The following is a 72089-nucleotide window of genomic DNA, read 5'->3' as shown; positions in this document are numbered from 1 at the left end:
GAGATGCAGCACACCCCTTTCATGTGCAGAAGTAGCTCCTCTCTGCTTTAAAGTGAGGAGGGGCCCACAAAGCAGGAAAATTGAAGTTCTGAGAATTCAGAGACAGAAATGTAATGTGGAAGTTGCCTTAAAACAATCTGGGCTCATTGCCTCTTCACAGAGAGAACTCCAGTTCCACATAAGTTTCACTTTATACATCCAGAGACCCAGAGTGGCACTGAGTACTTCCTTCCTTCATGTTGTGTTTGCAGCAAGAAGACTGAAGGGAAGACAGTTACTGCACCTAACATAAATGCAGAATCTCCTGCTCACCGAGGCATTGAACATCATTAACACTTTAATGAGTGTACTTGTATGACCTCTCACCATTACATATGTATTACTTGTGCTACACATGTAATCACATGCCCTGCATTTGATTACATGTCATCATATGTAATCTGTATCATGCTTCTCTTCTGGAATTTCAGAAACATGGATAAAGAAAGGAGCCAAGATGTAGGATCTTGAAGATGATGTTATTCTATGACACATGTTTGCTAATATTATACTATTTGATCATTAATATTTGTTGTCAGTCATTGATGGATGTGTGAGAAGGAACTGATTTAAAGATACAAAGAGAAAATAAAGATAGATATTTAAGTAATTAATCTCACATAGGTGGATTCCATTAGATTTTACCTATTATAATAAGGAGAACTGACTGATACACAAGTTGTGTTGCCATAGCCACCTAGCTCACACCTGGACCCATAACTGCTGTAGTGTTGCTAACACACACACACACTGGCCTCTGGCCCTTTACTGTCCAGTGAACCCTCATGCTTTGTACACCTTTATCCTTGAAGTAGGTTGGGAAATTACACCTGGACATTGTTGTCCCAAATCCCAGGTTCTCTCCCTGCGCAAGTGTCCATGATTCCATCCTCAGCTCCATGTCTACTCCATGGGAAATATAGACAACATATCAGTGTCATTGCCATCATGCATATACATTTGAACTGGACCTGGTACCACTAAAGGGCCCCCTGCCAATGACTGCACAAGTGAGAGGAAAGGAGATTGTGAGAACTCCGGGAAACTTGGCCCCTGAATACATTGTGACCCTCACTACTGCCCTGATCACCCTCTCATTATTGGCCCTGATGCCCCTGTTGTGCTCCCCTCCACTGACTGCAGCTGAGAGAAAAACCACTGAGGTGATACCACTGACCCCTCTGAGGCAGAACCACCCCATCTCCCTGACAGAGTGCTCACAATGTTCCATAAGGGAAAGTCTTTCCCCAATGAAACCAGCCTGTGAAGTTTGGAAAAAAGAGCCATTCTCTCAAATGAGTATATGTCAAAATAAATCAGTAAGGAACATAAATTTAAAATAAAGGAAAAAAACCCAAAGAAATAGATCTCCCTTGGAAAAAAAGTTCCTAGTAACTGTCCTTAAAGAAAAAGATACTTATATGCTTTCCACATAAAAACTCTGAAGAATTTATCTAAGGAAACTCAGAGAATTTTATTAGGGGAAGACAAAGAGAAGATTTAATGAACTAAAAACTGAAGAATTTCAACAGAAAGACTGAAATCAGAAAATAAAACCAATGAAAATGTTGGAGTAAAGAATGGAAAGAATAAAGGTCAAGGATTTAGCTCAGTGGTTTTGCCACTTGCTGCACAAGCACAAGAACCTGGGTTTGATCCCTGTACCCCTCAAAAAAAGAATACAAAGAATGAAATAAAAATGATGAGAGAGAGAGCATCAACAACAGAACTAATAAAGGATATGAAAGAATCAATGAACTGCGAGACCGGTTATTTGAAAATATAGAATCAAAATTGAAGAAAGAAAAATAATAATGAAAAAGAGTGAGGCAAACTCACAAGGTTTATGTGACATCAAGAAAAAAAATTTACATGATAGGAGTTAAAGAAAGTTAAGAAGAAAAAGAATGGCCAGAAGGCTCATTTAAAGAAATAACATCATTTGAGAGATGCAGGTGAAAACAACACTGAGATTCCACCTCACCCCAGAAAGAATGGCTGCTATCAAGAAATCAAACAATAACAAATGCTGGCAGAGTTGTGGGAAGAAAGGAACCTTTCTTCATTGTTGGTAGGGTACAGACTGGTGCAGCCACTGTGGAAATCAGTATGGAGATACCGCAAAGAACTAGGATTGCAAGTCCCATTTGACCCAACTATTCCTCTGCTAGGTATCTTCCCAAAAGAATTAAAAGAATCATACAACACTGATATATGCCCTCCCATATTTATAGTGGCAGAGTTTGTAATAGTTAAAACTTAGAAAGAACCCAATGCCCATCAACTGGAGACTGGATAAAGAAGATGTGTGTGTGTGTGTGTGTGTGTGTGTGTGTGTGTGTGTGTGTGTGTGTGTGTGTGTGTATATATATACATATATATATATATATATAATGGAGTATTACTCAGCCATAAAGAATGAGAAATTAGAAACATATATAGCTAAGTGGATGCACATTGAGGCTATACTCTTAAGTGAAATTAATAGGACACACATGTGTAAATATCAAATAGTTTTGAGGCAGAAAGAGCTACCAAGCATAATTTGGAATAGATAATTATTGTAAAATGTTTGTTAATGAACTCTGTGTTAAAACCCTGTTTGAAACTTGTTTGTGGTTTGAAACTTGTGTGAAATTGTCCCTGCTTGGAAACTCTGGGTGGGCCTCCTCCCTCTTGTGTGGGCAACCTGTTCCCAGAGAGATAGAAGTTACCCATGAAGTGTGTCTAAGTACCCTGTACCTAATGCTGCTTTATCATGCCCTTGTCACATTCTGGGGTGTAACCACAAGTTAAGCTGCCCTGTAAAAGGTATAAAAAGGAGAAACTGTCTTAACTCTTGGTCAGCCTATAAGGATTTGTTTCCTGAGGTTGGCCATTGCCTGGCAATGAACTTCTTTGGTTTTACCCAACTCTCCTACCTTTGAAAGATCATTTTGACTCCCTGTGCTACAACATTTGGTGCATTGGCCAGGAATTGAGATAGTCATCTGGCCTCTTGGCCAATGGCTCAAACCCTGCCACAGTGAGCTTGGCCTCCTGACTCCTCTGGGGGGAAGGGCACCCCTGGAAGAATTTTCTCAGTCTCCCCCGAGACTCACAACACCAACCTCATTGACAGTGGCTTGATGTTCTGGTCCAGAAGGAGAGACAAGAAGATGTGGGTCTGAGCCAGTGACTGTTTGACTGACTTTGGATACAGGTTGCCACCTTGGGAAAAGCCTGATTCTCAGTTTTTAATTTGTTTCCTGATGTAAGTCAGAAGAAGGACCAGATCACCCCTTGTTTGGGAATATCACATTCCCATTTGGTAGAGCCCTTTTGTGGTCCCAGCAGGATCTTTGTATCCCATTGGTAAAAATTGTGTGAAGGCCATCCCAGGGGGACAGGAATGTTTAACCTCTGAATGATTGTGCATGAATGTGAGACTGAGTGTGAATGGACAGCAAAAAACCATAGGCTGTTCAGTCTTTGTCCATGACTAAAGGGTGGGGGCACCTCTGTGCCTAATATCTCTCTGAGGTTATGGATGTGATTGGGCCTGATTTGTGATTCTGTGAATTCATCTAATGAAGGCCTAAGTGGATGCTCTCACAATGAGATAAATACTCCCTTATCCCTGGATGGTCCTGAAAGTGCTGGTCATGCAGCAAGACAGGTGCCTGTATTGTTCATCTCTGATGGTCACCCTCCTTTGTTTGTTTTGTGTCTCTGTACAAGGATACCCATACTCATACCAACACTCTGATCAGCCAATCATGGGGACAGGAACATCTCATCCTACTGTTTTAGAATGAATGCTTAAGAATTTTAAGAAAGGTTTTACTGGAGATTATGGTATTATGATGAAACCCCAAAAGCTTAGAACCTTTTGAGAGTTACAATGGCCCAAGCTTTGCCCAGCTTGGCCACCTGAGGGAATCTCGTGTTGTCCATCTATCAGGAGATCACCACCCCTGGTCAGACAAAAATCCAGTTCAATTTCCCTAAATTGATTCATGACTCAAATTTTGTCACAGAATGCCTCCTTGGCTTCATATGTGCACCTTGGAAACAGAAAGTACTATCCTGGTCCTCCATCAGAAAGAGGATGATGCTAGAAAGAAACTGATCCTTTCAGACACAGACCAAGAGAATTTAGACTTCCCCCTCCTTATCTGACTGCCCCAGCCCTTCTCTGGGCCCCTGTGGCATCAGCACTCGCCCCTTCAGCTTCAGCACCAGTCTTGGCACCATCAGTGCCAGCCCTGGCCTCACCTGATTCAATCCAGCCACTCCAAGACCTTACACCTGCATCTGCTTTGGATGCAGACCCCACTAGTCCAGTGACTCACTGCCTCTGCTCCATGCATCTCCAGATGCCTCTCAGAGACTATCCCAATCCATCTGGAGGCCCCTCAATCCTCATACATCAGCCTTTTAGCTCCACTGATTTGCTGAATTGGAAGAATCATACTCCTTCCTATTCAGAAAAACCAGAAGCAATATCTAGACTCCTGACCTCCATTTTTCAGATGCACCATCTTAATTGGGAAGACTGTCAGGAACTGATGATGGCACTCCTTCAGACTAAGGAATGCAGATGAGTCATTGATAGGGTGAAACAATACCTCAAGACCCAGGTCCCCAAGATGAGGCAAATGAAGAACAATGGATAAATGATCACCTGCCTCATGATAAACCTAAGTGGGACCCCAACATGGCTGTTGGAGTAGGGAGACTCAAAAAGTAACATGAAGTCCTCATAAAATGGGTGGAAGCTGGAGCTCAGAGGCCACATAACATGACTAAAACAGCAGAAACCCTTCAGGAAAAGATGAAAGCCCAGAGAAGTTCTACAAGCAGCTGTGTGAAGCCTACAGGACATACTCACCCTTCAACCCTGAAGCCCCTGAAAATCAGAAAATGGTCAACAATGCATTCATAGCCCAGACTATGGCAGACATTTGAAAGAAGATTAAAAAACAAGAAGCCTGGGAAGGGATGAATATCACCCAGCAGATTCTCGTTGCCTGAAAGTCTATGTGAACCAGGAACAAGAAGAAAAGAAACAAAGAAAGGAAACAGACCACTGAACCAAACAGAAGGTCACTCTCCTGGCAGTAGTACTGGGCCAGCCTGAGCTGAGAAATAAGAATGAAAACCGAGAGCTCCCACTGGAAGCCTAATGTGCAGGGCAACTCGCTGAAAGGATGAGCATATTCTGATTTGGATCGAGACCGATGCATATACTGTAAGGAACATGGACATCACAAGAACAGATGTCCAATGCTCCAGAAGAGGAGACAGGAAAAGAGCCAGCAAGAAAAAGAGGATGTCTCCCCTTCCACTCTCTTCTCTTTTGCCAGAGAAGTGGATGAATAGAGCCAATGGGGCTCCTTGAATCTAGGTCCTCATGAGCCCCTAGTCAAAGCCAAAGTTGGGGACCACATGTTATCTTTATGGTGGACAGTGGAACAGAGGATTCTTTTGTGACTCAGTCCCCCCTCTGAGCACATGGCACACTCAAGTTACTGGGGCTATGGGAACCCCCAACAAAAAAGACTTTTTGCCAGCACAGGACATGTACAATTGGGGGACATCAAGTGAGCCATGAGTTCTTAGATATGCCTGAATGTCCCATTCCACTCTTGGTAAGAGACCTTCTCTCTAAGCTGGGGGCCACCATCATATTTGATAGAGAAACCAGCAATACCAATCTGAGCCTGAGCACCACCTCCAACAGTCATGTCCTGCTGGTCACAGTTCCCTGGAAAAAGGAATGGCAATTACTTGACAGTGGTGGAACTGAAGTCCACGAGACACAAGAGAATCAAGAAAAACTTAGGACATTGTTCCCAAGAGTCTGGGCTGAAGACAATCCACCCAGTCTTGCAAGGAGGCATGCCCTGATAATGGTTGAACTCAAGGCTGGAGCCCTTCCAGTGACCCTTTGATAGTATCTGATCACACAGGAGGCTCGGGGAGGAATGCACCCCCACATAAATAGATTAAAAGAAGGTGGACTCCTTGTGGAATGTAAATCGCCTTGGAATACACCTCTCCTCCCAGTAAGAAAGCCTAATGGAGACTACAGACACATACAAGACTTGAGGGCCATTAACCAGGGCACTGTTACCTTACACCTGGCTGTTCTCAACCCTTACACCCTGATCAGTCTGACTGTTGCAAAGGCAGAATGGTTAGATTTCAAACCTGCCTAGATTTGAAAGTTGCATTCTTCTGCCTTTAAGTTGCCACAGTGAGTCAACCAGTGATCACTAGGGCAACCCAGTGATTCAACTGCCTTTGAATGGGAAGATCCAAAAACAAGATGAAAAGGACAGCTGACATGGACCCAACTACCTCAGGGATTCAAAAATGCTCCCGCTTTGTTTGGTTAGGCATTAGCCTCAGACTTAAACTATTTCCCACATGTTCAGTACAATTGTTGCCTGTTACAATATGTAGATGACCTCCTCCTTTGTAGTGAGTCAGAGAAAGACTGTTGGGAAGGGAACAGGGCCCTCCTTGAGTTCCGGAAAGTTGTGGGATACAAAGTCTCATGGAAGAAAGCACAGATCTGTCAGACTAAAGTGTAGTATTTGGGATTTGACTTAGGAAAAGGACAAAGGAGGCCAGGTCCAGAGAGAAGAAATAATTTGTTCTCTGCCAAGACCTACAATGAAAAAGAAGCTCCAAGAATTCCTAGGGAGGGCAGGATTCTGCAGAATCTGGGTTCTGGGCTTTGTGGAGAAAGCAAAGCCAGTATATGAGATGCTAAAAGGCAAGGAAAAGGAACATTCCAACTTAGAATGGAACACTGAACAAGATTCATCCTTCAGAGGACTGAAAAAGGCTTTGAGCAAACCTCCTGCACTCAGCATCCTGGATGTCGCCAGATCCTTCAAGTTGTTTTTAGATGAGAAAAATCATGTTGCCTTGGGGTCTTAACTCAGAAGATGGGCCTTTGGGAAAGGCCATTTGCTTACCTCTCAAAAGCTTTAGACCCCATTGCAAGAGGATGGCATCCCTGTTTATGAGCTATGGCTGCTACAGTCACATTAATAAAAGAAACTGACAAGCTGACTTTAGGACAAGAACTAATGGTGCATACTTCTCATTCAGTAATGGAATTATTAAATAGTAAATACCAGAATTGGCTCTCCAATAGCCACATCACTCAATACCAACCAATACTATGTGAAAATCCTCACCTGACTATCATGGCTGTAAAAGCTCTGAATCCTGCAACTTATCTGCCCTCTGAAATGGGTCTGCCTGACCATGACTGCCTGATGACTGTTGATGAAGCCTGTGCTAGCTGACCAGACCTTCAGATGACTCTCCTGATTGATGCTGAGTACACCCTTTCTATGGATGGAAGTAGCTCAGTTAGGTAGGGTTTCTGCCACTCTGGATATGCAGTGGTAACCACTAAAGAGGTGTTCCTAGCCAGACCTCTTCCAGCTGGATAGTCACCACAAAGGGCCAAACTATGCATATTGATTTGGGCACTTAAATGGACAAAAGGGAAAAAAGTCAATGTATATACTGATTCCAGATATCCTTTTGCTACTATACATGCCCATGGCATGCTGTACAAAGAGAGAGGATTGCTCACAGCAAAAGGAAAACAGGTTAAAAACAAAAAAGAAATCCTGCAGCTTCTTGATGCAGTTTGGGAGCCACTAAAGGTGGCTGTCATACATTTCAGAGGCCATCAGAAAGTAAAACATTCTGTTACTCTTGTGAACTCAAAGGCAGATGAGGCAGCCAAAAAGGCAGCTGACTCCAGTACAGAATCTATAGGGAACCTACAGAACACCCAAGAGGAATTCAAAAACACTGACTTACACTACTCAGACAAAGAAGATGAATGCACACAGGGTCAGAAAGCCCATAAAGGAGAATACAGCAATTCAGTGCTCCCTGATGAATGAGTAGTCATTCCAAGAAGACTAGCCTATGTGTGGGTCAAGAGACATCATGATCTCACACAGGCAGGAAAAACTGCTCCAAATTAACTCCTTCAGAAATACCACTACATTCCTCAACTCTCCACATTTTGTGCCCTTCTCTGCCAAAGATGCAGCACCTGCACCAGAGTAGAGCCCAGCCAAAAGCCTCGGCCAGTGCCTGGTATCCAACACATTGGAGGCTCTCCTTTTGAAGACATAGAAAATAGACCTCACAGAAGTGAAGCCCTGGAAAGGCTACAGATATCTATTAGTCTTAGTCTTAGGATAGTTTGAAGCTTTCCCTACTAGGACAGAAAGGGGCCAAGAAGTGTGCAAGGTCCTCCTGAGAGAAATCATTCCATGCTTAGGGCCTAATTCCATTAGGGCCATGCTTAATTAATTGGATTTTCAAATTTATAATGGAAAGAATCCATTCCATACAATCATATTAAATGCTATTGAAAACAGAAGCCCCTTATGCTTGTCCTGTTTAAATCAATGAAGATTCTGTTTGATGTAGCAACAGGGAGGAATGAGGCAGAAACAGCTATTAAACATAATGGGTGATTATTGTAAAATATTCATTAATGAACTCGGTTCTAAAACCCTGTTTGAAACTTGTGTGTGATTTGAAACTTGTGTGAAATTATCCCTGCTTAGAAACTCTGGGTGGGCCTCCTCCCTCTTGTGCGGGCAGCCTGCACCTGAAGAGATTAGAAATTAGCCTTGAAGTGTGTCAGTCTAAGTACCCCATTCCTAATGTTGCTGTACCACACCCTTGCTGCATTCTGTAATTGCAAATTATGCTATCTCTGCCACCTAATGCTGCTTTATCATGCCCTTGTCACATTCTGGTGTGTAACTGCAAGTTAAGCTGCCCTGTAAAAGGTTTGAAAAGAAGAAACTGTCTTATCTTATGGTCAGCCTATCAGGACTCATTTCCTGAGGTTGTCCATTGCCTGGCAACAAACTTCTTTTTGATTTACCCAACTCTCCTGTCTCTGGAAGATCATTTCGACTCCCCTTGGCCACAACATGATGTCACAGCCTTTTGCAGGGTATGGTGATAGGGAATGGACCCAGAAGTGGCCTTCAGAAGAAGGACAGCTAGACCTTTTCAAGACACCTGAGGAGACTGAGGGGTTAGAGAATTAGGGTCTTCCTCAGCACTCTGTGGTGATGGAGCAGAAGCTGCAGTGAGATGAAAGCACACCAGAGAAGCCCAATGAGGGGAAGCATGGCCAGAGGGTGGGTGGGGGAGGGGTAGCCGAGTTCTTCTGAATTGACTGAGAGAATTTGAGAGCAAAGTGACTAAGGCCCAAGTGGGGAGCATTTCAGGGGGAGAGATGATCACCCCTTTGCTGGGCCTCACGGAGAAAGGTACCTACATGTTCCCATGCTATTAAGTTAATTTTCCCTTTCTGAGGAAAAGATGGGATGTACATTTGTATGTCTTTTTACAAATCTATCACAGCATCCTTCAGTACTGGATTCATAGCTTGCTTTAACAGCAACTTAAGTAATTTGGCAAAGTTACACTGCTCTGATGACAGAAACTGACCCATATTTGTAACTCAGGAAAAATAGAAAATTACCCCTAGCTGGACACACCACCACTTACCCTTTTTCAAGTCCAGAAATCATCCTGGGAGATCCGTGGTACAAGGGATTGAACTCTGGTCATTGTGTTTGCACAGCAGGAGGCAAAACCACTGAGCTAAATCCCAAGCCCCTGTGCAGTCTCTCTTTTATTCTGAGTTTGTGTCACAGGCAAGTTCACCCATGGATCCGTTTCACATCCATGATGGGCGCCAAATGTAGGAAACAGGAAAAGGGAACATTACTAGAACCTCTGCAGTGAGTGCTAGTCTCCTGCAATCCACAGCAGCACATGGCAAATTAACTCATTATACAGGGAAGGTAGAAAACATGACAGTTGGAGAAGCTGAGCTTTGGGCCTGATCAGTGCTGCTCTGGGCGGCAAAGAGGAAAGCCCCGAGCTTGCCACACCTTTTATTCAGTACATCAGGAGAAACAAATGTAACAAGTGACTCAGGACAGAGAGTTCAGTACATCATACAGAGAGTTCAGTACATCAGGAGAAACAAATGTAATAGATGACTGGAGAGGGGTGAAATTCCTAGATCAATAAGGAACTATTCAGATGAAGATTTTGTTCCTCCCAGGATGTCTTCAGCTGCTGTAATCTGGTTCTGGAGTATCACAGCATCACTGGATCATTGAGGTCTCAGGTGTGACTGGAGACCCAAATGGAACTATGTCTCAAAATGCCATAGCTGGCCTATAGGCAGAAGAACTAGGCCTGATCAAATGATTTTTCCCCAAAATTATGTAGCATTGCTTCTGACATGCAAGTTCAAGCCTAGCCTGGGAAATTCAGAAATTTAGCAAGACACTGTCTTAAAATTGAAACAATAAAAAATAAAAGTCTTGTGACTCAGCTCAGTATTGCAGGCTAATCAGACCCCCAATTACCTGACCAAAGGGATGGTGGATGGATTAAAAAGACAAGACAAGATCTTAATGCATAAATGGGGGGCCCAGGGTGGTCAAAGCTCTTATCAGGCTGACACCATCTCCAGAGCTTTACACTATTTATTGAACACACAGCTTCTACAAGGGGTAAGGGGCAGTGCAGGGAACAGTGAGGTGGAAAGCACTGATGGGAGCAGGGTCCTAGCAACAAAGGCACAAGACATTGTAGGAGGGACAGCTCATAGATTAATGAGAAACTTGTTTCTTTCCATGGATTAATTTTTGCCTCAATAGGTGTTTTCTGTATGAGTCATGCTGCCCTTGGCTGCACTATTGTCTTGCTGTCCAAGACATTATAGTACCATGGATCACTGAGATCTCTGCTGTAACCAGTGGTATGGGGAGATGTTCTTTTTCCACACCCCATCTGCTGGCTCTTCAGACAAGCCATTGTGGGCTAATAGGAAGACTCAGACTTTTAATCTGAAAAGCCAATTTATGAGTTTGTAGCTCGCTCAGGGTGGTCTCCATCAGCTCACTGTGAAATTTCTGGGTTCAGTCCCCAGTACTGAAAAAAGTGTGAATAAAATTACTTGAAATATTCCTTCTGTCTAAGAGCATTTTCAATAAATTAAAATATATTTAGTTATATGGTATGCAACAGATGCATTTACATATAAGTTCCTGGAAGAGCCTGAAAAAATGTGAGCAAATTAGAGACGTAATTGGCTTAGGTTTCACATAGTGAAAACATAAAATTTTTCTGGATAAAGCAAACCTGTGTTTTTAAATGAAAAATATTTGAAATTTTATGATAAATACTACAAGGATAAAAACACAGTGACAATAAAGCAGACATGGATTCTTGATGTTATTTGAAATCTTTCTGCACACTAAGAACACAAGAACTTCCTCCACATATAATGTAGCACATAATGCAGATAAATGTGTATAACCAATAAAATATATCTGAATAGCTCTAATAAACACCATACCTAGAAGAATGAAATTATGACAGGTGCACAGTCTCTTAAGGTAAAACAATTACTACTACTGGAAAATATTGTGTGCAATAATGCATTCTAAATCAATGAAAGAAATGATGTACTTCATGGTTAAAATTGTATGACAGCCTTCTCTTAAGAAAAGTAAAAGCAAACAAAAAGTTATAAAATGTGTTTAAAATTGATTACATGTATTGTGCACCTCACTAATTTGCAATAATTCTTATTATTAATTAAGGTCATTGGTGCAATTTAGAAGATCACATTCAATTTGATAATCACATTCACTATGTGGAATTTTTACCTGTATATGGTATATCTTGATTCTTATTTTTCCCATTCCCTTCCCCTCCTTTCTATCCTTTTTCCCCTTGTTATTTATAAGTGTTTTGCTTCCATTTAATCTTTCCTTTTTCATTATTTTCCTTTTTCTTTTCTTCCTTCACCCTCCCTCCATACTCTGTGTCCCTTCCCATTTGAATATTTTCTTCCTATTTCACATGATCTATTATACCTTTTGATCCTGATTTACACATTCGGTTTCTTACTTCAGAGAAACTATGCAGCGTTTACACATATGTGTCCCTGATATCCTCCCCTGCTTTGTATAGAAACCTATTTTCAATAAATATTTTAAAAATCAGATTACAACATTACAGAAATATTTTAAATAAGTGATATACGAAGCAGTCTAAAAAAAACTAAAGATTTGAAAGCCTCAGAATAAGAAACTGAATCCCTGCCTTTTATTCATTAAGTTTATTGGTACTTTTCTTTTTTCATTAATTTTATTGGTACATTTTAGGTATACAATATGATGACATTCATCATTGGGAACTTGTACCTTTACATAATATATCTCAGTTCTTATTTTTCCCCATTCCCCTGCCATCCCTGCAACCCCTCCACCCCTCCCTATTTACAAAGACTTTGTTTCCATTTCTCATATTTTTTTCCTTTCCCTTCTTGCCTTTCCCCTACCCTTCCCCTTTAGACTTTTTCTTTCTATTTCACATTATCTGTTTTTGTTTTGGTTTGTTTTGCAACCATGAAAATTAAAAATTGAAATTCACATAGAAAGTACCAATTTTCTTGTAAATAAGGAAAGATTAAAAATGTTTTCTCTCACCAGCTTTGGAGTTCAATGATAAATCCAAACTGAATGCAAAACTAACATTTTGTTATTACCGTAAAAGTGACTCCTGAAGAGTCTCCTGAGATTCTAATAGTACTTTTCAAAAGACGGTGCACTGTGAAAAATACATTTTCCATGAAGACATGTCACGAATCACATTTCTATATTCATTTTTATGCTTATTGAATGTTATCATTTTTCAGTAAATCACAGAGTCTAGAGGGAAAAATAACTAGATACTTGAAGGATGTCAGAATGAGAGACTAAATCCCTGCCATTTCATGTTCTGATAATTTAAAAAATCATGTTATCTTAGTTATGTTTTATCACCTCTTAGTTCTAGCATCCATGAGGCATAAGATTTTGTGTCTAACTATAACCTAAAAAGCACACACTCTATGTGTTTCCAAGAAGATTATGAGTATTTTGTATCTCAGATTAGGTGTTACATTCAAAAATTTATATTAAAATAAAGAGAATTCCTATTGCTTATTGGGCATTGTGTACTACTGAAAGGACCAGAAACTGAATTGGAAATGACCACCTACCTTAGATGACAGACAGTCACTGCTAACTGTGAAAATGACTGTAGGCAGTGAAATATATGGCCCCACATGAAGTAATTTGTCTTTGTTACCTGTTGTACTTGTTACACATTGATTTCCAATGAGTTCCTTCACATAGAGATTTCATGATCAATTTATGTATTTTTAAACTTTTTCCATTACCCCATGGAGTCACCAAGCAATATTTTCATCCATAAATCATTTGAGATCTCAATAAAATGCCTAGAGATTTTTTGTTAATTGTCAGGGACAATTTGCAATCATGTCTTTTTGCATGCAAGCATGTATTTTATATTTCTGCAGTCCCACCTGTGAATATTTATCTAAAATATTGGTAATATCATCTCAAAGAAATATTAATACTCTCATGCTCATGTGGCATAATTAAAAATCATCAATATATTTTGAAACAAGCATATAGCATTCCATAGAGACATTGACAAATAAAATATAAATAAACAATGGACTTTTGTTCAGCATTAAATATAGTTATCATATAATATGCAAAAATGTCAATGAACCTGAAAAAATTATGTTAAGTAAAACTAACCAGTCACAGGAAAAATATTGCATGATTTTAATCATATGAGTAATATGAAATGTTCAATCATTTAAACTCAGAAAAGGCAATGGTGGTTTCAAAATACTTAGAGTGGAAGGAGTTGCTAATAAACAGCAATGAAGGCCCATTTATGAAAACAAAATAGTTCTGGAGAACTGCTATAGAACATTGCTCCTGAAATTAATAGCATGGTATTTCACATATGAATATATTATAAGAATAGATTTTAGGTTAAACACAATGAATTATTTTTTAAAAAGAAATGAATTACCAATATATAGTTTAACAGGAAGGAATTTTTAAACCATACTAATTCAAAGTAGTCAGTTAATAAAATTAGCCTTTACTATGAATCCTCCAAATGAAATATTCAATATGAATATACATTGAAGTGGCAAACAGATTAACTGGAGTAGAAAATAGTGAGGAATAAAGAAGAATAATTTAATAGATGCTTTGTACTGAGGGTAAAACTGTAGAACTAGATACACCTTGTGACTATACAATATTGTGAATGTAGTAATTGCCACTAAATTGTTTCCTTTAAAATTATTAATTATATGTTACATGAAATTTTGGCCATAGAATTTGTATCCTTTTGTGATAATTGTGTCTATTATTTGCAATGGCTGTCTTTTTAATTCATGACATTGGCTTACAGAAGTTTTAAATTTGGAGTGCTCAAAATAGTGTATATGTGTAAATTACAGAACTTGTATTTATGTGTGTGATTATGGGTATATGTGTCTGTGCGTACACAATAAATCAATGGTTCCTATTAACCCTACATTTCTGGAAAATATTTTAAAAATTACTATTGTTTTCTGAAATTAAAACATGCTTAAGTTTTCTAATGAATATCATGTCAGAGTTCAACTGAATTTGTATACTCAGATTAGTGTTTACTTCATTTTACCATATAAATCATATTTATAAATTGAAACTTTCTGAACCATCGTCCTCTTTGAAGTATGGATAAAACATATCAAGTTCCCTCTGTTACTGGCAGTAACCACCATCTGCTGCTCATCATTCACATGCATGTGACTCACACTATAAATATTTTTATATTTTAAATAAAATTCCATGATATGGTAGTGAATGCCATTTCCTGTACATTATTCTTCATCTGGTATGGTGTTTTGGACTTGTTCATGGTAATTCACACAGATGGGCAATATTCCCTGACTTTACAGTGTGTATAAACATATCAGAAACTTACAAACTATTTCTCAAAATTCCTTTTAATCTTAGACTCCAAACACCAGAGCAGAAACATTTTATTTGCCCTCCATCTTTTCACTCTGATTTTGACAGCACTAGATGCTGATTTTAAGAGTAAGAGTGTCTGATATCATCCTCCAGTTTCCACATTAGTTTACAATACTACAGATCAAAGCATGTGTTTTTCTATTACGAGATATATCCCCATCCTTTATTTAAAAAGGATAAATTAAATTTTAAAATAATGAATGTCAAAGACTAGATTTCTCATCACCTAGATATATGTTTGAAGTCTTATCCAGGATAATTAATTTAAATATAGATTTTTCTTAATTTTCCTTCATAGGGAAACCCTTTAAACATTTCAATTTTTTCTCAAAGAACTTAAAACTTTTATATTTCCATTAATACTGTGGAAATATTTTCTTTATTCTTTTAGTCATCTTGAATTAATAGCTACACAATTTTAAGCATTTGTTTATTTTATGATTTTTAAAAAATTGTCAGATAAATTTACATTTACTTTTTGAATTATTTTAAAATTATATCCATAATCTATAAACTAGTTCTTATTTTGTGATTTTTCTGACTATGTACTTATCTATGAATCAATGGATTTCAGGCCTCTTATTTATCAATTCAAACATGAAAAGTCTTCTTATTTTCCATATTCCCAAATGTCTTCTTTTATATTTATGACTATTATTATTTTGTAGAGTTTAAAATTTTCTACCAAGAAATACATCAACCTTTATCATTTTGCAATTGTTTTTAAGGCTCTTTCCTGTGCTGAATCACACATATCTGTACACACAAACACACTCAGTGGGGCAGCCCTTTGCAAGTTTAGGAAAAATAAGGATTATATATCTTAGCAACCATAATTCAATTTTAACAAGTGAGGATTGGCTAAGACAATCTTTAAATCAAAAGCAGAGCTAGCATGCTAGTAAGTCAGGAGCAAAATGTGTGACACACCCCAAGAGGTACTTTTTTTTCATCCATGGCTTCCCCACAAGCCTTGCAGTCAGCCTGGTTACCCTTCAGTCAGTGTGGTAGCTCTCTTCTACCCATGACCACAGTGAAAATCAGATTTTGCACATTCCAAATCTGATTTTTTTATTCCTTTAAAAGGAACCTCCCCAAAGTCCTTAGTAGGCATAGACTATACACTATTCCCCTCTATGCTACAACTTGAATCCTAATAAAGACACTTACACTAGGAAATGTTTGCCTATTTGTGACCTTCTGCCTCAAGAGCATGCTTAGTCTGTGCAGTCAGAGCTGGCATCCTCAGAGAATCCTGGTTCCCAAAGCAGCCAGTCTTGGTAACACCAAAGTCCACTGATGCCAAAAGCCACCAGAAACCTGAAAAGCTAACAGCAGAGAACGGTGGAGAGCAATGAAGATCTGTAGGCAGCCATCATCTCCAGTGGCTGGCACAGCTCCCATGGCCTGTGGGTAGGTGCTGGTTCCCAGTAAAGGGAGAGTCAGTGACATCAAAAGAGTCAATAGCCACTGATATTCAAATTACTAGATTCACCAGCTAACTGTTTTTTTTAGAATATTCTGATACATGATACATTTTAAATTTTGATGTAAGGGATATATTCCACTAAGACTTGGACCATATTCCATCTCTTTATTTTTCTGGAACATTTTTGAAAAATTGGTTACTTCTTGCTACCACAACGTTATCAAAAATAAGCCAATTGAATTCACAAATCAAATCATCTGCACCTGATTTTAGAGTAGAGGGCAGTTATTTTTAATAAAAATTTCCATTTTGAGATATTACTTAAACAAGATTTCTTTTGCTCTTATTATTTTTGTGTCCATGTAAATGAACTATGCAATATATCACTCTTATAATCCTAACCTCAAAAATTGTCTGCTTTCTTACAGGATTCCTAAATTTATTTTTTGCATTTCTTATGCTGAACAACATTCAACAGATATGTTGTTTTATGGAGTATTAAACTCTATTGATTCAAATTCCTCAGCAATATTTCCATTCCATTCTAATTTCTATTTTTTGAAATAATATTTTATGAATAAAATGTGAAACTTTCTGGAACTTCCTCAATAATAATAAACCTAACTTTGAAAATTAATGAAATATGTATTATAATTATAAACCTCAATATTATTTTTTCTGTTTACATTTTATCATTTGAGGAATTATCAAAGTAATATCAAAGTCTGTAATAGAAATGAAATAATGCATTTTATTAAGTCATATTATGGCTTAAAATTAGATACAAGAAATTTTTATTTATATTACAGAATAAATTTCCTCTGTCAGTCAGTTATAACTAACATTAACATTTTAGCTTATCAATTTCAAATATTTACTTCCTAGGAAATGCCAATATATTCAAACACAGATAAACAAATAAAACTTACTGAGTTTTAAAACAACAGAATCATGGATTATATTAACTCTTCAGTAATGTTTGTCTCAGTGTGACAATGTCTCTAGTCTTATTTTTCCAATAATTATCTTTATTCACATGGACTTACTACAGAAATAATTTTGTTACATGCTGCTGTACTACAAAAGCAGAACAGTTTCTATATGATCCAAATAAAATCACATGGATGTGGTATTATAAATTCTGAAAAATACATAGAGAATAAAAGAAAGATGTATGGAATAAGTATGTTGAAAAGATAAGTATATACCTTAATATATACTATACTATATTAAAAGTAGAAAGTTAGTATAAAATTGATGGAGTCCAAAAATACAACATTATAAAAAAAACTACATTGCCAATGGAACCAAATATGAGGAAAATCAGCAATAATAAGGATGAGCCATAGGCCCACCTGATAGTGGAATAAATATTTTATGCAAAGAAAAAAAATTTTCTTTTAGGTATTATTAAGTTAATTTTTATTAGAAACTAGGCAGTATGTTATCAAAATTAAGCCAGTATGAAAAAAAATACCCTCAAAGTTTATACATCAGACCTCAAGAAACTCATCTTAATTGATAGTAACTGTTCTGGAAATTGCAGAAAGAAATACACGGTGACACAGAATTCAGGTAAAATAATAAAAGTTTACTTGCAAGCAGGTAGGACTGGCAGAAACTGGTCTGGTCAGCGTCAGCCCAGATGCTTTGTTCTGCTTCCTCTTTTATACCTTTGTTAGTCATTATCTCATCCCTAGTGGTCTTTTTAAAGTAAATAAAATTCCAATTCCTGTATAATGGTTAGACATGGGTGATTTCTGTTACTGATTACAGTCCTAAACACATGACAGTTAAGGCACATTTATCACAAGTTTGCCTAAGCATTGCAACTTTGTTCTTCAGAGTTAAATATTATCTATAGTAGAGATACAGATAAAAGGAGCTATAAAACCTTCACTTTAAATAACAAAAGCAATGGGCTCAGGCAAGTTTTAAAGGGACACTACCTATTTTGCTTTTACAACTACTTTAATAGTTAATCTACTGAGCTGTCTCAAACATTTTCCCTATCATTACTATTATAGAAAATCAATAGCTTTAGAAAAATTATTTGTACACTGGTCTGTGGGTTTCTGGGGTCCTGATTTGTAGACTCTCTTGAACTGATAGGAGAAAGTAGAGCACAGTACAGATAAGAAAGCAGGACTAAGGTCATTGTGAGCAATAGTGGCCTTTGAGCCAATTCTTAGGACACTTCCCCTCCATCATCACACTGCACTGAGACTTCTGAGAACAAAGCCAAGTTTCACTTTAACACAACCCACAGATATGTATGAAGCATGAAACAGAAAGACAGCATTTACTTACACAGAATCAAAGATGAAAGTGAGAATGAGAGAGAGAGAAAGAGAAAGTTATAAATGCAGAGGAGTCCACAATAGCCTTTTACCTCCTCTTGTACCTATCAGTCTTCCTTATTCCCCTGAAGCAAACCCACTCTCATTTGGTGAATTTCAAGTGTACAGATCCTACTAGCATTTTATGATACTATAATATTTCTTCAATTACAGTGATTGCTCAGTTGTCCAATGGCTCCAAGCTTGAACTTTCCTCTAATCAAACAGCAAATTTGGAAAACAATCTATCTGCTCAGTGTTTGTAACTTTGCTCAAAAGTCAAACTGAAAATCTGACTTGCAAAAGCCCATACTGGCTGAGAGTGAGTCATGCGTGGCCCTTCACAGCTGACACAGGGGGACACTGCAGTCCCACCACCACTCTCACCAAGAAAAATGCTATATTAGTGCATTCAAACACTCATCACTGTGCTCTTGTGCACATTATTTGCATAAAATATCACAATGGTGGCTCCAAAAAAAGTTAGTGACACCAGCTGTAAAGCTAAGGGGAAAACTGTGAGAACCACAATAGAGTTACAGAAAGAAATCAATGAGAAATTTGTTGAAGTGCTAGAAAAATAAATTTATATGTGTAATTTTGGTGCCTCAGGACCAATTATTTGGTTTTCCATTATTTTCAACATGAAAAATACATGAAGTTCTTGAACTTTCTGGTGTCCAAACACAAATTTGGAACAAATTGAGCTCGACAACTGAGGTATCACTGGGTGATGTTTGAAAGTCATTACTTTAACACAAATAAAGCAAAATGTTTGATTGTTTCATTCACTAATTTCATTTCAACTGCTTAGAGGTTTATCTATTACCAAGAAGACCAATTTTTTTTTTACACTTTATTAAATTATTTTATTGGTACATTGTAGGTATACAACACAATTGCATTTCTCATTGGGAATTGTACCTTTACATAATGCATCTTGATTCTTATTTTTCCCCATTCCTAGCCCTTCCTTCACCCCCTCCACCTTTCCCTATTTACAAAGACTTTATTTCCATTTTTTCCACTTCTCATCATTTTTCCTTCCCCTTCTTTCCTTTCCCCTGCCCCTCCCACTACCCCTACCCTTTTGGATGAGAAGACCAATTTTTGAAAATATTCCAAGCCCATTGTACTTGCTATACCTTCTGAAAATTTTTTTTTTTTTTTTGGTACCAGGAATAGAACTTGGGAACTTGAGCTTGCAAGGCAGGCAGCAGAATCACTCAGCTAAATCCCCGGTCCTACCTTCTGAAATTAAAGAGAACAGCTTCTCCAGTAAGTCTGCTTTCCATGACTCCTCCTCCATGAACCTTTAAGGAAAAATAATGCACACCTTTTTCCATGTCCTTTGAAGAGCATATTTTACATCATTGTTCCTCAAGCTGTAGATCAATGGATTCAACATTGGAATATTCAGAGTATAAAATATAGAAGCCACTTTATCACTGTCAATGGAATGGCTAGATTTGGGCTCCATATACATAAACATCATAGTCACATAGAACACTGTGACCACAGTCAGATGGGACCCACAGGTAGAGAAAGCCTTGTGCCTGCCCTCAACAGAGTTCATTCTGAGTATGACTATGAAAATCAGCAAGTAGGATACAAGAATTATCAGAAGAGAAAAAATAAAATCAAATGATGAGAAGGTAAGAATTATCATCTCAGTGTCATGGGTATTTGAGCAGACCAAGGACATCAAGGGCAGACTGTCACAGTAGAAATGCCTGATGACCTTGTGGCCACAGAATGGTAAAGTGAAAATCTTTATGGTGAACAGAAGAGACACAAATGTACAGTAGAGATAGGAAATTGTTACCAGCATCCAACATGTCCTTGGTGACATGATGACAGTGTAAAGCAGAGGGTTACAGATGGCCACATAGTGATCATAGGACATCACAGACAGAATAGAAAGTTCACTACCCACAAGAGCAACTAAGACAGCCAGCTGTGTAGCACAACCATAATTGGAGAATGTATTTTGATCTTCCACAAAATTTACCACATTTTTGGTCCCACGGCTGTAGAATAGCCAAGATCAGTGAGAGCCAGGTGTCTGAGGAAAAAGTACATGGGAGTTTGCAGCCTGGGGTCCACCTAGGTGAGGATGATCATGCCTAGGTTGCCCAGCACTGAGATCCCATAGATGACAAGGAACAGCACAAACAGTGGAGCCTGCAGCTCAGGGCAATCTGTGATGCCCAACAGAATGAACTCAGTCACTGCTGTGAGGTTGTGTCCTTCCATCCAGGGTGATCAGGAAGCCTACTCAGGATAGAAATATCAGTATAGTCAACAGTTTTTCAATGTTATCCACAACTTTGTAGATTTCTATTATGTTAAAATAAGATCAACACAAAGTTTTTTCATTTGTAATATTTTAAAATAAACCCATCCAGAAAGTAGTTTAGTGTTTCTCATCAGGAATGATTTTACTCACAAAAGAATATTACTGTCTAAATATTTCATTTGTCCCAAGATATGTCTGCTAAGGTGAGAGCCTTGCTAAGCCAGTGAACATCACATTTTATATACTTCTAGTCCAAATTATTCTGCATCAATAACCTTTTGATATTACTGAAAAAAATCTAAAAATCTAATAGGTAAACACAGGGACATTTTGATAAATATAGAAAGATATATTTAGAAACATATACACAAGAGCAAAGAAAAATTGGAAGTTTAAATATTTGTGTTAAATAACCTTATGTTTATTTTACTGTTTTTTCAGTGTTCTAATTCACATTTATATAATTAAAATTGCATAGTGACCTTACATAATTATTCATAATACCAACTTTATAACAAGACATTCTAATGATGAATTTCAACACTGCATTTGATTGTTTGTTACAAAATATAGTCCTATGAAATTATTATACCAAGGGTAGGACAGCTGATAACTTTAAAATGTTTGATAAATATGGAATAAATATATGAACAGAAAATTTTGAATGATCACATTGGGCATGGTTTTAGAAGAAGAAATAAGGCAGAGAATAAATGTATGTGTGAATAGTGTTTGTTATAGCTTAATAGTGCATAGAAAGTTGTTTTGTGTACATGTTATTCAGAAATTTATTTTCATATAAAATCTAACATGTGCTTGTGAAAAATTAGGAAAAATAATGAACTGAGATTTAGTTTTTCAGTGGATATTATGCTTCCAGAACATAGTTCTCACAGACCATTTACATTTTTTTTATATACTTTTAGAGATGGCAGTCACTCTCTGAAAGAGAATATATATACATAGGGCCATGGAGCAGTCCCAGTTACAAGCCATTGCAGACAGAGTAAAAAGTCCACTAATGATGAGTATGATGCACAAAATTAGCTGCACAACAGCTGTAGAGGGTTGTGTTTTAACTAGTTACAAAATTTACCAATATTTAATGTCCTGCAGAGGTGGAGTACTCACAATCAATGAAAGCTGGATATCTGAGAAAAATCACACAGGTGCTTGCAGCTTGTCATCCAGCATGGTGAGAACTATCATGCCCAGGTTGGGACCACTGAGGTTGCATTGGTGATGAGGAATGGTCCAAAGAAGAGCACTCACAGATTAGGGTGGGCTGTGGTGCCCATTAGAACATATTCATCTAGTGCTGTCAGATTTCTTTCATCTTTTGAAGCCTTTAAAAATACTTAATTCTGGAAGAACAATGAAAAGACATTGCATTTCAGAAAGTAAGAACTGCTAAACTTTTAGTATTCAGGCCAGGGGATGTGTGATATAAACCACATTTTTTTACCTGATATAATTTAAAATGACTCAGCTCCATCACTGAATCTGGCACAGGGCTGCTGAAGCCCTCAATGAGAAGCAGATCATATGAAAGTGTTAGTGCAGTTGGCTGCACCATGTGAGTAAAAGCATAACAGACAGTAGAGATTTTGAGTGCCCAAGTTGTAGCAAATTCACTAAAACTGAGTTGTATTGATACAGAACTCTTCCACTGGTGAAACTTGCTGAGATTTTTCATGTATTGGTAAAAAATCAATCTTGTATAAATTAGAAATATTTTAGGAAATATAAGTTTTGAGCCTTATCATCCATATGGAAAAAACTGCAAAGTAAATAAGAGATAGCAGAGGCAAGATGATCCTGTGCAAGATGATGTGCATCAGACTGCCCCAAAATGCCTACTATCAAACTCTATCATCAGTTGCTGTTGCAAATGTTGCTGCACAGTACCTTCCATCTCTCCATCTTTTACCATGCTGGGCCACTCCTCACTTGCTCTGTAGACCCAGTAGGCTTACTGACATGATGATTCCCCAGACTATAAGCATTTAGCTGCCTTCCTGGGGAACAGTGTCTAGAAAGATTTCAAGGCAGCTTAAAAGTGCCCAGGATTTAGTATATAAGAAACAACACTGTACTAATAAGCAACAGAAATCAATACATAGATGCCCAAGGTTCCCTGCTCTGCTTTAGAACAATTCCTAGACAAGATCAGCAGGGCGCCATCATACATCTAAAAGAAGTGAATCCCAATAGCTCTATCCCATTTCTGTCTCAAAATCTCCATATTATTTATGTGTTCTGGAATTGCCTGCAAAATTAAAATCATATACTCAAGTCCTTTTATCAGGGACTAATCTTGGTAGAACTTACACCAAGACAAACCCAGGCCTGTATGATATTAGTAAAATGAGTCCACAAATTGATATGGCACAGGTGAAACTCTGTCGCGATTAAGTAGACAAAACAACATTACCTTCTTGAACAACTGGACCCTTCAACAGGAAGATAGTTGCATTTGAGGCAGTTATGCCTCTGAAGGAATAATCCAACACCTGAGGAGTGATATAATTGCTTAGACAGAATTTAGGATAGAGAATTCAAATTATGCTTACCTGCTGTAATAATGATATTTGTTTAGGCTATTGGTATGATGCAATCATAATAATAAATATAAGGGGAACCCCTTTTTACTCAGAAAGAAAATAATAATTTTTAAAACATATTGTAGTTATAGAACAAAAATATTGATTAATGAGTGAAACTAATTTGATAATTATATTGACTAGTTCAAACCATCATCTAAGATGAAACAAGTTTTTTGTCCTGTGTGATAGAAAACCAGACTGCCTGAGGAAGAATTTATCACTGTCTTTTCTTTTTCTTTCTTTCTTTTTTTTTTTTTTGGTACTGGAGATTGAACTCAGATCCTTGCGCTTGTGCAACAGGTGGCCAAACCACTGAGCTAAATCCCTGGCCCACTGTCTTTTCTTTTAAAACTCACCCATGAGGTTTTAAAATGCTATTTCTTGAATAGTCCCAAAGCAGCTAAGAAGAGGCAATCATATCACTGAGTTTTCTTAATTATTCAGGGCATTTTTGATTTCCCAACTGACAAATTATTTTGTGCACAATTGGGGTGCTTTCCTTTGTTATTGCTATTAACTCTCTCACACATATCTGGATTTAAGAATATTATTTGTTGAAAGCATGATTTATTCACCCATAAATGTAATCATCCAATATTAGGCATTTTGTGTAATGGCTTTCAAGTTTTGTATCTGTGACAAAGACAAAACTCTTTACACATGCCCTATGATGATTTTAAAATTCAGAAAGTATACAAATTATGAATATGGGTGCAACTCAAATATTTTACCATTAGAGGAATTAACTAAACCCTAATGAGACCTTAATTCCTATCCTATAGTGATCCACAGTCCCCCTTGCCTATCCCTCATTCCATCCTCCTTCCCTATACAGGTCTCTTCTCTCCAAAAGCTGACCTGTGTCTTCATAAATGAATAAAGGAGTGCATCCTTACAAAGGAAATCAATGTGCATTTTCTTCTCTCCACATATGTTCATGCATGTCCCTGTCTCATTGTTTTGTATGTCTCTTTTGGATATCTAATACTTTTACTCAACTATATATTTTCAACTATCTTTATTTTAGTATATATGTACCAGTACTTTGATAAATTCCACTGAATAAAACCACTGTAATCTGCATGTACTCACAATTAATGTGTGTTTCCTCATACTAATTGACATGTAATTAGTTAGCAATCCCTAATCTCTACATATATCAGCATAACTAACATTATATGTGTCTCCACCCTAGCCCACGAATAAACGTTTCTCTGAAAGACCTCCTGAAGTGCTCCCCTTATTTGCAAAATAATAATAAATACAATTTACATAAATATGAAGGGATTCATTTCAAAATTACATTTCTCAACATAAATTCTACCATTAGTACATGAGACTTTCAGACTCTTTTTTTCCCTTAAATTCTTTCATTGGTACATTTTAGGTAAACAATACATTCGAATTTATCATCAGGTGCTTGTACCTGAATGTGTAAACAAAGATTAAAATGATTAAAATGAATAATTGATAATTTGCTATAGGAAGAAAGGGTAGGGGTGGTGGGAGGGGAAGGGGAAAATAAAGAAAGGAAAGGAAAAATTATGAGAAAAGAAAAAATGGAAACAAAATCTATATAAACAGGAAAGGATGGAGGGCATGAAGGGCACACAGGTAATGGAGAAAAAATAGAATTTCAGACTCTTGACAAGCAAGTTAGATGAATAGTTCTTGTGAGTGCAACATCCTTGGTTACAACACATCCTTGTAATTAGATCAGCCTAAACTTCATTAAGCTAAAAATATTTTACTTGCATTGATATGGTACTTTATTATGTGATCCCAGTACCAGTCTGGATTTGATTAAATGTTATGATTTGGCTCTGGGGTGTCCTCAAAAGGCCTTGTGTGTTTGGAAGGTGATTGGAACCTGAAGGGCTGCAACTCATCATTGGGTTTAAGAGTCCAGAGCTGAGGTGCTGTCAGAAGGGGGCCTGGTCTGCAGAGTTGGGGCATGGGGGGCATGAGCTGAATGATGTACCACATTTCCCTCTCCGGCCCCTTCCTTCTCTCTTTCCTGGCAGCCAACACCCAAGAAAGTTTCCCCTCCTAGATGTTTCCACCATGTCCTTCTTGCCTTGGAGCCAGGCTTCTGTGGAACGAATCCTCTATAAACTGTAACCCAAAATAAACTTCTCCTTTAAATTGTGGGTGCCTGGTACTAAGTCCTAGGGACCAGAAAGTAAGGAAGACATAGGATAATACATTAAACATAATACATCTCCACAAAAATTCAGAGAATGTGATAGTGACAAGTAAGGAAATATTTTGTTCAACTATGATTTTATTATTTGAGTGTCTGAAAGTGATTAGATGGAAAAATGTTGATAATGATAATTAATTAGCCGTTGGAACAAGATGAAAGTTGATATGAATTCGGCAACACAGGTGTGATAATGTATTCTTCTCCTCATAAGCGCATAGCTAAGAGACTTTTCATCATGTCTTCTGCCTAAGGGCTTAGCTCATTGTTTTTCAGAGCTTATATTTTTCAACTGTTACAAAAGTATTGATAACACGTTGAAAAATCATGATGTTACTACCTTTAATTAAAGTTTGATTAAAGTTACTGCCTTTAATCAGTTATTTTATGTCTGTGTGAACATTAGTAACCTTTATAATTCAATAATACATTCTATTATATCTTTGAAATATATTTTTTAATCATTGAAAACTTATTTTGAACATTGTAGTTCAAACTGCTTTTCTTGTCAGAATTTCAATTTAGGAAACAGATGCTTTGAGTTTCTCATTTCACCTAACCAAAATCCATATATATTTTTTAAATTAAGTAATAATTTTTTTAAAATTGTCTATTTCATCTACTGTGTTCCTCCACCAAAAATATTCCTGCCTCAAACAATGTGTTGTTGCTTAAGAATAGATTTTAGAAGTGGTGAAAAAGCCAATAGTTATGGAATAAAAGGTGACAACTGAGGGATAAGAAATTTAAAGGACTTTGAGATTCAAAAAGCAATAGCTGTGTTTAACAGAAAGACAGAATAATTGCATAGATTATAATTGTAATGCAGAGGGAAAAGTAAGGAGGGCAGGATAAAAAGAATATAAAAAGAGAGGAGCTGGTACACTGATTTAAAATTGGGAAAATACCTAGGTAGGGCAGGTGGTGTTTGTTGTCTATGCTGCAGTAGTTAGGTCACTCTAAGAATCAACAGGTCCTGTGTTATACACTAAACCTCTATTCCTCTTTTCTCCATCTTTGTTCACAATGTCCTTTAAAGTATACTACTATTTCTCAATGATCTCCTTGAAAGGAGATTTGTGTTTCTATGATGGTGGCTGGTATCAATAGTCCTTTGGAAGTTAAGACAACAAATGTGTAACTAAAAATGCGGATAATATTTTGAAACTGTACTGTATAGAAGTGTCTGTTGGACAAATCATGGCCATAATGATTACTGGCAAGTTGTTCCCCTTAAAATAGTTAATAATATATTGTGTGAACTTTACCTCAACAAAATATTTGTAAATGCTTACAGAAATAGTTTCAGTAAATTCAGATGTAACAATTTGTTATCTGTGCCTTTAAATGAATGAATTAATGAATTTGCTTCTTGCTCATAAACTTTTATACATTCTCTTTGATAAATTTTGTGTATCACATGCAATAAAATTGTCTTCATCCACTTTGATGGCTTTTGCTATATAGGTGTTTCACAACAGTTTGTACTTGAAATGCAATCAAATTTTTAATAAGTTCACTACCCATTCTATTACTGTAAAGGCTCTAATGTTACCTTTATAAATACATATTTTCCTAAATTTGATTTATTTATTTTTAATTTATAATGAATTTTAATTTATAATGAATGGTATAGGGAAATAAAATTGACTTTGCCTGTTTACATTAATCATTGATTTATTATTAAATGGTGTAGCAAAATTTATATATCTTTTTTTCTTTAAACTTTATATACCTTTTTTCTTTAAAGTTCATCCTCAGTGTAACAAATTAACACCTTTACCAGACCTACATCTGAAATTTGTCATGCATAGGAATTTTTTTATTGTTAACTATATGGTCATGAACTGTTTAGCAATCTACTGTATAATTTCACATGTATTTTAAATTAATTTACAAGAGACTAAATATGTAATACTACAAATTTATTTTTCACTCAGATATATGCTTTGGACTTATTGATACTAAAGGATTTATATATAAATTATCCCTTGATTTATGTAATAAATAAACTCATTAAACATTTACAGTTTTTTCCAGAGTCCATAATGCTTATACTCCATCAGTGGACTGAAATATTTCTTTTATTCCATCTACTCATCATTATTTGGAAACCCTACACTTTGAAGTTTTTCAATTTCCAGAGTTTGTAAGAATGTTTCACATAAATTTACATTTATATTTTTTAGGTTACCTAATTACATGCATACTATATGATTTTTTTCCTTTTCTGATTTCTATGTACATACCCTTTATTTTTATGGATTTTAAGACAAATATTTACTAATTCAATTTATGAACTATTTTATCTGTTTTTCCTAATTATGGTTTGTTCTGTTATGATATTTGTGATTATTTTTATGTTGCAAATTTGAAAATCATAACTTTCTCTATCTTTGATTTTTACTTTGTGCTTCAGGTTCTTTTACACACTGAATTATGTGCATCTGTACACACACGGCCACACACACACACACACACACACATGCACATGAGAGCATTACTTGTTTGAACTTCTGGGATATGCATAGATAGTGAGCATCAGTGACCATGAGGATAATTTAACATTTGAAGAAGAAAAAAACATGAATAGAAGTGAAGAAACCTTTCCAAACAAAATAGGCATGCTCTTTTAGAAATATATAAAGGAATAGAATGTTCTGCTAATAGAATTTGGAGATACCATTACAATGTATTATCTTGTGTAAAGGGTATCCTGCAGAGAATTTTGTTGCTAGGAAGACTTTTTTAAATTAAAGCATAAAATTGACTCTTGTAGGAGAAAAGGCTTGTAATGAAATAATACTATGAATAAAAAAGGAAAGGAGAAGGAAAGGAAGAACATTACCTTAAGACTTTTAGTTAGAAATTCTAAAAATCTTTTTCACATATGTTGACATGATATAAATATATATATGTATACCTTTACCATTATTATATAATGAATTAAAATAATTTTTAAATATACAAATATTGATTCCTTCTTTAAATTCAATATTATACATTAATTTTTTCACATATTGCTAGTTTCACGAACTAATATATTGTTTAGAGTTTTCTAATATATAATATCATCATCTGCTATTGATATTAGGGAAATATTCCCTGAAGAGTTAGAAAATATACTATCTGCATTTCTGGAAGAACTCGTACAAATTACTGAATACTTTCCCTATAATCATTAAATAAAATTCATAAATAAAGTCACTTGAACCTGAGTTTAGAGTGAGAGCAATTATTTTTTATTAGAATTTCTACTTTGAGATTCTACTCAATCAAAGATTTATTTCACTCATAATTCTGTGTATATTTACACAAAATACAATATACCAAGCTTATGACTCATTTCTTAATTACGGGTTGTTTTCTGGTAGACACACCCCACTTTTTATATTTTTTATTATAAACTACATTTAATCTGAGTTGTGATTGTGCAGAGTATTAAATCCTATTTACTCAAATTACAGTAACAACAATTTCATCAGTTTCCAATTCCTGGTTTTTAAAACTAATATTTTATCAATAAAATATGAAACTTTGTGAAAATATTTATAAAGTTATTTGATAATGTAATGCAGTTTAACTTCCCAAATAAATGAAAGCTATTATATAATTCTGAACCTCTGCACCCTTTTTTTCTGTTTTTGTTTCAATATTTGAGGGATTAGCAGTACTACTGAGACTTTTAATACAAGCAGAATAATGGATTATTTTAATTCATCTTAAAACTTTATAAACATATATTAGAAAAAAATTACTTTCATAATAAAATTTGTAATCTCTGAAAGTAATTTGGAAAACATAATAATTTTAAAATGCAGAGATTAAAAATTTTTCAGTATTTTATTACCAACAATAATTGAAATTAACATTTCACTTTGCTTCTTCCAAGCATTTATTTTCTAAGGAATTACAATATTTTCACACATATAAATAGATTAAGCTTAGTTTCAAAATTATATTGTAATAAAATGATCAACTAAATTAATATTTCAGTAACACGTCATTAGCATGACAACATATATAGGATTTTACTAATCCAAATATTTATTGTTATTCATGTGGGTTAGCTACACAGGTAATTTTGTTCCATGATGCTCTCCTAAAAAAATAGAACAGTTTCTCTATGGTACAATTAAAATCCTGTGAATATGGAATGGTATAAATTCTGAAAAATGCAGGAGGATGAAGTTTATGGGATAAGCGTTTAGAAAAGACAAGCATATGCATTAATACATTCTATAATACATTCTCAGTTAGTGGCATTATCTTTCCTTGCTTTCCAGAAGTTGAATTCTAATAATGATGCACTCAAACAATGGACCATCACCCAAAGAATTGTACACTGTCATATGTATCAAATATGAGTAAACTCAGTCACAGGCTAGTAAGCCAATCAACCTACTTTATCTTATGCAAGAACAACAAATGACTATAAAGTGTTAATATATTCATTTAGAGATATGAGAAAGAGTAATTGATGGTCACAGAAAAGTAGGCATTAAGAGATCAGGAACAAGCAAACAAGGAAAATAAACAAGAAAGACCAGAAGCTTAAATGTGGACCTCAAGAAATTTATCTTAATTTGTCCACTTACTATTATAAAAACAATCAACTGATTTAGATAAAATTATATGCTCTGCTAAAACTATAGTTTGCCTGATATCCAGCTATGTTGCATTAATAGACTTTTCTGTGCTATTATAAGAAAGTAAGATATCAGTATGAAGAAAGAAGGACCCTAAGATCGCTGCATGGAATAATACATTGGAGTAATCAGAACTGATTCTTTCCAATCATCATATTAATGAAGCATCCTGAGTACAATGCCAAGAGTGATATTACCACGATCTGTAGATGTGATGGATCCTAAAAAAGCAAGACTGCTTTTCCTTACACAAAACAGGAAACACAGAGACAAATAACACACAGACACTGGGAAGTTCCTTGTAATAACTGAGAAGAGCAAAGCCAGAATTTAACTCCTGCTTGCTGTACCTATTGCTGTTAGGCACTTACTCAGCAAACTCTGTCTCCTTGCCTGCACTTGGTCCACAGATCCTAAACCCTTTGACTGTACTGGATCATTTCTTCAATTGTAATGTTTGTAAATTATTTCTCTTCAATAAAGGAGGCAAAGCCTTTTATTGTTTTCTGCATTAATTTTGCTTTAACTGTTTTGAAGATTAACTAGTACCAAGAAGGGCAATATTTCAGTATACATTGAATGAACTTGTGTCTGTGATTCATTCTGGAAGAAATCAGAGCAGCCTCTCATCCAAACCCAATTTGTAGGATTCATATCATACATAAATTTTATAAAAATTATTGCATATATTTTTCCATTTCCTCTGAAGAGCACATTTTACATCTTTGTTCCTCAAGCTATACATCAAAAGATTCAACATGGGGATGATCAGGGTGTAAAATATAGAAGCCACTTGGTCAGTGTCACTGGAGTGACTGGACTTAGGCTGCCTGCACATAAATATCAATGTCTCATAGACTATGGTGACCATAGTCAGGTGGGACCCACAGGTGGAGAAGGCCTTGTGCCTCCTCTCTGCAGACTTCATCCTGAGAATGGCTGTGACCATGGGAAGGTAGGACATGAGGACCATCAGGAGAGAAGAAATCAAATCAAAAGGGGCAAATATCATGATTATCAATTCAATTTCTTGAGTATTTGAGCACAGCAAGGATAACAAGGGGAGACCATCACAGTAAAAGTGACCGATGACATTGTGGCCACAGAAGGGTAAGGTAAAAATCTTTATAGTGGCCAAGAGAGACACAAATGTATTTTAGTCAACATCCAACACACTCTTTGTGACCTGATGACAGTGTACAGCAGTGGGTGGCAAATGACCACAAAGCAGTCATAGGACATCACAGAGAGATTAAAAATTTCACTACTCAAGGGAACAGCTAAGAAAGTTAGCTGTGTAGTGCAACCATAATATTAGATTGTATTTTGATCAGCCACAAATATCCTAACATTTTGGGTCCCACAGCTGTAGAATAGCCAAGATCAGTGAGAGCAGGTGTCTGAGGAAAAAGTACATGGGAGTTTGCAGCCTGGGGTCCACCTGGGCGAGGATGATCATGCCCAGGTTGCCCAGCAGTGGGATCAGGTAGATGAAAAGGAACAGGAGGAACAGTGGAGCCTGCAGGTCAGGGTGATCTGTGATGCCCTGAAGAATGAACGCTGTCACCAATGTGAAGTTGTGCCCTTCCATCCAGGGCTGTCAGAAAACCTGTTCTAGGTAGAGAAGAGACATAAGCATGATAAGCATTTTTTCCATAATATCACCCGGATGAATTTAATTATGTAGACTTAGTGCAAATATACTCCATGGGAATTTTTCAATTTAAATATTTGAAAATAAGCCCAACTTTCTTTATGGTCCATCTATGCAGATTTTTCTCAAAAAGAAAATTATTCATTTCCAAAGATATTTAGTTTTTCTAAATAGAAGTACAGTGCTACTGGCATCTAATGGTTAGAGGACCTTAGCATGTTAAATGTCCCATCATATTCATTTTCCAGCTCAACATAATATCCACATCAGTAATCTTTTTCAGAAATGGTAGAAATCTATTAGGTAGACAGATAAATATATGGAAAGTTGATAGTTATACAAATAATATAAAGACATAGGTGTTTCAAAAATCAAAATGAAAGTAAGTGGATAACTATGGTACCACATTTTAAATTCTATAATGGTTATTTATATAACAATCACCTAGTTACATTTCATAGCTACAAATTATGAAGTGACATGTACACTCATGACAAAATAAGATATTCTAATGACAAATTCCTAAACTTCAGATAAAATTGCAGTGTGCTATAATTTTGAGTTACTTATTTAAACTTTAAAAAGTATTGTAATAAAATGATAATATGTTACCTTTATTAATATTTAAATAGTAGTACTCCCCTGGGGGCATTGTCATTATAACTGTGACATACTTATGTGGATTTAACCAATAAGGTGCTTGTTACATGAGCTAATTTCATAAGATTAAGAGGGAAGTTTTTAGAATTGAACTATATAATGAAAACTATATGTTTGCTTAAAGTAAAAGGGTAGTATATTTTAAAGAGAAAAATAAAATATTTATAGTATGATTCATGTTTCTTATTGAATAAAATTTTTCCTATGTTACAAAGTATCAAGGACAAAATATAATAAACCAAAGAATTACATGAAGTCCTGAAGCAGGTTTAAATACGTCTTTAAATTGCATCCTCAAGAACTTCCTCAAAATATTACATAGTACATAATGCTGATGAATACATGTATGACAAAGTAAAATATAATGGGAAAATCTCAAATAAGCCAGAATTTAAAAAGTATAACACAAAAGCAGGAAGATATTTTGGTCAAACAATTATTACTTTCATATCATACTGTGAGTACTATTTTCAAAATTAAAAATAAATTATATACTTTGAAGTAAATTTGTAGACTCTCTAAATAAGCTATAAGCAAACAAATAAAAAGACACAATTTCACAACATGTGTACAATGTAGTTCATAAAATTTACACTTTGCTTCCTTAAAAAATGCCTTAAATGGGCACTGCTACCTGCCAAGCTCCACTTCTCCACCCGGGCTGTTTTCTCATTTAAAATATATCAGGCAATAACAATAGAAAAATGCCTCAATAAACAAATAAACAGTATAAATCTTGACTTTTTTTGTTGCTGTTGGTTTGGTTTACAATCACGAAACAATTTTAAAAATAAAGGGATATGGTGAATACTAATAAGTGATAAAATATAAATTCTTTCTTATAAATGACAAAAAGATATTTTTTTAAATTAATGAAAAAAAAGGAGTGGAATCTTGCCCATGCACATCGGAACAAGAAACTGAGAGGAGAGAAAGGATGTGGCAGAAGATATGAGTAATTTCCTTGCATCTATAGAAGGATGAAGTAGATATGGCCACCACTCCCTGTCCCTGTGTGCCGCTCCACCAGGACAGGAAATGAAGATGATGGCATACAGGCTCTGTGTTTGTATTTCCTGAGCACAGAACTGTGTGGCAGATGGTTGCATATCAACAAAAGCCAATGCAGCAAAAACAAAAACAAAACAAAACAAAACAAAACAAAGATCTCTGGTCCAAAAATACCAGGGAGACACATCTGTTCTGTACAACCAAGGGGAGCTCTATTTTAATAGTTTGGAAACATTTTTTGTAATTAATGCATCTTGGAACTTTACATGTTTTACACTTATTGGTATGTTATACTTTTTAATTTTCAGTTTCCTACCTGTTGAATAATATTTTGATCTTCAAATATTAGCTCAAACATAAACTCCTGGCTTAAATTCAACATGGAATTTTGCTGTTTTTGTGTATTCTATGTTCATCAGTTTGTATTATGTTTAGAATTTTCACCTACAAGATGCCTTCTCCATCTTTGTGATACTTTTCAAAAAGTGGAAATCACAACTCCTGTTTAGCTTTTCCAGGAATTTGTAGGCATTGTTTATTTATTTTTTCTTAAGCTCTGAGTAGAATTCATAAATCAGTCTGCCTGAGGGCAAATTGGGGGTTGAGTAGTGCAGAGGACTGTAATACTGATTATGCCCAAAGCAGGCTGTGAATAGTTAACCCCACCACTGGATTGTTTATAGGAGTGAGTCTGGCTGAAGCCTATGTGCTGAGGTCAGAGTAACTCACACCTGAGTTCCATTCCCACAGGTAAACCTTCAGACTAGGACAATGTTCTAATTACAATCATATATTTTGACTATTCTGTTCCTAATTCGAGAATGCTTTGCCTTGCCCTATCTGAGCCTTGTTTACATTAATTTCCATAGAAACCACACATCACCTTTACCCCAATTGATTGCCAATAAATGTCAATGGCTGGAACTGTCCAAGGTCTTTGTCAGTTGCCTCGGCATTGGTTATCCTGGCCCCCACTTTCTCTCTCTTAGTTCTGTCTCTGAGTGTATTCTTTTCCTCAGGCTTGCATCGCACATTGGGCAGGTGGGTACTGGAATCTGACTGCAGGGATCTCTACAGTAAAATGTTATTTTACTATAAATTTCAATTTTTAAATCCTCTGTATTCATAAAATTCATCCGAGTGAGTTTCTGAGGCTCAATTGAAGTGCTCGGTACACCAGTGCTTATGATCCTAAGCTCAACTATGCATTACCTTATTACAGTATTCATAGTGTCCCAGTACTTTTTATTTTTCTCTTTTTCTCAATTTTATTGACATTGATGAAGCATTGTATAAAATATATCATTCTATTTTCTCCTATTATCTTAACAATTATTTCACTTATTTGCCTATCTGAATTTTGCAAAGTATGTATACAAGGAAAAAAATTTAAAATTTTTAATATAATATATAAATTATAAAATGTATATTGACTTAAAATTAAATAAATATGACATATTATTATACCTAAGCATATGTCATTTTCTTTATGCACATTTTTTGAGATCTATTGAAATTCTGAAAAACATTTATTTTGGAAATAGTATAATAGGGTAATTAACTCCCATTTGCATATTTCATTTTAAAGTATTAGAAAATATTCTAGCAGAAATAATTGGTGAAAGTACTTTGGGAAAATAAAAAGTAATTTAAAACATATTAAATTACATATTTCCATACCCACCAACTAATATTAACATTTCTTTTTAAAAATTAATTTTATCGTTACATTTACCTTTACATGATATATTTTGGCTCTTATTTTTTCCCTATTCCCTTGTCCTCCCTTCAACCTCTCCACCCTTTCCAATTTACAAAGACTTTTTTTCTATTTTTTTATTTTCTTATATCATTTCCATTCCCTTCTTTACCTTCCCAAACCCCTCCAACTTCCCCTTCCCCTTTGGACCTTTTCTTCCTATTTCACATTATTTATTATGCCTTTTGATCCTTATTTACACTTTCAGTTTCTCACACTAGAGAAACCATTCAGTATTTACATGAGTGTCCCACTTATTTCACTGTGTCTCCTCAATGCAATGATTCAATTCTGTTATTGCAGGGTGCATTTTTTAGGAAATTATAATATTGTGTTGTATATATGAAGGAAAAACTGTGCAGTACATTTTCATCAAAATGAATTAGATATCTATTGCTAGAACTCATTAGTAATTTTTATTACCAGATGAAAAATATACAGGTCTTTATTCTTCAAATAATATTTCATTCATATTTTAATGTGTATTCACTCTGCGCTTTCACTCACATATATATGTAAACTGAATTACACAAAACTGCGTACTGTGCTGGACCTATGGATTGCTGAATAGCACATTTTGTTTAGTGAATATACTCTATCAGGATCAGATATTAGCATAAAGTCATTCATGAGAAAACCAATGTATGCCAAGATCACAACATTACTATATCTACTTAGAACACTTGAATATGTTCATATGACATAGTCTTTGTGATCATACTGCTAAAATGAACCTTTTGAAAATGCAATCAAGACTGATTGTGACACAACCACCTAGGAGTATATGAAGCCTAAAATAGTAAGATTGATCTTACACAAAAACAGAAGCACAGAAAAAAAATCACACCTGGATACAGGAAGTTTATTCTAATTATTAAGAATACCAAAATTTTTTTTTTGCATTATGAGAGACTGAGGCAAGAGGATCACGAATTCAAGCTCCCCCTGAACAAATTAAAGACTTTTGAAGAATCTGTCTCAAAATAAATGAGTAAACAAATAGATAAATGCTGGGGATGTAGCTTAGTGTGAAGGCTGTAGGAGTAATCCCCAGTACCTCAAAGAACAAAAGGCTTTTTTCTCATCTTCTGTGCCGACTACTCCTTTACACTCCCACATAGCATTCCAGTTTTATTGATAGACAGCAAAATTGTAATTGATAGACTAGAAAATTTCTTTGAATGTTACACTAAAATTGATCACTGTACCTCAAGAAAGGCACAGTTTTTAAATATTTTGTTCACTGATCCATTTATAAAATTTTGAAATTTAAGTAGTACCCAAATGTCCAAACTTTGAAGAGAAGTAGAGCCAATCTGTGGAGGAGTGCCTTGAAAGAAAAATATTTGCATATGATTTTCCATGTCCTATGAAGAGCATACTTTATATCTTTGTTCCTCAAGCTGTAGATCAAAGGATTCTACATGGGGATGACCAGGGTATAAAATATAGAAACCACTTTGTCAATGTCACTGGAGTGACTGGACTTGGGCTGCATGTAGATAAATATCAGCATCCCATAGAACATGGTGACCATAGTCAGGTGAGACCCACAGGTGGAGAAGGCCTTGTGCCTGCTCTCTGCAGAGTTCATCCTGAGAATGGCTGTGAAGATAAGTAGGACTTCAGGACCATCAAGAGAGAGGAAATCAAATCAAAAGCTGCAAGTATCATGATTATAAATACAACTTCATGAATATTTGAGCAGAGCAATGAAATCAAGGGGATACAATCACAGTAGAAATGGTTAATCACATTGTATCCACAGAAAGTCAAAGTGAAAATCTTTACAGAAATGAGAAGAGACACAAATGTGGAGTAGGGATAGGGAATCCCCACTAGTGCCCCACACACTCTTGGTGACATGATGACAGTGTAGAGAAGAGGGTTACAGATGGCCACATAGGGGCCATAGGACATCACAGAGAGAAAAAAAAAGCTCACTAATGATGAACATAGTAAAGAAAGCCAGCTATGCAGTGCAAAAATAGTACGAGATTGTATTTTGATCCACCACAGAATTTACCAGAATTTTGGGTCCCACAGCTGTAGAATATCCAAGATTAGTGAGAGCCAGGTGTCTGAGGAAAAAGTACATGGGAGTCCACCTGGGAGAGGATGCTCATTACCAGGTTGCCCTCATTACCAGGTTGCCTACCAGGTCAGGTAGATGATGAGGAACAGGAAGAACAGTGGAGCCTTCAGTTCAGGGTGATCTGTGATGCCCACCACAATGAACTTGGTAAATGATGTGAGCTTGAGTCCCTCCAACCAGGGCAATCAGAAGACCTGTTCTCAATAGTTACACAAAAGGAATCAATAAAATTTGAGTATTATCACCTGGAGAACAGACATTATTATGCAAAGCTAACATAAATAAGACAATAGAATATGTACAAGCAAGTGAACCTTAATCTCTACCACCCACACCCACTCTAAGCCTAAAGTTAGACAAAGAGTAGATTTTTTTAGATTTCTTATCTCCTATTTGTTTATAATTATTTTGATAGTATTTTATTTCATTTAATTTTCATTTTATTTTTGATACTGGAAATCAAACTTAGGACCTTGACCTTACTAGGCAGGTGTGGTGCCACTGAGCTAAATCCCTGGCCCTTTAATAGCATTTTAAACATTACTGTGAGCCAGGAGTGGTGAAGCAAGCCTGTAATCCCAGCACTGTGAGTTGAATCAGGAAGATTGCATGGGGCTAAGAGGGGTGAGGGAGGCAGGGAAGAAAAGGAGCAGGAAAGCAAAGAAAGAAAAACAGGGAAAGAAAGAGGGAGTATAGGAGGAAAGAAGGAGAGGGCTGGGTAGAGGGTTCAGTGCAAGGGCTCTGGATTTAAACCTCAGTATCACACACATACAAAAGAAGATGACAGACATTTACTTAAACATTATTCTTTCCTATGGCATCATCATTATGTTGTGGAAATCTCAGAAAGAAATACACAGAGACACAGAATTTGGATAAAATAATAAAATTTCTTCTTGGGAGCTGATGGGAATGCCAGAAACCAGTCTGGTCAATATCTGCACCCCCTTTGTTCAGCATTTCCCTTTTTATACCCTTTTTAGCCATTATCTCATCCCTAGTGGTCTTTGATATGTAAATATAATTCCAGTTCCTATTTACAAGTCACAGGTACTAGATAGGCCATATACATTGTAAATTCACCCTGGCCTGGTAACTTTGTTAGGTTAATGAAGTTACTGGTTAGAGTCAGATAATCTTCACCTTAAACAAAGTGTTACAGGAAAAGCAAATCTTGAACACATTACTTATTTTGCTTCTACATCTATCTTAATATTCAATCTATTAAGTTATCTAAAACTTTTCTGTATCAATTACAGTCTGAATATACTTACTTGCAGGGAAATGATCAGATGTATGTTACAGGCAGTCATCTCCAGGAGCATGGAGAAATCGAGCAAATATGAGAGAAATCGCTGGAACTGATTTTATGCAACGAAGATGCACAATATTCACTTCAGAAGAAGAGATGCTATGCTTTAAATTAAAAAGTTCAAAATTGTTCATGTAATTATTATGTTTTTACACTCTGTAGAACTTTTACTATGATACACAATATGATAAAGATAAAAATATACACAGTAGACATGCATTCCTGGTGGTTGAAATCTTTCTGCACAGCAAGTTCACAAGAATTTCTCCCTTATGCTATAACACATAATGCAGACAAACTTGTATATAACCAATAAAATATGTCTGAACATCTCTAACAAATTGAAGATTTAAGAGAATTGCATAGGGGTAGGTGGCTGGCCTCTTAAAGTAAGACATTATCACCCCTGGATAAGTGAAAGAAATAGAATAATGTACTTTTAGTGAAAACTGTGTAGTGGCTTTCTCTAACAAAATTATGAACAAATAAAACCATACAAGTTTCAACATTGTGTGTAAATTGATTGTATGTATTTTTCACATGTCTCAATTAAAACACTGCTTATAGAATTGTGACAACCTATGTCCTCCTCTGCCCATTGTAAATGCTCTTGTACAATGTGTAAGACTGCTGTCCTGACCAAACGCTCTGAGGAGCTGACTGTAGTGAAGCGCACCCAGGGATCCCAGTGGTGCCTCCAGAATGTAAGGCCAAGGGCCTTACCAAATGCTCCAAGGAGCTGACTGCAGCAAAGAACACCTGGGAAGGAACACACTGGACAAGTTGGAAAGTAAAACAGACCTTAGTCTGGCCAGAAGGCAGTCCCAAAGCAAAGTAGCTTAGAGAGGCAATCAGCCCAGATTCTGAGGCTCTTTTTATAGGGGGTTGCAGGGAAGTTAACAGGCAAATTTACAGAAGAGGGAACAAAGGTTAGTGGTCTTACATTTGCATTTTAATTAGGTTGACATGTACTGATAGTCAGCAGATGCTTTGTAGATTGTTCTATAGATAGTGGTGTCTGGAACAAAGAGTTGGATAATTATGGCTGATACAGATCTTATCTAGTGTCCTGGAACTAAGAAGCATCTTTATCTATTTACTCACATTCAATCACAGTTGGGGCTAGAGGAGTTTTATGATTACAGAATTATGCAGTCCTACATTCCCCACTGATTTTACAATTTAAGTAATCTTACTTATAAAGGTAGGCATCTGTTGTATACAACAGCATGACAATAGTAAGCATATACACACAACTGTAATGACCAGAAAAATTTGTTTTAACCATTGTAGGTTGGGCAACCATTTAGTTAGCCATTGGCTCAAGTCCCAGCCATCTTCATTATGTACCCTTTGAGCCAAGTCTTCCAATTGTTTTATATGGCAGGACATCCCTTCCGACCATTTTATCCTCAGACATTTAGTTGTACAATTTTCATACATAGCACGTTGGGTATTATTTGACATAATTACCTTGGGTGTATATAATTTGACAGCACTTTTAGGTTTACAACATGAGGCACGTCCCCAATACATGATGGAAATTTACATCAACATTTAGATAGAATTCAGACAAATTAAGCGAGTTTGCCAATTGAATCCATCCTTTTTTTTTTTTTTTTTTCATCTAGTCCTCTTGGGGGCAATAATGCCAGTGTCCCAGATAATATTATCATGAAGGTGAAACATCTCCAACCTGCTCCAATCTTAGCTTTTGGTCTCCTGGTTGGCTGATAAATTTCCATTTGTCCTTTTTGACATCCACAGAGGGTCTTGCTTTCAGATGGTTGCGATGTATCCAGGCAGAATGTCCAGCCACCTTCACCACCAAGGAAGTTGATGGGACAACAGGGACTGGTCCCTTCTAACGAGGCTCCAGGGTCTTGGACTCAAACCTGTGAATAAAAACCAAATCTTCTGGCCTATATGGTAAAGGCTGTAGAGGTTTTTCATTTGGACTAGTCATTTTCTTTCATAATGTCTCATGTAGCTCTGACTGAAGCTGATGAACTGGTTTTAAGGATTTAAGGAGTTGAAGGTGGGAAAACTTTTCCTTTAATTCTACATCTATTAATGGAATGATTTGGGGGAGATCGCCCATAAACAATCTGGAAGGGGGACAAATTGAGGGGAGGCTTGGGAGTGCACCTCGTTCGGAGGAGGGCAAAAGGAAGAAGCTCTACCCAACCTAGTTCAGTCTGCAAGCATAATTTAGTCAGAATCTCCTTTAAAGTTCGATTTGTTCTTTCTACCTCTCCTGAACTTTGAGGTCTATAGGCACAGTGTAGATTCCACTTTATTCCAAGAATATTACTAATTAATTTAGATATCTTAGCTGTAAAGGCTGGACCATTGTCGGACCCCAGAGCTAAGGGCAAACCAAAATGGGGAACTATTTCTGTCAGGAGCTTTTTAACTGTTACTTCAGCTGTCTCCCTCTTAGTGTTGTATGCTTCTACCCATCCTGAAAATGTATCCACAAAAACTAGCAGGTATTTGTACCCATACATGCCAGGCTTCATTTCAGCAAAGCCCAATTCCCAATGTTCTCCTGGAGTTAGTCCTCTGTGTTGGACCCCAGGGGGCCCGGTTACAGGATTTGCATTTACCTTGAGGCAGGTGGGGCATCATCTCACCATGTCCTGGGCCTTTTGGGCTAATCCCTCGCTGAGGAAATGAGGTTGCAGGTCAGCCATCATCCTTTTCTCACCGAGGTGGGTGGACTCATGTAGTTCACACAGCAATGTATCTGCTATAGCAGCTGGGAGCACCACTTTTTCATCCTTAGTCATCTACCATTCATGTTTTCCTTGAGTCCAGTGTCTCCTTTTCATTTCCGCTACTTCTTTATCTGTGTAGTCGGGTTTTTCTGGGAGTACCCGTGTGGGAAACAGAACCATTTGCTTCCCCACTGATTTTTGAGCAGCTTGTTTTGCTGCCTGGTCAGCAGCATTATTACCAATCATCTCGGGTCTAAGCCCCTTCTGGTGCCCGCGGCAATGGATGATGGTGACCTCTCGAGGCAACCAGATTGCTTGTAGCAATGCCAATATTTCAGTCTTATTTTTGATTTCCTTTCCTCCAGAGGTCAACAGTCCTCTATTTTGATAAATTTCCCCGTGTACATCAGTGGTGGCAAAAGCATAATGGCTATCAGTGAATATATTTATCCTTTTTCCTTTTCCCAATTCCAGAGCCTAAGGGCTCAATGGCATGGGGCGTAATCAAAGTCAAATCCTGTCCAAAGGTCAATTTGTCAGCCTCTCAGGTTAAAGCAGCTGCTGCTGCTACTGTCCTCAAACAATTAGGCCACCCTCAGGCCACTGGGTTGAGCTTCTTTGAGAGGTATGCCACAGGCCGCTTCCATGGCCCCAAAAACTGAGTAATCACTCCCTTAGTTACCCCATTTTTCTCTGCCACATACAGGGTAAAGGGCTTGTTTAAGTCTGGCAATGCCAGGGCTGGTACCGATGCAAGTGCAGTCTTAAGCAATTGAAATGCCTGCTGGCAAGCTTCAGTCCATTCAAGGGGTGTATTTCCTCCTACAGTGACTTCGTGCAGGGGTTTGGCAATCTCAGCAAAGCCAGGAATCCAAATCCTGCAATAGCCAACCACCCTTAGGAACTCTCGCACCTGTTTCTTTGAGCCTGGCTTCAGAATCTGGAGAATTGTGGATACTCTAGATTCTGCCAGCCTCCTCTTTCCCTTTTCAAGAATATAGTCCAAGTAGGTTACCTTGCTCCTGCAGAACTGAGCTTTTTTCCAAGACACCCGATATCCCAGTTCCTGGAGGGCTTTCAGGAGGCCCTCAGTGGCTGCAATGCATTCTTTATTGGTTGAAGTTGCCACGAGGAGGTCATCGACATACTGAAGAATAGTCGCCTGGGGAAACACTTTTCTTACCTCTTGTAAATCTTTGCTGAGAGCTTCCCCAAACAGAGTGGGGGAATTTTTGAATCCCTGTGGCAGCTGGGTCCATGTCAGCTGTCTGGTAGTTCCAGTGTCTGTGTCTGTCCATTTGAAGGCAAAGAGGGGCTGGCTCACAGGTGCTAGAGACAGGGTCCTGAAAATCCTGTACCATACTTGTCTGAAGTCTGAGGTGTCAGGCTTTTTCACAGGAAGCAGTGGTGTATTCCAGGCTGTGTGGCAAGGAATCAAGATGCCGGCTTCCTGGAGTCAGTGGATGTGTTTGGAGATCCCCACCTTGGCCTTGTCAATCTTTTTTTTCTACTAGAAGAACCCCGTCTCTTTCTTTCTTAGTCTCTTTCTCTCTCTTTCTTTTCACCTTCTCACAATCCCTTTTATAATGGCCCTTCTCTTTGCAATATGCACATTGATCCTTCTCTAACAAGGGCCGTACTTTACTTTTGTCCTCTTTTTAATTTTCTCTGTATTTCTTTTGGATAAAAGCTCCATCTGCTAAGGCTGCAATATTTGCTTTTCTATCTTCTTAGCCATTCTGTCATCAAAAGGATCCCTGTTATTAAACACTTTCATTGTCACATCCATCAATTTTTCCCTATTTTCTCCCTCAAATCCCTTCATCCACTGAAATTTCTTCCTAATATCTGGGGCGGACTGAGTGACAAAAGCCAAAGTAATTGCCTATCAGTTTGCAGGGGCATCTGGGTCAATTGGAGTATACATACGGTATGCTTCCAACAGATGCTCCAGAAAGGCAGAAGGGGATTCCTCAGGTCCTTGGGGAACCTCGCTTACCTTGCTCAAATTGGTAGGCTTTTGAGCGGCTCCCCTCAAGCCGGCTAGGAGATGCTGATGGTAGTTTTGGAGAGCTTCTCTCCTGCCTGAGGAATTAACTTGCCATGGGGGATGGGTGGATAGAAATTGTGCCTCAACATGGGCCTGCTGTTGCTCATCGAGTGGGCCCTCCATTCCTCCTAACACCGACTTTATGGCTTGCCCTCTGATCCTTTCTCTTTCCTCGGAGGTAAAAAGAGCTTGGAGAAGTTGTTGACAATCATCCCAGGTTGGGTCATGGGTATGAAAAACAGATTCTAGGAGGGAGATCAAAGCCTGGGGTTTTCTGAAAAAGGGGGATTTTTTATGTTTCCAATAGTACAAGTCACTGGTAGAAAAAGGGATATAGACAAAATGACCCTGCTCTATTTCCCTAAGAGGCAGAAGAGGAACTGAACTAGCCCCTTCAGTGGGAGCCCCGCTGGAACTATAAGTGGCCCCTGTTCACATGTGGGAGGGGGAGGTTACAGAATCTGGAGACTTTTCTTCTTTGGGAAGAGGAGGGTAGAAAGGGTTTCAAGATCTGGGGCCAGGTTTATCAGAGGAGGAGGATGGCTCCACACAGGGTGGAGGTCTTACAAAGGGGTCTAAAGGATCAGGATCTTGTGAGAGCACCAGCTTGGGAGCCCGGGCTTTGACCTCTCAGGGTTCCTTTGGGGCCATAACCAAAATGGGAGAGTTTGTTCACAAGGAAAAACGCTGCAACCAATCTGGAGGCTCTTGACAAGACTGAACCCATATATTTATATATGGAAACTGATCAGGATGGCTAGGATACCCGGTTACCCTTTTCCATACCACCTGGCAGAGGCTCAGCTCAAAGAAGCCCTCGGCTGGCCATCCAACTCCGAAGGTCGGCCATTCCAATTGACACAAGGAGCGAAGTTTTCCACGAGAAAATTTAATCCGTCCTCCTGCTTGGGGGCAAAAGCCAATTTAAAATTAGTGAGGAAACAGTCCAATGGGGTAGTCTTGGAGCAGGATCCTCCCATCTCTGTCCTTGATGGTTTGGAAAGAAATTCAAAGTTAAATACACAACGGATGGAAAGAAATTCAAAATTAAACACACAATGGATAGGACACTAACATATAAATGACAAGATGAACAGGCGTCACAACAAAAACAAAACTAAATCTTCCCTTGTTCCTCTTCAGGAACCTGGGGTCAGGGGAGGCTTACCGGCCCTTCAGCCACCTCACTCCTCACAACAAATGGTTGCAACTGGCCAAAAACTTACCTCCAGAGGTTTTCTGAGGTCTGTGCCTGACAGTCTCCTGCTGGATCCCACCACAGAGTCTCGGCTGAACCAGGGTTCCTAACCCAGGGATCTCACTGGGGCCTCCAAATGTAAGACCGCTGTCCTTACCAAATGCTCCGAGGAGCTGACTATAGTGAAGCACACCCAGGGATCCCAGTGGTGCCTCCAGAATGTAAGGCCAAGGGCCTTACCAAATGCTCCAAGGAGCTGGAGTGGAGCACACCCAGGGATCCCAGAAGTGCCTCCAGAATGTAAGGCCAAGGGCCTTACCAAATGCTCCAAGGAGCTGACTGCAGCGAAGAACACCCAGGAAGGAACACACCGGACAAGTTGGAAAGTAAAACAGACCTTAGTCTGACCAGAAGGCAGTCCCAAAGCAAAGTAGCTTAGAGAGGCGATCAGCCCAGATTCTGAGGCTCTTTTTATAGGGGGTTGCAGGGAAGTTAACAGGCAAATTTACAGAAGAGGGAACAAAGGTTAGTGGTCTTACATTTGCATTTTAATTAGGTTGACATGTACTGATAGTCAGCAGATGCTTTGTAGATTTTTCTATAGATAGTGGTGTCTGGAACAAAGAGTTGGATAATTATGGCTGATACAGATCTTATCTAGTGTCCTGGAACTAAGAAGCATCTTTATCTATTTACTCACATTCAATCACAGTTGGGGCTAGGGGAGTTTTATGATTACAGAGTTAGGCAGTCCTAGAAGAGGAATCAATATAAACACTGTTGAACTTTTCGTACCCTCCCCAAGGAGATGCCAAACAATTCTTTCACTACCCTAAAACATCTGGCATTTTAATGAGATGCCTGGAGATTCTGTGCTAATTATCAGGGACTTTTTCTAACCGATTGTGGGTTTCTGCATGCGGATGTGTGTGTGTGTGTGTGTGTGTGTGTGTGTGTGTGTATTTTACACTGCATCATGCTCATTGAAACATAATTCAAAATCACCAATATTTTGAAACAATCTAAATAGCCATTCATGGAGAAATGGATGAATGCATTACATAAAAAATTGGAATTGGCTGAGCATTAAAAGTGATATATATTAACGTTAGTCAATATTTGATTTTAGTCAGAAAAATCTAGAGTTTATATAATTGAAACTTAATACATTCTTCTTTTTTGTAGTACTTGGGACTCACTGCAGAATCTTCACATTGAGCAACATCCCCAGGAATTTAGTTTGTTTTATTTTGAGATAGGGTCCAACAAAGCAAATAAATTATTTGAAATAAGGCTGGAACTTGGAATCTGCCTGTCTCAGCTTCCCAGAGTCCTGGGATTACAGGCCAGCACCACCAAGCCTTGCCTCCTCTCCCCTTTAACCTTGGTCTTTTTACTAGTAATTATCTTCACCAGATGGGAACTGTATCTAAAGTTTGGGATTCATGCAGAAAGTGTCATTGGTTAAGTATGTGCTAACATATGTGATAGTAATGTGCAGTCCAAATTTGCACATGCTTTAAATTGATTTTTAAATACTCATTTAAAAATTTTTTTAAAATAGTTATTTTAAAAATTAAATCTACACTGTCTAGTGACCATAGAAATATATGATGGGGAGTTATGCTATGTTTTTACACTTTTGAGGCACTATTTAAGATTCATGATCCCATTTTATTCTTGTCCTTGATAGAATTCTGTTTTCTGAGATTTTCCTCTTGGAATTGTGGGACTGCATTGTAAGACTGAGGGCCTTACCAAACACTCTGAGGAGCTGACTGCAGTGAAGAACACCCGGGAAGGAACACACTGGACAAGTTGGAAAGTGAAACAGACCTTAGTCTGGCCAGACGGCACTCCCAAAGCAAAGTAGCTTAGAGAGACAACTAGCTCAGAGTCCGAGGCTCTTTTTATAGGGGGTTGCAGGGGAAGTTAACAGGTGAAATTTACAGAAGAGGAACAAAGGTTAGTGGTCAGCTGACATGTACTGATGGTCAGCAGATGTTAGTAGATTGTTCTATAGATACTGGTGTCCAAACATCAGTTTTGAACAAAGAGTTGAGTAATTTACTTTGGGACCTTATGGCTGATACAGATCTTATCTAGTGTCCTGGAACTAACAAGCATCTTTATCTATTAACTCACATTCAATCACAGTTGGGGCTAGGGGAGTTTTATGATTACAGAGTTATGCAGTCCCACAGCATAACTCTGTAATTTAAGGCTCCCCTCAAGTTCCAACATAGTGACTGATTGTGAGTTAATGGTTAAAATGTGCTTGTTAGTTCTGGGACACTAGATGAAATCTGTGACAAACATAGCGTTCCTAAGTAAATTACCCAACTCCTTGTTTGTCAGAAACTGATGTTCTGGACACAGCTATCTATAAGACAATCTGCAAACATCTTTTGACAATCAACATTTTTTCTCTTGCTAATTTCCCCTACAACCCCCTATAAAAACAGCCTCAGGCTCTGAGCCAGCGGCCTCTCTAAGCTACTTTGCTTTGAGAGTGCCATCTGGCCAGACTAATAAAGGTCTGCTTTACTTTCCAACTTGTCCGGTGTGTTCCTTCCTGGGTGTTCTTCACTGCAGTCAGCTCCTTGGAGCATTTGGTAAGGCCCCCGGTCTTACATTTTGGAGGCCCCAGCAAGATCCTCAGGTAGGAACCCCAGTTCAGCTGAGACTCTGTGGTGGGATCCAGCAGGAGACTGAGGCTTGCCAGCAGGCATTTCAATTGCTTAAGACTGCACTTGCATCAGCACCAGCCCTGGCATTGCCAGACTTAAACAAGCCCTTCACCCTGTATATAGGAGAGAAAATTTGGGTAGCCAAGGGAGTGATTACTCAGCTTTTGGGGCCATGGAAGTGGCCCGTGGCATTCCTCTCAAAGAAGCTTGACCCAGTGGCCTGAGGGTGACCTACTTGTCTGAGGAGAGTAGCAGCATCAGCTGCTTTAACCGGAGAGGCTGACAAATTGACCTTTGGACAGGATTTGACTTTGATCACTCCCCATGCTAATGAGCCCTTGTTGAATAGCTCACCTACTAAATGGTTGTCTAATGCCAGACTGTTACAATATCAAGGGCTCTTGATAGAACAGCCACGCATTAAGTTTGTCACCACCACTAGCCTTAATCCAGCTACTCTGCTCCCAGAATCCAATGAACACATGCCCATCCATGATTGCCTTGAGACTCTTGAAAACTTGAGGGGAGGGCATCTGGATTTGACAGACCAGGCCCTCCCCCATGCAGAGACAACATTCTACATTGATGGGTGCAGTTTTGTTCGTGATGGCATACAGTATGGTGGGGTGGCGGTGTTCAACCTTGACCAACAGGTGGAATGGGAACAGGGGCTACCTCAAGGGACATCAGCACAGAGGGCTGAGCTGATTGCTTTGACTAAGGCTCTGAAACTAGGAAAAGGAAAAAGGATAAATATATTCACTGGTAGCTGTTATGCTTTTGCCACCGCCCATGTGCATGGGGAGATTTATCAGAATAGAGGGCTGCTGACCTCTGAAGGAAAGGAAATTAAAAACAAGACTAAAATATTGGCATTACTACAAGCCATCTGGTTGCCCCGAGTGGTCGCCATCATCCATTGACATGGACACCCAAAGGGGTCTAGCCCTGAGGTGATTGGTAACAATGCTGCTGATCAGGCAGCAAAACAAGCTGCCCAAAAATCAGTGGGGAAGCAAATGGTTTTGCTACCCATGCCAGTACTCCCAGAAAAACCTGAATACAAAGATAAAGAAGTGGCAGAAATGAACGGGAAGCACTGGACTCAAGAAAAACATGGGTGGTGGACGACTAATGATGGAAAGGTGGTGCTCCCCGCTGCTGTAACAGACACATTGCTGCGCGAACTGCATGAGTCCACCCACCTTGGAGATAAAAGAATGATGGCTGCCTTGTGACCCCATTTTGTCAGGGAGAGATTGTCCCAAAAAGCCCAGGACATGGTGAGATGATGCCCCACCTGCCTCAAGGTAAATGCAAACCACGTGACTGGGCCCCCCAGGGTCTGACACAGAGGATTAACTCCAGGAGAGCATTGGGAATTGGACTTTACGGAAATGAAGCCTGGCATGTATGGGTACAAATATTTACTAGTTTTCACGGATACCTTTTCAGGATGGGTAAAAGCATACCCCAGTAAGAGGGAGACAGCTGAAGTAACAGTCAAAAAGCTCTTGACAGAAATAGTTCCCCATTTTGGCTTGCTCTTAGCTCTGGGGTCCGACAATGGTCCAGCCTTTACAGCTAAGATATCTAAATTAATTAGTAATATCCTTGGAATAAAGTGGAATCTACACTGTGCCTATAGGCCTCAAAGTTCAGGACAGGTAGAAAGAACAAATCGAACTTTAAAGGAGATTCTGACTAAATTATGCTTGGAGAGTGAACTAGGTTGGGTAGAGCTTCTTCCTTTTGCCCTCCTCCCAACTAGGTGCACTCCTACGCCTCCCCTAAATCTGTCTCCCTTCCAGATTGTTTATGGGTGATCTCCCCCAATCATCCCATTAGTAGATGTAAAATTAAAGGAAAAGCTTTCCCACCTTCAACTCCTTAAATCCTTAAAAGCAGTCCATCAGCTTCAGTTGGAGCTACATGATAAATTACGGAAGACTATGCCTAGTCCCAATGAAAAACCTTTGCAACCTTTACCCTATAAGCTGGGAGATTTGGTTTTTATTTACAGGTTTGATTCCAAGACCCTGGAACCACGTTGGAAGGGACCGGTTCCTGTTGTCCTGTCAACTTCCTTGGCAGTGAAGATAGCTGGACATTCTGCCTGGATACATCGCAACCATCTGAAGGCAGGACCTCCCCCTGCCCCTGCAGATGTCATGAAGTACAAATGGAAGGTTATTAGCCAACCAGGTGACCGAAAGCTGAGACTGGGGAGGGTTGGAGATATTTCTCATTCATGATAATATTCTCTGGGACATTGGAGGTACTGCCCCCAAGAAAATTGGACCACACCGGAAATGTATGGGTTCAATTGGCAAAATCGCTTAATCTGTCAGAATTCTGTCTAAATGTAGATGTAAATTTCCATTATGTATTAGAAAGCTGTCTCATTCCGGTGTATGCCCCTTTAAATTTAATACGGCCAATTATATTCCAGCCAATTAAACCAAGACCCATTGGTGCTTGAGTCATCTAGCTGTAGTTTTACCAGACAGAACTATTTGATTATGCCAAATAAAACTAAACATTGGTCACCTTATACTGCGCCAGGATGTGATGATGATATATGTCTTTTGACAGATGCTGAAGTGATATCTACGATAGCATCTTTTGTTGGTCTGCCTTCCATAGGAATCCATGATAAAAAAAAGCAGTAGGAAAATTACCATGCAAAGTGGTCAAAGGCTTAAATGCTACCTCATCAGCCTTGGCATTAATTAACCAGGAGTTACAAGAACAGAGACAGACAATCTTACATAATAGAACAGCTATAGACTATTTGTTGCTCTTTCATCATCAAGGTTATGAAAGAATAAAAAATATGTATTGTTTCAATCTGACTGACAATAGTCCAGGAATTAGAGAAAAAGTAAAACAGTTGGAAGACTTGGCTAAAAGGGCACATGATAAAAAAGTAGGATGGGACTTGTTCCAGTGGCTAACTAAATGGTTGCCCAACCTACAATGGTTAAAACAATTTTTTCTCATCATTATAGTTGCGAGTATATGCTTAATATTGTCACTCTGCTGTGTGCAGTAGATGCCCACATTTATACGTAAGATTACTTAAGTTGTAAAATCAGTGGGGAATGTGGGACCGCATAACTCTGTAATTTAAGGCTCTCCTCAAGTTCCAACATAGTGACTGATTGTGAGCTAATGGTTAAAATGTGCTTGTTAGTTCTAGGACACTAGATAAAATCATGACAAACATAGAGTTCCTAAGTAAATTACCCAACTCCTTGTTTGTCAGAAACTGATGTTCTGGACACAGCTATCTATAAGACAATCTGCAAACATCTTTTGACAATCAACATTTTTTCTCTTGCTAATTTCCCCTACAACCCCCTATAAAAACAGCCTCAGGCTCTGAGCCAGTGGCCTCTCTAAGCTACTTTGCTTGGGAGTGCCATCTGACCAGACTAATAAAGGTCTGCTTTACTTTCCAACTTGTCTGGTGCATTTCTTCCTGGGTGTTCTTCACTGCAGTCAGCTCCTCAGAGCATGTGGTAAGGCCCCTGGTCTTACAGAATTAAAGTCTAAAGACACCTGAGGAGGATAATCAGTCTCAAATATAACAGGAAAAAGATTTTTTAAAAAGGAAATAAAGGTCAGTTGTCAATCAATGACCAAGTTTAAGAATTTCCATTTTGATAAGTGTTTGGTCAAAGTTTTTGTCATGAATGCATATTGAAACTTCTGAAAATATTACACCTATTGAAATATGATATGCTTGTTGTTTTTCTTATTTTTTTCAGATGGTGAGTAGCATAAATTGTGAATGTTAAACTTAACATAATTTCCTTGCTTAAAACCTCATGATATATCACTGCTTTCATACATTGCTGGATTCATCAACTAACATCTTGTTAGGAATTTTCAGATTCCTGATGCTTTTATCTGCTTTTGACATCAAAGTAATAATATTCCTCCAAAGTTTGGAAAGTATAAATTTTCATTAGCTCTCAGTCTGAAAGAATTTTTAGGAAGTGATAAGTCCTAAGCAATTAGTAGAATTCACTGTTCAAGCAACCTGGACATGATTTGGGGGTATGGGGTAATTACTGTGAAAATAAATTTTAATGGAGTTCATTTTCAGGTATGAATTTTTCTGATATTTTTCTCTTAGTGTCTCTGTAATAAGAAAAATACAATACACCACTACTTATGATCCTAAACTCAAGCATAAATTGTTTTCTTATAGATGCTCTGAGCACCCCTACATTTGTGTATAATTCTAATTCTTATCTATGTTGACTATTCTCAATTATATTTGTATGAAATATTAAATTCTATGACTCATTATCAATGATTTCATTGGATTCTAATTTCTGATTTCTAAAATTTACATTGTATAGAAAAAATTTTTAAAATACTGAACTAACTTATAAATCTTCCTAATAATAAAATTCAGGCTAACTTCAAAAATAAATGAAATATTTTACCTAATTTTACATATCAAAATATTTCTTCTATTTTTGATTTATCTTTTCTGGGATTACTAAAAATGACACCAATATTCTACAGATGTGATAAATTGGATTATATCATTTATGCATTTTTTGAAGTTTACAAACTTCTGTCTTTCTACTGTAAAATTTATGTTATAAATTTAATTATAAATAACATAAGTTTAACCCGGGAAGATATAATATAAATTTTAAAAATATAATTTAAATATTTTCATAATCTAACCATCAACACTTCATTTTGTCCCAATTGTATGTTCACTTTCTAGGAAATTAAAATATTTTCATATATATCTATATGTTAACAATTATAGAATTGTATCATCATAAAAATCCATTCATTAGAATCTTTGGTAAAACATGTTTCCATACATGACAAGGTACACATTATTTTAGCTACAAAAATAATTCTATTACAAGGTGGTATGCTAAGAAACCATATCAGATTCTATATAGTATAAATATAATCCCATGGTTGTAAAATAATAAAAAATGAACAAAACAGAAAAATTTAGAGTGTGTTATGGATGCATAGATCCACATATCATAACATGTATAAACATCAGAGCTTAGCATATCACACTCTAAATATAAATATAGCATAGTTAAAACTATGGAATTATCTGTTTGCTTCCTTTCAAGAATGGACCTTAACAAAAATAATACAGTATTATATGTACCAAGTATGAGGGAAGTTAGCCACAAGACAGGGAAACAACAAAATGCTTCACCATAGACATCTCATGCAAGAATAAGAAAATATAGATGATGACTTTAAGGAAACATTTTTCTCTGATTTAGAGAGATAAGGAAGAATAGGCATATATTAGAGGAAAATACACAGTAAGGAACCCAAAGCAAACCAGTTAGGAAAACTGAACCAAACAAAATTCTGCAAATTACTGTGGCAGAGCTCAAAGAAACATTTTCCTTGGTGTATTTGCTTTAAACATGTAGGCACAGAAGGAGACAAAGTTCGAAGCTGCTGAGTTAATAGGCCCTCTCAGCTCATATGTGAATGTAAGGGGACTAATTTGGTAAAAGAGCAACCTTGTGCAATCGGGGTTCTGCTCAAGAAGTTTTTCCTGTGCTGCGACTTCAAGGGTTTTATTGATTAAAAGTCATCATATTGCAGAAACATGTCATGCTCACATTTATAGCAGCACAAATTAACAAGAGCAAAATCACAGGAGTGGAATCTGTACCCAAGTTGTGAATGCATAAAGAAAATGTAGTGCACACACATGTTGGAGTATTCCTTGGCCATAAAGAAAGAAATCTGAATCCTTGGTAGGGAAGTGGGGGGTCTTGAGACCATAATGCTAAGTGAAACAAGTCAGTGGGCAACAGTTACACATCACATGGTTTCCCTACAGTGGAAGGACCAAAACACAAATAACTCAGAGAGCAAAATGGAAGACTTGTGTTAAGAAATGGACAGAGACTCTGTAAATGGAATCTGATGAAATGGGGTGAAGGGATGTTGGGAGGAGAAGGGGAGTCAGCATGATCTGTTTATATGTCTCAACCCCAAGTGGAATATAACTACTAAAAACTATGAATCACAAACCTATGCCAAATAATTTTTTAAAAAGAAGAAAAAGAAGGACCCTAAGGATCTATACAGAACAAGGGATTTGAAGAGATAATTATGACTGATTCATTCAAATCATCACACTACACTGAGCCTCCTGATACTGTGGTCTCATTTTACTTTTCTGTAACTCATTAAATGTGTGGAGATTAAAATCAAAATATAGCTTTTGGGTAAAGAGTAGCACAGAGACAGGTATGGACACTAGACATTATTGTAATCATTGCAAATACTACAGAAGCCATTTGTCTCCTCTTTTATATTTATTTCTCTGCCTAACTTCCAGGTAGCCTACAACTCTGCAACCTCGTCTCATAGGTTTAGACAACCTGTTCCACATAGCTATATTTTTAGTTATGATAGTTTATAATAAGACAATATTTTATCATATGTGACTCATTTTTCAGCATTTCAAAATATGACAAGTAAAAACAGGGTCAATGTTTAAATATATTGTGAGCCCACCTGTACTTGTTATACATTCTGGAGGAAACCATAACAAGTTGACATTCCAGGTTCATACACAGAAATCATACTGTATGAGAATTTTAAGAAAAGATATTGCACAGTTTTTTCTGTGCTTTTCATAGGGCACAGTTTAAATCTTTATTTCTCAAGCTATAGATCAAAAGATTCAACATGGGGATGACCAGGGTGTAAAATATGAAAGCCACTTTGTCAGTGTCAAAGGAGTGACTGGACTTGGGCTGCATGTACATAAATATCAGGGTCCCATAAAACATGGTGACCATGGTCAGGTGGGATCTGCAGGTGGAGAAGCCCTTGCACCTGCCTTCTGCAGAATTCATCCAGAGAATGGCTATAAAAATGAGCAGGTAGGACATGAAGACCATGAGGAAAGAGAAAATCAAGTTAAAAGCTGCCAAGATTAGCATCATCACTTCAACTTCATGTGTGTCTGAGCAAATTAAAGATAACAAGGGAAGACTATCACAGTAGAAATGATTGATAACATTGTATCCAGAGAAGGACAAAGTGAAAATCTTTGTAGTGATCAAAGAGATACAAATGTGCAGTAGAGATAGGGAATCGCCACTAGTACCAAACACACACTTGGTGACATGACCACAGTGTAGAGGAGAGGGTTACAGATGGCCACATAATGGTCATAGGACACGGCACACAAAATAAAAAGCTCACAAGCAACAAACAAAAGAAAGAAAGCCAGTTGTGTAGCACAACAATTATATGAGATTGGATTTTGATCCATAACAGAATTAGCCAGCATTTTGGGCCCCACAGCTGTAGAATAGCCGAGATCAGTGAGAGCCAGGTGTCTGAGGAAAAAGCACACGGGAGTTTCCAGCCTGGGGTCCACCAGGGTAAGGACAATCATGCCCAGATTGCCCAGCAGTGAGCTCAGGTAGATGATGAGAAAAAGGAAGGACAGTGGGGCCTGCAGCTCGCCGCGATCTATGATGCCCAGCAGAATGAACTTGGTCACCATTGTGAAGTTGTGCCCCTCCATCCAGGGTGATCTGAGAACCTGCTCTAGGTAGAGACATCAGCATGGTCAGCATCTTTTCAATAATATCACCTGGATGAATTTTATTATGTAGAGTTAGTGCAAATATACTCTATGGGAATTTTTCAACTTAAAATATTTGAAAATAAGCCCAACTTTCTTTATGGTTCATCTATGGTGAATTTTTTCAAAAAGAACATTATTCATTTCCAGAGATATTTAGGTTTTTAGAACAGAAGGGCACTGCTGCTACTGGCATCTAAAGGTTAGAGGACCTTAACATGTTAAATGTCCCATCATATTCATTTTCTAGCTCAAAATAATATCCACATCAATAATCTCTTTCTAATATTGAAGAAATCTAATAGGTGCAGATAAATATATATGGAAAGTTGATAGTTATAAATAACAATATAAAGATAGGTGTTTAAAAAATAAAAATGAAAGTAAATGAATAACAATGTTACTGCATTTTAAATTCTGTAACTGTTATTTATGTAACAATTACCTAGTTATATTTCATAGCAACATTCTACACTCATGACAAAATAGCTACATTCTTGACAAAATAAGATATTCTAATGATAAATTCCTAAATTTCATATACAATTTCCGTGTGCTGTAATTTGGAGTTACATCTTTTTTTTTTTTTTTTTTTTTTTTTTTTGGTACCAGGGATCAATCTTGCACTTTCAAGGCAGGCACTGGAACCAGAGCTAAATCCCCTGCCCTTGAGTTACTTTTTTGAACTTTGAATGTATTTTAATATAATATAAGTTAACTTCACTAATATTTAAAATAGTAGCATTCCCTTGGGAGCATTACCATTATAACTATGATATACTTATGTGAATTTAAGAAATAAGGTGTGTGTTACATGAAAAATTTCATAGTATTAAGAGGAAAGTTTTTAGAATTGAATTATATAATGAAAACTATATGTTTGCTTAAAGTAAAAGGGTAGTATATTTTAAAGAAAAAATTTTAAATATTTATAGTATGTTTCATGCTTCTTATTGAATAAAACTTTTGGTATGGTACAAAGTATCAAAAGACAAAGTAAACTATAATAAACCCAAGTATTACATGAGTTCCTGATGGAGGTTAAAATTCTTCTTTTCATTGTATCCCCAAGAACTTCCTCAAAATATTACATAGTACATAATGCTAGTGAATATGCATATGAACAAATAAAATATAATGGGAAAATCTCAAATAAGCCAGAAATTAAAAAGTATAACATGAAAGCAGGCAGAAATTTTGGTCAAACAATTATTACTTTTGTATCATACTGTGAGTACTATTTTCAAAATTAAAAAATAAATGATATACTTTGTAGCAAAAATTGTAGACATATTTCTCTAAGTAAGCTATAAGCAAACAAATAAAAAGACACAATTTCACAACATGTGTACAATGTAGTTCATATAATTTACACTTTGCTTCCTTAAAAAATGCCTTAAATGGGCACTGCTACCTGCCAAGCTCCACTTCTCCACCTGGGCTGTTTTCTCATTTGAAATATATCAGGCAATAACATTAGAAAAATGCCTCAATAAACAAATAAATGGTATAAATCTTGACTTTTGTTGTTGTTGTTGGTTTGGTTTACAAACACGAAAAAAAATTTAAAATAAAGTGGATATAGTTAATACTAATAAGTGAAAAAAAATAAATTCTTATAAGTGACAAAAAGATCATTTTTTTCTCAGTAGCCTTGGAATTCATTAGAAAGAACTGAACTGCTCTTCCCTAGTTTGCTATCTTACCTGGACGTTTCAATTTTATTTTTAAAATCTCTACTCTGAGAAAAATTTACTCAAGTTCACTATAAAATGAAGAACACTTTACTATTTCCATAAATATTAATATTTAAAATTCTGAAATTCAATACTTTCCACACCTAATTGTGAGGCAGAAAGTCTATTTTCCACATCAGGAGATCTGGAGGGAGTCACATTTTGTACATTTAATTATGCAATTATTAAATGCTAAAATATTCTCCAGAAATACACTCCAGAAAGAGTGTAGAGCCAAAATTAACTGAGGATTGGAAAATTGCAGTTAACGGTCTCATCACTGAAGTTCCAAAATATGGCACTCAGTAAAATCATGTTCTATTATCAAGGTTTTATGTCTTCTTGATATTAGACTCCTTTCAATAAGAAAAAAAAATCTATGTACGATTGCGTGTTTTCAAAAGAAAACACCCACTCTGTGTTTCTAAGATGCTCCTGAGCATTCATCTTCTCATCCTAGGAGAAAATGTTCAAACATCAAAATCAAGAGAAGAGAGAGATCCTCTTGCCCCTCAGGCACTATGGAGCTGTAAAGAGCACACAAACGGAATCCTAGATGCTGTCTGAGTAGATGGCAAAGCTGAGTAAAACTGTGGACATTTCTGTAGATTCTGATATATCAGTTTAACATACAGCATCGCAATGAGACCACCTGTCTTTGTTACCTGTAATGAAACCTCCCTCTGGATTCTCCCACCAGTGTGCTTCTTAACATGGGGTTTGAGGTTTTGAGGGCAATTTATCCTTCTTGTAAAAGCTTTGAAACTCTCCCTGTGGAGATGCCAAGCAATTTGCTGGCTACCCTTAAAGCCATTGAGAACTTGATGAGATTATCCACTAATTGGCAGTGGCTATGCACTTATTTAGTTATGGAGTTATGTGTTTGTTTCACAATCCAGAAATCTCACTTATGAGTAGTTATCCAAATTACTGGCATTAGAGCTCAAATAAATTTTCACATTCTCATGTTCATAGCAACACAATATAAAGCTGTGGAAAAGCTTAATTACCCACTAATACTTGAATAGTGATTGCTACACATGACTTATTACTCAGTGTTTAAAAAGTGAAATTCTGCAATATGAAGTAGCAAGGATGAACCTAGAGAACATTATGCTACATGAGATAAACCAGTAACAAGGCAAACAGTAAATTCCTATTTATATGAGGCATTAAAAATACTTTTTATAACACAAAAAGGAAATGAGAGTTGCTGAAGGCAAGGGCTGAGAAGAAAAAAGCAGGTACTCATAAATAAAGATAAAATTTCAGTTATGCAAAATAAGTCAATTTGTGATAGTGTAAAACATTCTAGTTGTATTAAACAATATAATATCAATTGTATATTTGAAAACATTGAATGTATACCTCAGAGTTAGCATAAAAAGTTTTAAAGAACTGAGGTTCCAACACACACTGTGACAAACACTTGAATGCTTACAGATTCAAAGTAGCCATGCAATGAAGATCCTCTTTGGTATAAATAATTTACAAAAAAATTTCTGGAGTGGAGCATACAAAGAGATGAAAAATAGACTACCAGCGGTTGAAGAAATTTATGAACCAGGGGGAATTACAACTGGGGTACACAGTATGGATGGAAATGTCTTAAAATTTGACAAAGGTGAGGGTTACTCAATATTGAGAATATAATGACTGCCACTAAATTGCTCTGCTTGAAATAGTTAATTATATGATGTGTATTTACCTAAGTGAATCAATTTTAAATAAGCATATGAAGTTTTACACATATATTTTTGTGTGTCTTTCTAGTGAAGTAACTATTATATTTGGCCCATATAATTTATATGCATCATTGATAATCAATGGAATTTATAACACTCAATAGAATGATTTTCTCTATGGTAGCTTTCAATTTATAGAAGTTTAAATTTGCATGACTCAAAGTAGTTCACAATTGAAAAATTATTTTTTAAAAACATATTAATCAACTAGTGGTGTCTTGCAAACATTACAATTTTAGTCATAATAACACTGCTATACATTTCCTTAATTTATAATATGTTTTGTTTTCTAAAATTTAATTTATTTTTTAAATTTATATATTAATTGGTACATTTTAGGTATACAATACATTTACATTTATCATTGGGTGTTTGTGCCTGAACATGATGTATCTTAGTTCTTATTTTTTTCCCCATTACCTATGCGACCTTCACCCCCACCACCCTTCCCTATTTACATAGATTTTGTTTCCATTTTCTTTCTTTCTCATAATTTTTCCTTTCCTATCTTCCCTTTCCCCTTCCCCTCCTGCTACCCCTCCAATATTTTAGGCCATTTTAGCATATATTTTCGTTGTGGATATTTGTAAGCTGTACATGACTCACCTTCAAATTTTCTATGTTCCCTTCCCTTCTCCTATCTACTCATCCATCTCTTGGTTTTCTTCATATTTCCAAAAGATCTAACATCCCTAATACCTTAAATCTATCTATTATTTTGCCCCTTAATTTATACACATTTTGGTTTTCCATATAGAAAGAACCATATGGTATTTCATTTTGTGTATCTGACATTTCTCTTTTATTGTGACTTCAAGTTGTATCCATTTTCCTACAGATGACTTCAATTCATCCTTTATGGCAGAGTAGTACTCCACTGTATGGAAATACCACATTATCTTTATCCAGTCTTCTGTTGATGGACCTATAGGCCATTTCCAAGATTTAGCTATTATAAATTGTGCTGCTACAAACATGGGTGTGCATATATCACTGTTAAATGATGTCTAACCCCTTGGGTGAGATACCTACTGGGAGAATGAATTTCTGCTTTTTGTTGTTTGAGGGATACCCACAGTGGTTGCATAGTGGTTGTACTAGGTTACTCTCCTATGAGCTGTGGAGGAGAGATCCCTTTCCTTCACAGTCTCCCCAGCCTTTGTAACTCTGATTTCTGGATGACTTCCATCCTTAGAGGAGTCAATGACATCACTGCTGCTTTCATTTTCATCTCCACAATGCCCAGCAGTACTGCCATCCTCTCATGAATTTATGGACCATTTGTACTGCTCCTGCTGAGAAGTATCAATTCATTTCAGTTGCTCAGTTTTTGATCTGGTATTTTATTTTGAGAGAGTCTAAATTTTTTTTAGTTCTGTATATGTTCTCAGTCCTCAGTCAGAGATGAAGCTAGCCATATCTTTTCCAAATCTAAACATTCTTTTGTTCAATTTTGGGCATGCTTCCTTCTCTGTATGAATCTTTTAAGTTTGATTAAACTCCATTTGTTGATTCTTACTGCTATTTGCTAGGCAATTGCATTTCTCTTTAGAAATTACTTGCCTGTGCCTATTGCTGAGAAGAATGTGAATTCTTCAGTTAAAGTGGAATTATTAAATTCATTTTTTGAATTATGTGGTTCAGCCCTGATATTTCTTTGATAATTTTTTGTCTAGTTAATCTCTTTGTGAAATTGAGGTATGGAAGTCACCCACTATGTTTGTATCAGTGTTTATTTGATCTTTTATATCCAGTAGATTTGTTTTATGAAGTTATGTGCACCAATATTTAGTGCATAGATATTAAATTGTTTTCTCTTGCAGCTAAATAGTTCCCTTTACTTATATATAGTCATAATCTTTGCATGTTCTGATCAGTTTTTCTTGAAGTTTACTTTGTCTGAAAAAAAAATAGCTGCTCTTGCTTGCTTTCAGGTCTCTTGTGCATGGAATATTGTTTTCCATCCTTTGATTTTAATCTATTCTTTCAATTTGATGAAACTCTTCAGTGTAACAGACAGTTGGTATCTGCTTTTTACTGAGACTTAACACTATTTTTGATGGAGGAGTTGAAGCCATTTTCATTGTGAGTTATAAATGAAAAATACATATTTCTCTGCATTCTTTTCTGTTGCTGACTAAAATCAAATATTGTATTTACAGAAAAAAGGGAAACCACACACACTAGAAATCTACCATACTGATTAAAAATATTACAAAACACACAAATTTCCACTTCTATTTTTATTACTCTTCCTTACTTCAAACTATGTCCAACCCTGCAGCCTTCTCTTATGATCTTTAGACTGTAAAAGTATTCTATATTGCTACAACGTTGTCAAAATTATTATACTTATCATAATGCAAAACCAATTAAAATATTTAACTTAAGATTTATGGCATTTAGAATGTGATAAGTACCAGCGGGGTCAATATTTAAATATATGGGATGCTCATTTACGCTTGTTATACACTCAGGAGAAAAACAGAGGAGGGTGACATTTGTGCTTCATATGTGGAAATCATACTGTTGGAGAATTTTAAGAACAGATATTGCACAATTTTTTCTGTGATCTTTGCAGGGCACATTTTACATCTTTGTTCCTCAAGCTGTAGATCAAAGGATTCAACATTGGGATGACCAGGGTGTAAAATATGGAAGCTACTTTGTCAGTGTCAAAGGAGTGACTGGATTTGGGCTGCACATACATAAATATCAGCGTCCCATAGAACACAGTGACCACGGTCAGGTGGGACCCACAGGTAGAGAAGGCCTTTTGCCTACCCTCTGCTGAATTTATCCTGAGAATGGCTATGAGGATGAGCAGGTAGGACACAAGGATAATGAAAAGGGAAGAAATCAAATTCATAGCTGATAAGAATAAAATTATCATCTCAGTTTCATGTGTATCTGAACAGGCCAAAGATAACAATGGGAGATTGTCACAGTAGAAATGACTGATGATATTGTATCTACAGAAGGACAAAGTGAAAACCTTCATGGTGACCAGAAGGGACACAAATGCACAGTAGAGATAGGAAATTGCCATGAGTACCCAACATACTTTTTGTGACATGATGACAGTATAGAGGAGAGGGTGACAGATGGCCACATAGCGGTCATAGGACATTGAGGCCAAAATTAACAGTTCACAAGCAATGAACAAAAGAAAGAAAGCTAACTGCAGAGCACAACAATGATAGGGGATTGTATTTTGATCCAGAACAAAATTTTCCAACATTTTTGGTCCCACTGCTGTGGAATAGCCAAGGTCTGTAATAGCCAGGTTTCTGAGGAAAAAGTACATGGGAGTTTGCAGCCTGGGGTCCACCTGGGTGAGGATGATCATGCCCAGGTTGCCCAGAAGTGAGGTCAGGTAGATGATGAGGAACAGGAGGAAGAGTGGAGCCTGCAGCTCAGGGCGATCTGTGATGCCCAGCAGAATGAACTCAGTCACTGCTGTGAGGTTGGACCCCTCCATCCAGGGCAATCAGAAACCTGTTCTGCATAGATACATCAGCATTAAACAATTGTGTGCCCTTCTCATCACCTGGACAGATTCATTCTGTGGAGGCAATACAAATATAATCTATTCAAATTTTCCAATTTACAAAATTTAAAAATAAGTCTCCTTTCCATCAGAAAGAATATTGTTCAGATCCAGAGATACTTTGGTTGTCTTGAGAAGTGAACTGCTACTGGCATCTAATGGGTAGAGAATATTTAAACTGTTAAACATCAAATTACAATCATTTTCAAGCTTAAAACCATCTCCACATCAATAAGCACTTTATAAAACTGAGGCAATATAATAGGTGGACAGATTGACACATATATAGATGATAATGTGTATAGACATCCCTATATACAAATATAGATGCCTAAAAAATAAAAAATTAGATAACTGCATAAGGATTGTACTGCTCTTTAATTTTCATAATTGTCATTGTCACTGAATAGGTACATTGAATAAAGTGACATTCACCCTAAGTACAAAATAAGATATTATATGGAGATTTCTCAAAAAGCTAAAACTAGAAATTCCTTTTGACCTAGCTCTTCCCCTTCTGGATATCTTCTTGAAAGAGTTAAAACATCATGTCAGAGTGCACAGCCATGTTTACAGCAGCAAAATTCATAAAAGTTAAATCCTGGAAGCAACCTATACATTCTGTAATAGAATAGATAAAGAATATATGGGATTTCTTACATTACTGCACTGTTTTAAAGAAAACTTGAGTCTTTCGTGGGAAAAGAAATGCAACTCGAGAACATAATGTGAAATGAAATATAGCATATACCCAAACAAATATCACATTATTTATCTTACATGAGAAATTCAACTTGGACATAAAGAGCAAAAATAAGGGAGATAGTAGGAAGATAGATCCTTCTTAGTGGGAAGAGGATCAAGACTCAAAGACAATGGGGAAGAAAGGGAAGGAAAGTGGATTAGAAAAGGGATTAAAATGTGCTACATACAAGTACTAACTCTATACAAGGAATGGAAACATGTACTGCAAACATGTAGTAATAAAAACAAAATGAATAAGTAAAAGAAGACATTCTAAAGGTATATTTCAAAAGAGCACATAAAATTGCACAGTGTGCTACTTTTCTGTCTTTCAAAACTATTTTAATATATGTCAGTATAGGTTAACTCTCTATATATTTACTTACATATTAATATCCCCTGGGCATATTTTAAGCATAACAGATAAACTTTCTTGGATGTAACCAATGAGATGCATGCCACATGAGAAAATCTTAGAATATTAGTAAGAAAGTTATTAGAATTGATTTATATAATGAAAAGTAAAAGTTCCCTAGGGATAAATAGGTAGCATATGTTGAAGAAACAATTTCAATATATTTATAATACATTTAATGCCTCTCATTGTGTAAAGCTTTTACTATGTTACAAAGTACTTAGAGACAAAATAAAAAACAACGAAACTGAGGAATATGTGGATTCCTGATGTGATCTGAGATGCTTCTTTAAATTACATCCAGAAGAAGTATATCAAAATGTGATATAGTGCAATTACAGAATGAAAAGAGGCATATAGTATTTCAAGGTAAGACAATTAGTACCTTTGCAAAATATTGTTCTAGTGTTTTAAAAATGAAAAAAGTGCATAATATACTTTGTAGTGCAAAATGTAGAAAGATAAATCTTTAAGTAAGCTATAAACAGACACATGTCAGAAGTTCACTACATATAACATATGCTTTGTTTCCTGAGAACACTTTTGAAATCATGTTGACTACCTGATCTATTCCTCTGCTCTACATAGAAAATGTTCTCATATAAAATACGAAAAAATTTATTAGGAAATAACATTATAAAATACTTTCAATAAAATACTATAGGAAGGAGTTTAACACTTGTTTCCTTCTGTATTGGTTTGGTTTGCAATTATGAAAGAATTTTTAAAATGTAAATATGAATTAATGTTTTAAAGGAGAAAAATAAAAATGTTTTCAATAGCTTTTTAATTCAATGGAATAAAACAGCTTGCTCTTTTATGGTATGTTATTTTACCTTCAATTTTAATTTTAAAATTTATACTCAGAGAAATTTACTATAAAATGAGGAATAATACCATTATTGTATCACATTTTGTATATTTAGTTTTGTAGTTATTAAATGTTAAAATATTTTTGAAAAACTCACAAAAGTCTGTAAATCCAGATTTAGATCCCAGTAACCTGTTGAATCATTCAAGTTTCAAAATGTGGCATTAAATAAAATTGTGTCCTATTTTTATACTTTATCTCTTCTCAATTTTGACCTTTTTTCAGCATGAAATTATATATATACATGATTACATTATATTAATGATTAAATATAACATACTCATTTTTGCATTTTCTAAGAAAACACCCACTCTGGGTTTCTAAGATGCTCCTGAGCATTCATCTTCTCAGCCTAATGAAAATGTTCAAGCATCAAAATTGAGAGGAGAGGAGAGAGGTCCTCTAGCTGCGCAGGTGCTATGGAGCTGTAAAAAGCACAGAAACAGAATCCTATATGCTCTCTCATTAGTTGGTAAAGCTCAGCAAAACCGTGACCATTTCTGTAGATTCTGAGATATCAGTTTAACATCTGGCACCACATGAGACTGCCTGTCTTTGTCACCTATAATGAAATGTTCCTCTTGATTCTCCTACCCATGTGCTTTTTAACATGGGGTTTGAGGTTTTGAGGGCAATTTATCCTTCTTGTAAAAGCTTTGAAACTCTCCCTGAGGAGATGCCAAGCAATTTGCTGGTTACCCTTAAAGCCATTGAGAATTTAATATACCTGGAGATTATCCACTAATCATCATGACTCTATTCAACAGTGATTTTGAGTCATTTATTTAATTAGGTAGCTATGTATTTATTTCATAATCCAGAAATCCCACTCATGGGTAACTATCCAAAATACTGGGATTAAGATCTTAAATAGATTTTCATACTCTCATGTTGATTGCAACACAATACAAAATAACCCATGGAAAAACTTAATTGCCCATTCATAGATGAACACATAAATTGTGACAGATACAAAGAACATATCATTCAGTGTTTAAGAAAAGAAATTCTGCAATATGCAGTAGTGTAGGGACAGTCAGTCATAGGCTAGGACCCTGGTAGGATCCCAGCAGTCAAGTGTTCAAGCAGAACTATGGCATGGCCTGATGTGGCATATACCCCACCCCAAGGTGTGACAATAGCAGGAATGAACCTGGAGAACATTATGGTAAATGAAATAAACCAGTAACTAGGAAAATACTGTGTATTGCCACTTATACAGTGTAAGACATTGAAAATATTCAGACTTACAAAACAGAAAGACAAAATGATGCTTGTAAAGGGCAAGGGCTTGGGAGAAAGGAGAAGCTGCTAATAAATAAAAACTCAATTATGCAAAATAAATGAATTCTAGTTATATTTAACTGTATTGTATTGAAGAATTTGAAAAAGTTGAGTATATACCTCATGGTAACCATCTTAATTTTTAAAAGAATAAAGTACCAACATATGTTGTAACACAAATTTGAATACTTATTGATTCAAAGTAATCAGCCAAACAAGACTCTATTTATTGTAAATAATTTACAAGAAATATCCAGAATAGAAAAGCATATAATGATGAACAGATGTTGAAGAAATTCAGGAAGAAGGAGGAATTACAACTTGATTACACAGTGTGGATGGAAATGTCTTAGAATTAGAAAGACGTGGGGCTGGAGATTTAGCTCAGTGGTTCCTCCACTTTTCTCATAAGTGCAAGGTCCAGAGCTCGATCTCTGGTCCAAAAAAAAAAAAAAAAAAAAAAAAAAAAAGAATTAGACAGAGGTAGTGGTTACTCAATATTGAGAATATAATGATTGACACTAAGTAGTTCCCTCTCAGCCTTGGGCAGTTCCCCTCCCCTCAACCACCCTCCTCTCCCTTGTGTCTATATTCTATTGTTCTGGTACAGACAAAATTAACAACTATGTCCTGTAAACAAAAGTTATGAAGGTTATGACCCTCTTTTCCAGTATGATTCACAAGACATTGCCTTCTTTCAAGGCAAAGTTACAAAACTGTCTGTCCTCATCCTGTTCTGGTAAACTCACTTGCTACATTACTAGGAAAACCAGCACCTTTGACAAAAGGTATAAAAGCTGGAACTTCTTTGTTAGTGCTCTGCTATTTTAGACACAGGGTCTGCTGAGCTGGTGCACACACCTTAAATAAATCCTCCTTACTTCCTCCTGTTTCTTGAAATTCTGCACCATAATGTGGAACAAAATGATTCTTTTTATGAAAGCCTTTAAATACAGAAGTTTTAATTTTGTATACTCAAATAGTTAACAAATCAAAATTATTCTTTTAGGCAAGAGGCCTAGAGCAGGAGTCATGTGGAACACACCGAAGCAGCCCGCTGCAGAAAGATAGGCCTGCACATGCCCTACCAAGGTCCTGAGTCATGCATAACACACTGAAACAGCCTGCTGCAGACAGGCAGGTCTGAGTGCCCTACCAAGGTCTGGAGTCATGTGGAACAGGCCAAATCAGCCCACACTCTGGCAGCAATCCACTGGATCACCCTCCCCACACTCCTCTGTACAGCCACCTGGTTCCACACTACAAAGACACAGAGGACACTGGATGACCAGACCAAGCTACTGAGTTCTGCTGCTCCCAGTCCAGAGGTAGGGGCTTCTGAGCCACCATCCAACTGGTTCTGGTCCAGAGGAAGGGGCTTCCCGACCACTATACCTTCTGCTGCTCCCAGCCCAGAGGAAAGAGATTTGGGCCACCCTCTGTCCCACTGCTCCTGGACCAGAGGAAGGGGCTTCCTGGCCACCATCCCTCGCACTGCTCCCAGTCCACAGGAAAGGGCTTTTGGGTCACCAGGCATAGGGCTGCTCCTGGTCCCCGTCCCACCTCTCCCAGCTCAGAGGAGGTAATCCATGCAGGTGCCAACAGCCACCCGCCCCAGTCGGAATGAGAAAACAAATAAATAAGTCTCAAAACCAGACTTCTAGATCACCTACAGCAACCCCAAAGGGAAATGAGATGGAACACTCTGATACTCAACAAACTGGACCCACTGAACTAGCAACAAAAAGGGATCTGGATAAAATGAAATCAGAAATAATTTCTCAGATAACAGGAGAAAATGTGCCCCTAGTGCAAGACATGATTAATAAATCTAGAGAGGAGCTCAGGAACATGATGGAATCCCAACATAGGAAACAAATGGAATCCATAAAACAGATGCAAATAGATTTCCAGGACATGAAAAACTCCATTGAAAGGCTACACAGCAGAATGAGTCAATGTGAGGACAGAATTTCAGATAAAGAAGATAAGATTGTAATTAGTGACCAGGAAAAGAAAAATTGTTTCAAAATTATAATGGAGCATGAGAAATCAATCCAACAGCTACTAGATGATGAAAAGAAGAATAATATAAGACTGATTGGGCTCAATGAAGAAACAGGAGAGAGTAAAGATGACATGAAAAAAAAATCTCTGCATAGAAATAATAGCAGAAAACTTCCCAGGCAGGGGAAAAGAGCTTGACATACAGATAAGTGAGGCATATAGGACTCCAAACAGCCTTGATCAAAAAAAAATCTACACATAGGCATATATTTGTTAAGATTCCAGAAACTCAACAGAAGAACAGAGTTCTACAAGCAGTTAGAGAAAAGAAACAAATCACATACAAAGGAAAGTCCATCAGAATCACAGCAGACTTCTCAACACAAACCATCAAGGCAAGAAGAGCTTGGAGTGACATATTCCAAGCCCTAAAAGAAAACAGCCTCCAACCCAGATTGATGTATCCTGCAAAATTATCTTTCAAAATTGATGGAGAAATAAGATACTTTCATGACAAAAAGCACCTTAGGAACTTTGTGAATACCAAACCAGCACTCCAAAGAATTTTACACAATAGCCTAGGAACAGACATTGAGGATCACAACCCCAGGAAGCAAAGCAGAATGAACCCATCTGGCATGACAAGAAATTAAATGTAAAGGTGGAGAATGCAACAAAAAGAAAAAGTCATGGCAATGACAAGTCAATACGTTTCAGGTATACCATCAATGTAAATGATCTCAATTCACCAATCAAAAGAAATAGACTGGCAGAATGGGTCAATAAGCAAAATCCAACAATATTCTGGATACAAGAAACACACTTAATTCAAAAGAAACTCATAGACTGAAAGTTAAAGGGTGGAAAACAATACTCCATGTGACAGGAACCAAAAAAAAAAAAGCAGGAGTAGCTATCCTCTTTGCAGATCAAGTAAATTTCAAACCAACACTGATTAAGAGAAATGAAGAAGGACACTACATCCTTGTAAAGGGAAGAATCCAAGAGGAAGACATGAAAATCATAAATATTTATCCACCAAACATTAGTGTGCCCAGCTATATAAAACAAATACTAATGAACATGAAAAGTCATATATGCACTAATACAATTGTAGTGGGGGAACTCTACATCCTACTGTCACAAATAGATCAACTAGACTAAAAATAAGTAATGAAATACTAGAACTCAAACAAACTCTTGAACAAATGAACTTAACAGATGTTTACAGAGTGTTCCACCCCACAAAATCAGAATACCCATTCTTCTCAGCTGCACATGGGTCATTCTCCAAAATAGACCACATACTCACACATAGAACATGTTTAAGTAAGTGCAAAGGAGTTGAAGTTATCCCCCGTATATTATCAGGCCATAGTGCGATGAAATTGGAGATCCATAGCAAAAGAAACTAAAAAAATTTCATAAACATGTGGAAATTGAACAACAGACTTCTGAATAACCAATGGGTCAGAGAGGAAATTAAAGAAGAAATCAGACAGTTCCTTCAATTAAATGACAATGACAATACAACGTATCAGAATCTATGGGACAAAATGAAAGCAGTCTTACGAGGGAAATTCATAGCAGTGAATACACATATTAGTAAAACAAAGCAAGCCCAATTATACAACCTGATGCTGAACCTCAACCTTCTAGAAAAAGAAGAACAGGACAACCCCAGAGCTCATTCAAGGGAGGAAATTATAAAGATGAGAGGAGAAATCAATGCAATGGAGACTAAGGAAATGATACAAAAAAATCAATGAAGCCAAGAGTTGGTTCTTCGAAAGGATCAACAAAATTGACAAACCTTTAGCCAACCTTATCAGAAAAAGGAAAGAAAAGGTCCAAATCCATGCAATTAGGAATGAAAAGGGTGAAATTACAACAGCTCCAGCAGAAATGCAGAGGATCATCAATACCTACTTCCTGAACCTATATGCAAAAAGATGGACAACACAGAAGAAATGGACAGATTCCTAGATATATATGAATTACCGAAGTTGAACAAAGAAGACCTCAAAATTCTGAAGAACCCAATATCAACCAATGAAATTGAAACTGTAATTAAAAACTTATCAACTAAGAAAAGCCCGGGCCCTGATGGCTTCACTGCTGAATTCTACAAGACATTTAGAGAGGAACTGCTGCCGCTACTGTTTAAAGTCTTCAATGAAATTGAAAGGGAAGCAATACTCCCAAATTCATTCCTGGAAGCAAGCATCACCTTGATCCCCAAAGCAGAGAAAGACCCAAATGAAAAGGAGAACAATAGGTCAATCTCACTAATGAACATAGATGCAAAAATCCTTAATAAGATACTGGCAAACAGAATGCACAAGATAATCAAGAAGATCATACAACCTGATCAAGTGGGATTCATCCCAGGGATACAGGGATGGTTCAATATATGCAAATCAATCAATGTAATACATTATATCAATAGAGCCAAGACAAAAACCATATGATTATCTCCATAGATGCAGAAAAAGCATTTGACAAAATCCAACATGCATTTATGATAAAAACCCTACAAAAAATTGGAACAGATGGTCTCTACCTCACACTGATAGAAGCCATCTATGAAAAACAAACAGCCAATATCATACTAAATGGTCAAAAACTGAAATCCTTCACACTGAAATCAGGAACAAGACAAGGATGTCCACTATCACCACTCTTGTTCAGTATAGTTCTGGAAACATTAGCCAAGGCAATTAGACAAGAGAAAGAAATAAAAGGAATAAAGATAGGTAATGAAGAAGTCAAATTGTCATTATTTGCAGATGACATGATACTCTATATAGAAGACCCCAAGAACTCCACCAAATGTCTTCTAGACTTAATAACCAAATTCAGTCAAGTAGCTGGTTACAAGGTCAACACACAAAAATCAAGAGCTTTCCTCTACACAAATGACAGCCTCACTGAGAGAGAAATCAGGCAAATAATTCTTTTCACAATAGCATCCAAAAAACTGAAATACCTAGGAATCAACCTAATGAAAGAAATCAAAGACCTCTTCTCTGAAAACTATGGCACTCTGAAAAGAGAGATTGAAGATAATATCAGAAAATGGACAGACATTCCCTGCTCCTAGGTAGGAAGGATTAATATAGTGGAAATGGCCATACTTTCAAACCTGATATATAGATTTAATGCAATTCCAATTGAGATCCCAGCAGCATACTTCGTGGACCTTGAGAAAACAATCCACAAATTCATTTGGAACAAGAAAAGACCCAGAATAACAAAAGCAATTCTAGGTAACAGAGCCATGGCAGGGGGTATCACAATCTCTAGCCTGCAACTATACTACAAAGCTACTGTGATAAAACAGCATGGTACTGGCAAAGAAACAGACCTGAGGACCAGTGGAACAGATTAGAAGATGCAGAAACAAGGCCAGACACACTCAGCCATCTCATCTTTGATAAAGGAGCCAAGCACCCTCACTGGAGGAAAGATCGCCTCTTTAATAAATGGCGCTGTTATAATTGGGCTTCAACTTCCCAAAGATTAAAACTAGACCTATGTCTCTCACTATGCACTAAACTAAAATCAAAATGGATTAAAGATCTAAATATTAAAATAGAAACTCTGAACCAGTTGGAACAGGGGTTAGGTAGAACCCTTGAAGACATCAGTGTAGGAAAAGATTCTATGAACAAAACCTCAGTTGCCCATGAACTAGAACAAACAATCAAGTGGGATCTCTTCTTATTAAAAGGCTTCTGCACAGCAAGAGAAACCACCAACAATATGAAGAGAAAACCCACAGTGTGGGAAAAAATTTTCACCTGTTTTTCCTCAGACAAAGGTCTACTATCTCGAATCTATAAAGAACTGAAAAAGATCAGACTTCCCAAATTGAAAGACCCAATCCAAAAATGGGCATCTGAAATGAACAGACATTTCTCTACAAAGAAGTAGAAATAGCAAAAAAATACATGAAAAAATGTTCAACATCACTGGTCATTCAAGAGATGCAAATGAAAACAACACTGAGATTTCACTTCACTCCGGAAAGAATGGCTGCTATCATGAAATCAACCAATAACAAATGCTGGCAGGGCTGTTGGGAAAGAGGAACACTGCTCCACTGCTAGTGGGAGTGTAGAGGGTGCAAACACTGTGGAAATCAGTATGGAGATACCTCAAAGAACTAGGACTGGAAGTCCCATTTGACCCTGCTTTTCCACTGCTGGGTATCTTCCCCAAAGAATTCAAAGAATCATATCACAGTGATATATGTGTGCCCATATTCATAGCAGCACAGTTTGTGATAGCTAAAACTTGGAAAAAGCCCAAATGCCCTTCAACTGGAGACTTGATAAAAGAAAATGCGGTGCTTCTTTTTATAAAATGGAGTACTATTCAGCCATAAAAAATGAGAAATTAGAGACATTTATAGCTAAG

General features: G+C 36.9%; 1 protein-coding gene and 4 pseudogenes across 2 annotated transcripts; all 5 read right to left on the bottom strand.

Annotated features, from left to right (window-relative positions):
* Positions 1 to 20097: 20097 nt before the first annotated feature.
* On the bottom strand, positions 20098 to 21038 carry LOC101697106 (olfactory receptor 8K3-like; annotated as a pseudogene).
* Positions 21039 to 29818: 8780 nt separating this feature from the next.
* On the bottom strand, positions 29819 to 37906 carry LOC147828886 (olfactory receptor 8K3-like; annotated as a pseudogene). Its single transcript, XR_015450011.1, has 2 exons — positions 37782 to 37906; positions 29819 to 32153 (listed from the first exon to the last, which is right to left on the bottom strand). The product of XR_015450011.1 is annotated as an olfactory receptor 8K3-like (transcript).
* LOC101719284 (olfactory receptor 8K3-like) lies at positions 35369 to 37894 on the bottom strand (annotated as a pseudogene).
* A 16408-nt stretch (positions 37907 to 54314) lies between the features above and the next one.
* On the bottom strand, positions 54315 to 55255 carry LOC101719640 (olfactory receptor 8K3-like; annotated as a pseudogene).
* A 6080-nt stretch (positions 55256 to 61335) lies between these two features.
* On the bottom strand, positions 61336 to 62277 carry LOC101719997 (olfactory receptor 8K3). The gene has a single exon (XM_004875350.2). The coding sequence runs from the start codon at positions 62275 to 62277 to the stop codon at positions 61336 to 61338; it is 942 nt and encodes a 313-aa protein (XP_004875407.2).
* Positions 62278 to 72089: the final 9812 nt, after the last annotated feature.

This window comes from Heterocephalus glaber, unplaced genomic scaffold, assembly GCF_053883595.1.
Source record: "Heterocephalus glaber isolate CG9 unplaced genomic scaffold, H.glaber_assembly_v1.0 deba00000896, whole genome shotgun sequence".
NCBI classification, from domain to species: domain Eukaryota; kingdom Metazoa; phylum Chordata; class Mammalia; order Rodentia; family Bathyergidae; genus Heterocephalus; species Heterocephalus glaber.
The sequence above is the reverse complement of the archived record's forward strand: the minus strand, read 5'-3'. Positions and strand labels throughout refer to the sequence as shown.

Bases quoted from the DNA above. Each gene is read 5' to 3' on its own strand.
- LOC101719997 (XM_004875350.2), bottom strand. From the start codon at position 62,277: ATGGAGGGGTCCAACCTCACAGCAGTGACTGAGTTCATTCTGCTGGGC.